Genomic DNA, 68619 nt, shown 5'->3' with positions numbered 1-68619 from the left:
GCCCCCGAAGGACCTCCTCCATCTATTTCTCGTTTTCGTATTCGACGTACAATACGTAGCCTTCGGTGGCCGTACTTCTATTCCGTCCTACGTTAGCGCCTGGCACTTCTTCGACACCGCATTTTCGGGGTCGTCGTGACATTTCTTGTTATGATAAGTATTTAAGACTTGATAACTTATTCTTAATTAATTATCCGCTTAATTAACTTGTTATTAGTAATGTGGTTCGCCTACTCGAAGGGATAGTGTAGGTGCCACCACGACTCGCGAATTGGGTCGTGACATAATGATTATTGACTATGTAAATAAGGGTAATTTTTGAAGAATAAGATCAATTTCTTCTTGAAATCCTAAAGCACTACTTATTTTGAAACAAAATGAAAAACCTAAAACATCATTTATTTAGAAGCGGATGGAGTATAAAATTATACAAACGTAGTCTTCTCGTCACACAAAATATTTCGCATTCACGCAGGATTCAGAGAAGGATCACACTAATGTAAGTAGATACTCTAACATAAACATTAATGATTGATTCTACTACTTGAATTCGTAACCTAAAGCCATATGGGGACTTCCAATTTCTTACAATAGGAATTGGTTTAGTAAGGGCCATACTCAAGGAGTGTAATGTAGGCAAGTCCTTTACATCTGATTGAATTCACGACTTAACCAGTAAAGTATAGCTGAATATTAACATCCAATTTCTAACAATAGGAATTGGCTAAGTAACAAATCACCCTTCATTTTCACTTGTTAAATCAAGATTCAAATCACATGCCTGAAAAATGAAGTACTACAAATAATCTTTGTTTTTTCTTCCTAATTTTCACGATAAGCAATGTAATCAGCCAAAGCAATCAAGGGAGCAGCTTTATGTGGATCAAATTCAACCAACTGCTCGGCCGCAAATTCCTTAAGAAATTGCTCACTCTCAGAAAATTAGGAGTGTTGTTACTAACTTACCCCTAATTAAATAAGGGTAATTTTGAAAGAATAAAGATCAATTTATGTCACGCCCCGAACCATGGGCTGGGCGAAACACGGCACTCGGTGCCATACTGCATGTGACTGAGTGAATCACATGGCTTGCTGAATCATCATGAGGCATACATGAGCGGAAATATAGCATGAACGTGATGAGCTTTTATAAAACATGAGATGTCGTAATAATTTAATGAAATAATTGGTTAAATCATAAATGCAAAAATAACATGAGTTGAGCCAAAGATGGCTAAACACCTTGCATGTCTAACATAACTAAACTAACTAGTCTATGAAACCTCTAATCGTGAATCTTGACTGGAAAACGTACTTCCGGGACAAGGCCCCCGGCAAAGATACCTTTAAATGCATGACTAGTAAAATAAAGATAACCGACTAAACCCCGAATGAGGGCGATACGAGCAAATCCTACCGAGCAGACGCGGCGTCCCGTAAATACGTGCACTGCGCATCGTGAAATGTGGCCCCGGCAATAGGGACGGCACGACATCAATCTTACCGGTATGTAAAGCAATTGAATGAAATAACATGGGACATGAAATAACATAATAAAAGAACCGAAATCGAAAACATGAGCATGAGCGATACGAGCATGGGTACATATATATATATATATATAACATAAGTAAAACATGATAAGTAGGATAGCATTTCATAAACCGACCATGTGATATCACCACGTGGGTACGTGGAGTTTGGTACCTCGCCCCGGACCGGCGGAGCCCCCATACCTTGCCGTGTACGAGGTGATAACGTGTCTAATGGATCCATTCGGTGTAAAATTAAGGTATCGTCCTTGGGGCGGAGCGATCCTTGTCCTACGGTGGCTACGTAGTTTCAGGCTATCTGAGCCTTCTCAGTAATTCGTGCAACTCCCAAAAACATGAACATAATATAGTTGGCTAAGAAGCCCATGATTTTCGTGAATTAACTTGTACTTGTCTTGTAATCATGATTTCACGAAAATAACTTGTAAACATAGTTTCATGAAATAAATTGTAAACATGGTTTCATGAAATAACTTGTATTTAGCATGTATGTATCTTGAGTCATGGTATGAACATAGTTATAAAATACAATTGCATGAAATCTTGTAGACATGTAGGATATTCATGAAATAAGCATTTTTATTCAAAAACATGCATGCAAGAACCCATGGAATACAAGATATAGGTTTTCATGGATTACGAACGGATTCTCAATAATCATAAAGAAATATTAAGAACTCAATGATAGAATTATAACAATTCATACATAATATAATCATGGACATGGACCTAGGGTTATCATGAACATGGTATAGAAAGCCTAGTTTTAGTACAGAATCATAATTTATGAATTATGAGGCGTGGGGAAGAAACAATGATGTTCCCACACGTAGATAGTAACTCTACATACCTTAGTCGCTCCAAAACTTGAATTAAAGACTTGAGCTCTGAAGAAGATTTCTAAAATCTTGAATTCTTGAACCTTGAGATGGGTTTTCTTGAAAACCCTAGTTTTGGAATGATGATTTCTTGTTTAGATTACAAGGATATGTATTAGAATTGACTTGGAATAATTAGAGTAGGCTTACCTTGGTGTTCTTGATGATGGAGGAGGGTAGGAGGTCGTTAAGAAACGAAGGAATGAAAAATAATGATTTGAACTAATATGGACGAATATATAGTGTTACGGAAAATTACGCTTACGTCCGGCAAGGTATCGCGTATTTTGAAATACGGTCCGTATTCCGTACGGGTATTCCGTATGGATCGCGTCTCTTGATAAAATGGCCATAACTCTTTGCACGGATGTCCATTTGACCCCCGTAATATACCGTTGGAAAGGTATTTCAAAGCTCTACAACTTTCATCAAGGAAGTTTTTCCAAATTCCAAATACGTTTTGAAATACGGAAATACGATCCGTTTTTAACGATGTAACCTTTAAGTGTCAAATTCCAGAATGCTCTGAAATCTTTGGTACCAGTTTACAACTTGAAATACGGGCCGTATATTGAAATACGGTCACTGTTCATGGGCGTAAACCACCATCTTACAACTGAAGAGGAAATTTCCAATTCACACATGCTTTATCCGGTTTTCTAAGTCTGGGATCATGGTCAAAGCTTAGGTTAAAGATACGGGGTGTTACAATTTATTCTTGAAATCCTAGAAAGACATTTATTTTGAAACAAAATGAAAAGCCTAAAACACCATTTATTTAGCAACAAAGGGAGTATAAAATTATACAAATAGAGTCTGCTCGTCACACAAAATATTTCGTATTCACGCAAAATTCAGATAAGAATCACACTAATGTAAGCGGATATTCTGATATAAACATTAATGATTAATTCTACTTCTTGAATTCGTAACCTAAAGCCACATTGGGACTTCCAATTTCTAACAATTGGAATTTGTTTAGGGAAAGGCCCCACGGATGGAGCGTGATGTAGACACGTCCTTTGACATAAGCGTTAGTGGCTGAAACTATAGGTGAATATGAACATCCAATTTCTAACAACAGGAATTGGTTAAGTAATAAATCACCTTTCATTTTCACTTGTTAAATCAAGATTCAAATCAAAGGATGAAAAATGAAATATTACAGACAATTTTTTTTTCCTAATTTTCACGATAAGCAATATAATCAGCCAAAGCAATCAAAGGAGCAGCTTTACGTGGATCAAATTCAACCAACTGTTCTTTAGCTTCCCTGTTAAGCTCTGCCGCAAATTCCTTAGCCTTTTCTAATCCCATAAGTTTCGGATACGTCGTTTTATCCACTGCCAAATCTTTTCCAGCAGTTTTTCCTAGCTCTTCAGATGACTTTGTAACGTCAAGTATATCATCAACTACTTGAAATAATAGTCCAATACATCTAGCAAATCTCCTTAACTTGTCCACGTCATCTTCGTTACCGCCACCTAGGATTGCTCCTAGTACTACTGAAGCTTCTAGTAATGCTGCTGTTTTGTGTATGTGGATGAATTCAAGCGTGTCTAATCCTACATTAGGGTTACCTGTTGTAAAAATAAAAAAAAAAAAAAAAATCAAAATTGTAGGAAATTAATATAGTTATTTTAATTCATGTCTAGTTAAAATTTATATTCAAATTTATAAAAGTATAGCTTCTTCTGTTATTAAAGTTGGTTTCGTACTATTATAAATAGAACGGCTACTAGGTATTTTCATATAACAGAGAGTGTGTAGAATTGTAGAAAAGTCCGTTTGGTCAAGCTTCTAAAATTAGATCCGTTTGTGTTTGACCAATTTTATGTAAAAACACTCGTACTTTTGAGCAATAGTCGAGAGTCTATCGAAAACAATCTCTTTAACCCACAAAGGTCTGGGATAGTCTGCCTAATTCCTACACTTTCCAGATCCTACTTGTAGGACTACATTAGGTATGTTGTTGTTGTACTTTTGAGCAACAATTAATGTTTGACCAACCCTAAGAACAGATTCAAGATTCAAGATTTTCATTCAGGGGTTCGAAAAAAATAACAAAAGCTAAATATAATAAATAATGTTTTCAATGAAAATCGAATCTAAGACGCTAGAGATAATTTTGAACACCCTAAACCGCTTGAGCTAACTTTTTGCATTTATTCAGGGTATTCAAAAGTTAATATATGTACATAAACATAAAAAATCTACCCTATATATACATTATAATTTACCGAGACACCCTCTAAATTCGCCCCTAGAGCTTTTAGAAAGTGCTTCTAAGCGTAATTTCTCGAAAAACGCTTTTCACAAAAGTGTTTTTGCAATACTTCTAGTGGCTTATGAAAAACAACTTCTGCTACTCCTGAAAACACTTATTCTCGCTCAAAAGATCAGTCAGACACCTCACTTATTTTAAAATAAACACTTTTTTTTTTTCTAAAATAAGCATTTTTGCCTCTCAAAAACTTAGCCAAACAAGCTAGATTTTAGTGAAATTTTTTCGAGAAAAAGTGAATAATTCTCGTGCCACATGCCCTTAGAATGAAAATTTTGTATCATTACCTGTACAAGCTATATCCGCCACTTGTCCAGCTACTAACCCTTCACTTCCAATAGATTTCGCCAATTCACCAACGGCAGCAACTATCCTTGCCGGCGAAACTCCCGTCGTCGCCGTAGCAATATACTCAAACGCAAACGCAAGTAACGAATCTCCAGCAAGCACCGCCACATCCTCACCGTACACTTTATGATTCGTCGGTTTTCCACGCCGTAGATCATCATTATCCATACACGGCAAATCATCATGAATTAACGACATCGTATGTATCATCTCGACGGCGCAAGCTGCCGGCACGGCGGAGCTTTGGTCGCCGCCGACGAGTTCTGCCGCGGCGAGGCAAAGCATTGGCCGGACACGTTTACCGCCGGCGAGAAGGGAGTAACGCATTGATTCGTGGATAACAGGTGGGTCTTTTATTATAATAGCCTCATCTAATGCTTTGTTTACAAGAATAGCCTTTTCTGCTACGTAGAGTTTGAAATTGAACTGCTCGGTAACAACTTTTTCATCTTCTTTGGTAGCTATAGCTGAAATGCTTATGGATCTTGTTTGGGGTTTGATTTTGGGATTTTTGAGAGGGATTTTCATGAATCCATTATTGAAGGATTTATAAGGTAAGGTTTGATTGAAAACTAAACAAGCTTGAGCCCATGAATCAACAAGATTCATAGATCTCATTTTTTTTCTTTTTCTGCGAGATTTGCGGACAACTGCCTTGCAGAAAGTAAGCTAAAAATAGTGTTATGCAAGATGTATAAAAATAGATAAAATGGACCGTTAAATAGAGTGGCGAAGTTGGACGGTTATAGTGTTTGTTTCCTAATGGGAATAACAAGACGGCCCATTTGGACACAAGTATTTGGCCTAATTTCCCTTTCACATGGGAAAATTACATGTGCATGTAATATTGTATTACTATTTACCCATCGTACCCGAAAAATCAATTTTACAAAAAATACCGGTTGTTTGGTTACCAAATCATACAAAATATGGTAAGTCCCTGTAGAATACAAGTTTACCTAAATATAATTACCCCTAATAACACATTATTGTAAGGGATATGCATTTCGATTTCCTTTTTTTTTTTTTTTAATAGAATCCTCCCAAAAAAAGGTTTCAGTTTACATTCTTTGCGGATACAATCCCCCATAATCTCCCTTTCATAACAAATTCTTCCATAACTAATTATTTTATGAGTTGTGTATATATATTGTATGATTTGTGTATTCTTTTATATGAAATGTGTATGTGAGATGTAATTGTATGAATTGTGTATATACAATGTATGATTTGTATATTTTTTGTATGAACTGTGTGATTTGTGTATGTGAGACTAATAAATTGTATGATTTGTGTATTTTTTTTATTTATTAACGTGTATAACTGTGTATGTGAGACTAATTTAGTTTCATTTACATTATCTTGGTAGCTAATTGATAGTATAATTTTTTATGATAAACAATCCTTGAGCAGGATTAAGTCAATAATAAATTTCATTTCTTGGTCCTCGTTAGTACAATCATGAGACTTTGATGGTTAGCTGCTTCAATCAATTTTTCCGTTTTGGATTTATTTTCCTTGGTCAAGCTATGTGCTTCATTAGTTCACATTGTTAACTTGATGTACTCACCTGAAAGAATCATGATATGTGTATGCAGAGTTTGAACGGGTTTTCAAAAAAAAAAAAAAAATCATATAAAAACATGGACCACCCTCACATATGGCGTGACCCTAAAGTCGAGAGCTCTTTCTAGGGGTGACAGGTATAGTGAGAACGGGATTGTTCTAAGGGTGGGAAATCACAAAAATTTGAGGGAAGTTTCAAAATGAGCAGATTTGATAAAGATTGGGTAGAATCCGGTTGCGATAACTACTTGTGTATAACATAACTAATGGAGTAAATATAATTAAAATAGTTGTAAGAATATTTTACCTTGAAATCAGGCTAAAAAGGTGGGAATGGGCGAAATTCAAGTTTTGGTAAAATTGGTAAATTAATGGTAATGTTTGTAATTACTTAATAATACGGGTAATAGTAGTAATATTTGCTCTAGAGTAGGGACCACACGTAATTTTCCCATTACGCATTAGTCGATTTTGAGACTACCATTTAAGTTACACCCGTAATATGTACTCAAAAAATTATAAATCTATTCGCTTCAAAACAACATCGGTCTATCAAGCGTAAATGTCTGAAGTTTCATATGATTGAAGTTTAATTATTTTTGTCTGAACTTCAACCATTTTCACATGAAAATAGATTTATCAAGCCTAATTTCATTCATCCCATATCTGAATTTATTTCAAAATGAATAACTATGTAAAAAAAAAAATAAGAATTTAATATAAATTTAAAAAATATTCAACTAACGTAGCCCGTGAAATTTTAGCCAAGTATTTGGCCAACACTTTCACGTGCAAATACTGAAACCGTACATTTTATAATTTGAAGTTTGGTCGTCAGTACTTGAAATAGTAACGAAACAACAACAAAAAAAAAAAAAAAAAAAACGTAGTAAACGAGTTAAATAAAATAATAAATTTTACTCACAAAATTTATCTTTTTATTCAAGTAAATTCATGTTCAACCACATATTCTTTTTTCTGACGTTAACCAAATATCCTCAATCTGGGTATTTATTTATTGTATTCCAATATTTGAAACCGTGAACATTAGTGTTGCAAATACTGAGCCTTAACATTGAGATACTGATTAAACATTGACATTGATCTAAGTATAATTTCAAATAAATAGCAATTTTTCACTCACTGAATCTTTAAATTTCTTTTTTCAACTTTAAGTTTTGTGCATCGGAAAGCATCTTTCCTATCACCCAAGATTAAGTTTTGTACAGACATTCTACACTCCACTTCATGATTTCATCGATATGTTTTTGTTGTTGTTTTCAACTTTAGTCAAATATTGCGCATAGGCCTACTCTGTATTTTTAAGAGTGAGTTTTAAGGGAAGATGGGAAATTATACGACTAAGAAAGTAACACGTGAAAAACATACAAGCTACGATCCAAGACATACAATTTATGGACCAGACAGCACATCTAAATTTTTTACAAAGAAATGGGAGAGAAGCTGTCAGGTGCGCAAGGAAGTTCAGTGGTCACATGAGACCAATTATAGCGCTCAATAACAAACAAAATGTGGTAAAAGTTTATACGCACCCGATGTTTATACTAGATTAATAAATATAAAACATATATATTGTGTGTATACTCGTTAATTTAATCATGATCAAATGATATGCAACTTCATTTTGATTTGTTGATTCTTAAGATTAATTATTTAATTGGGTATAAGCACCCGATTCCGATAAGTATTTACTCTCATAAAGATTAATCAACAACATTTAGTACATGTGTTTTCTGTGCGCGCATTCTTTTTTTTTTCTTCTTCTGACATGATAGAAATAGATGAACCGTGATTTATTTTTGTTTTGAACAAAAAATTAAGAGGTTCGAGAATACTTGAAATTTTTGTCGGTTTCTGTTATAATAAGTTACAATTTTATTTCTAAGAGCTAGGGATTAAGATAACAGGAGTATATTTTACGGAATCAAGTTTAATTAAAAATTAAGTTATATGTATTTATTTTATATAACCGTGTGGTCAGGGTCATTTTGGCCCCTTTTCATATGTAAAATACTAAAATGATTTGCTCATACCCTTCCTTTTAAAATACTGATACTGATTTAGTTGAGACATTTGAATTTTATGTCTCGAAAGCCATTAGAATGTCTGGATCTTACTTTTTAAAAGGAAGTAATTGCACGATTTTCGCTTGAAATGGGTTGGTTTATAACTTTTTTCCCTTCAAAATGAAACTTATGCGCCTAACAGGGCATAAATTCTTAAAGGGAGTTGACATAATTTGGTGATATTATGATGCATACTTTATATCCCTCTAGCCATTAGTTTGATTTTGATGGACAAAAATTAAAGACTGGCACAAAATGGGATAAAAGTGCAAATAAGCAGGCCAGCATTCTGGATTGGGCCATAGGTCATAGCCAGTCCATTATAGACCCAACGATTTGGCCTTACTTGGACTCCCAATTTAGTTCGCACGATCGCTAAACTAAATTATACTGTAGTATTATACTAATCCTTTAGCCATCTTTATAGTATTAATAACAATTCTTTTTAAACTATAATTCTTCAACCGTCAAAAAACCAAACTAAAGTATTTGCTGGCTGACGTTAACGTGGGATCAGAAAAAGAGTTGAACACCCCTTTCTTCTTCGTGGCTTATCAACTAAGCAGGTTTTTTTTTCTTGTTTCTTCATGACAGCAACTATTTTTATTGTACTTTTAGTTGATTGTTTCCCTGATCGATGATGCATAATCGATCAGATTACTGTCAGTTGCTTTAATCTTTCGAAACCCTTTGTTTTGCTGATTATTTCAAGCTTTTTAAACATGAATTGCTGATGTGTTTTGATCTGAGTGCTTGCAACAAATTTTGATATGCGGAAACTAAAAACAGGAATATTTTATTGATAAAAGGTGCGAGTACAATTCTGTTTATTCCCTGATTCTTTTCTCCGTAATTCAAGGATCGTTAGTAGCGTATTTCTCTGAATGTAGGATGACCTCCTTGTGATGTATTTGATCTTCAAGAACGTCGGACAGTTTGGTAAATGCAGTATTTGATGCCTTGATCTCTTCTGAATATCCATGAGTTTATGGGATATTCGAGATGTCTTTTCAAGGGAATATGTGCCCCTTTTTATATAGGTGTGAGTTAGGGTTTAGGGTAGAGTAGCCTCCGAAAACCCTAACGGACCTTGGAATTTGAAGAAGGACTGGGCTTGTCTTGTACAGTCCCATAAAATTTCGATGTCTAAACTGAGCTGATTGTTTATCCTGTTTGTTCTTCTTGTGTTTTTTCTTTCTTTCTGGGTTTGTTTTAATTTTACTTTCAAGAGACTATTTGTTTATCGATTCCCCTAAAGTTTCAGTCTTTGACTTGGGTCATAGCTTGTAGTGATCCTAAGTTGCTCGAACTCTCCAAAAATGCTGCCGCACCCGTGTCGGATCCTCCAAGAATACACTATTTTTGGAGGATCCGACACGCACCCATCCATATTTTTAAAGAGTCTGAGTAACATATTTGCACCGACTAGGTTTAAATTCTTTAGATGCTCAGTTTTCTTATGGGTCCGCTATTGTCTTACTACTATTTGTTAAAAAAATTAACTCAATAGGAATGAATTAGACTTTGTATTTGACATTTTTTTCTCATAGACCAGAGTTGGTTACTTGTCCTTTATGCCAAGCCTGGCTGTGCTAAGATCAATAGGATAATTCTAAGTGAAAGTTTAGTTAAATGATTTTACTCATCACCGGTGGATAAATTGGTGATGTGGATAGTTGGAATACAAAAATGACCTATTTTTGTTCTGTTACCATCAAGGTAAATTCTCGGAAGACCCAATTTCACAATTTAGGACGTGTTCCTGAAATCTTTATAAATTATGGAAAGAAATGATACTCTGGTCTTCTTCGATATAACTTCAGCAAATTTAATGTATTTGCAAGTTGTTATTTTTGTTAGGAAAGAAAAAAGCGCGAAAATAGTTCCATGTACTTCGAATTGTCTTTCGTGCTTCAATTATGTTGTATGTTTTCTCTTGTAGGGACCATGAGTAAGTTGTTTAGAGTAAAAGAAGAGCAGAGAGAACAAGCTGAGAATGCAAATGGAAAGCCACCAGTCAAGAAACAAAGTGCAGGAGGTGGTTTCTTTTTTCTAACTCCTTTGAACTTTTTTGGTTAACTAATGCTTTAACCATTTAACATTTAGCAGCTAAATGTTGTTTCTGCTGAGTGCTTTCTGCACAACAAGTTGGTCATTTTAGATCTGATTTGTTATATTGCCCTCGATTGGTGAGATATCACGTGTTTTGAACATGTGAGGTTAACTAGTGATTTAACCATATGGCATCTTGCGATAAAATTGTACTAAGAGCTTCCTGCATGACAAATTGATCATTAGATATCCTGAATTTGTCTTAGATAGTCTTGGTAGGCTGAGAAGTGGAAAGCTAGAAGGACGGGAAATTATCGAGAGTAGGAAATCACTCAGATTCTTCTATAGGCTTTGGAGCGTATTTCTCGTGAGTAATCCCAAAAAATGCTTTACAGAGTTTGGCAGCTTATTACCTATACCACCACACTATGCAAAACCCACCTGCTGTCTGAACACCCTTAGTAGTCCCACTGGCGACCAGCCTCATTTTCTTCTTCTTCTTCTTCTTCTTATGATTCATAGTTCTATGTATCACAGAAAAGAAAGAGAAAGTACCCATTTTGAGAGAGCAAAATTTTCTTCAAAATCAAGAAATTTTAGGGGGAAATGATGTGGGAATCTGGGGCTCGGTGGCGTCGTCTTCTGCGGCAGCCGACGGTGGTGGTGATAGTGGGATGAGGAAGCCATCTCGGAGGGAAAGAGAGAACAATAGGAGAAGAGAAAGGAGGAGGAGAGCAATAGAAGCTAAGATTTATACAGGGTTAAGAGCACAAGGGAACTATAATCTTCCTGAACATTGTGATAACAATGAGGTTCATAAGGCTCTTTGTGTTGAAGCTGGCTGGATCGTTGAGCCTGATGGCACTACTAATAGTTATCGCAAAGTTACTAACTTTTCTCTCTTTTATTTGCTTTCTCCTTTATGTAATTGTAGTGATTGTCTTAGTTGTTTCTTACTTAAATTAATGGGGTGATTGGTTTTAGCTTGGATTTTGGTTGGATCTGTAGATTTGGTAAATGGGTTTGCTGAATCTTGGATCAAGATTATCTTTTTTATCTGTTTACTGTGGATTTTTGACTGTTTTATTGGTTTCTAATAAAAAAAGTTAATAGTGATGTGGCATCTGCGACCCCGATGAAGGATCCTTCAGCCGTGGGTATACAGAGTTCGAAGGAGCTGACATCTGGAGCTGAGCCACCAGTCGATATCCAAGAAGATTGGGTTGCCTGTGATAAATGTCAGAAGTGGCGTCTTCTTCCATATGGTACAGAAATCGAGCAACTGCCTAACAGGTGGCTGTGCAGTATGTTAAACTGGCTGTAAGTGTTCTGCAGTTTTAGGAGTTTTTAATCTCTTTTCGTGGTTTATTGAAAGTCTTAGCTTATCGGGTGTAGGCATGCTCCAGTACTCTGCCTAGTTTTCCGTCTTTAGTAAATAGATCCCGAATTGCTACAAATTTTTTTTTTTTGTAGTCCTGGAATGAACCATTGTAACATTAGCGAGGAGGAAACGACAAGAGCTCTGCATCAACTAAATAGCCTTCAAGGTAAATGCTACTGAAATCTTTAATAAATATGGAAAGAAATGATACTCCGGTCTTCATTGATATAGCTGCCGTAAATTTTATGTATTCAAAGGTTGTTAGACAGAAAGGTAGATGGGAAAATAGTTTCATGTACTTCTAATGGTCTTTCGTGCTCCAATTATGTTACATGTTTTCTCTTGCAGGGACCATGGATAAGTTGTCTAAAGTAAAAGAAAAGCAGAGAGAACAAGTTGAGAATGCAAATAGAAAGCCACCAGTCAAGAAAGAAAGTGCAGGAGAGTTGCGTCTTCATAAAGGTGGTTTCTTTTTCCAACTTTTTTGAACTTTTTTAGGTTAACAAATGCTTTAACCATTTAACATTTAGAAAGTTGTTTTTACTGAGTGCTCTCTGCACAACAAATTGGTCATTATAAATCTGATTTATGATATAGCACTAGTGGTGAGGTATCATGTGTTTTGGACATGTTAGGTTAACTAGTGATTTAACCCATTTTGCATCTTGCAACATAATTTTATTAAGTGCTTTCTTCGAAGCTCTTTCTGCTGAAACTGGATGGGTCGTTGAGCCTGATGGCACTACCTATCGCAAGGTTACAAAAACAAAACAAAAAAAAAAAATCCCTCTTTTATTGCTTTCTCCTTTATGTAAATTGATGTATGGGTTCTAGTATTCGTCTTAGTTGTTGCTTATTTAAATTAATGGGGTGATGGGTTTTTGCTTGTATTTTGGTTGAGTGTACTGATTTAGTAGGCGTTTGGCCATGAAAATAAAATACTTTTCACTTTATTTTGAAGTTGAAGTTGGAGTTGTGTTTGGTTATAGTTTTTGCAAAGAATATTTGGTTATTTGAATATATTGAAAGTGAAAACAAGTTTTCTGGTGTTTTCCAAATTCCAAATACAACTTCAAGTTGTATTTGGAATTTTCATGGCCAAACGTTGATTTCCAAATAAAGTGAAATAATTTTTCGGAAAAAAGTGAAAAATTCTCATGGCCAAACGGGTCCTTAGAAAATGGGTTTGCTGAATTTGGATCAAGATTATCTTTTTTATCTGTTTACAGTTGATTTTTGACTGTTTAAGTGTTTTCTGATTTAAAAAGTTGATAGTGATGTGGCATGTGCGACCCCTATGAAGGATCCTTCGGCCGTGGGTATACAGAGTGCGAAGGAGCTGACATCTGGAGCTAAGCCACCAGTCGCACCTGTCAGTATAATCGAAGAGGATTGGATTGCCTGTGATATATGTCAGCAGTGGCGTCTTCTTCCATATGGTACAGAAATCAAGCAACTGCCTGAGAGGTGGCTTTGCAGTATGTCAAACTGGCTGTAAGTTTCTGCGGTGTTAGGAACTTTTAATCTTTTTTCGTGGTTTATTCAAAGTCTTAGCTTATCGGGTGTGTGCATGCTCCAATACTCTCCCTAGTTATCCATCTTTCGTAAATAGATTCTGCATTGCTATAGTTTTTTGATAACAAATCAAAATTAATTTTTTGTAGGCCTGGAATGAACCATTGTGACATTAGTGAGGATGAGACGACAAGAGCTATGCATGTCCTAAATAGCCTTCGCAAAAATGCTGCTACAAGTGGGGCTGGAGTAATTTCAGCTGATAGGCATGCCTACCGGAGGAAAGAAGAAACATTAGTTATTAATTAAGAGAAACACCAACCTAATTTTCAGAGTGATGGTACTTCTTTGATTTTTCTATTATTTTTTCCGCAGATAAAGGACCAATGTTATTTGAAATTGCCAAGAAAAAGAAAGAATCAGGGTGATAATGGGAAACTAGTCTTTCTTGGTAAATATATATGATAACAAACTTCAATATTTTTTACGTGTACAAATGTATGAATATTATTACCAAAATTAATTAATATATCTTATTCAAGTAAGTTGTGCTTGTTTTCTATTTAACATTTTGAAAAATGTAAATTCAAACTTTTTTTTAAATTTTTTAGTCAATTGCTTAAGAATAACTGTTTCTTTATTCAATGGAATATGAATTATTATTTTTTTGCTTTCTAAGTAACGGGTGCGCGTATGGGTGTAGTGAGCAATGAGATTTAGCCAACTGGCTTATTACAAAATCACATGGCAAGTCAAAAAGTGAACAAGTAAAAGTGCACAGATGAAATAAATGTGTCAGAGAATTAAAATTTAAGTGCATACGTGTATACATGAGAAGAGAATAAATATTTAGCACTGTGACATATGTTCACGTGTAATTTATTAATTCTTAAAGAATGTGAAAAGTCAAAAGTGAACAAGTAAAAATGCACAGAAGAAATAAATTTGTGTAGGAGAATTAAAATTGAACTGCATACGTCTATACATAAGAAAAGAATAAATATTAAGCAAGAACGTGAAAAGTAAAAGTGCACGGAGAAAATAAATGTGCCGGAGAATTAAAATTGAAGTGCATACGTCTATATATGAGAAGGGAATAAATATTAAGCATTGTGACATATGTCCATGTGAGATAAAAAAGTAGTTGGTTAAAGTGTACAAGTTATATAGCTTTTGGTACAAGCATTCATTGCGTGTACAATTTATAAAGCTTTCGGTACAATAAGGTATTGCAGTGCTGGTCCCTCTTAGCCATCTATAATAGAAATATCGGAAAAGGCTCAAGTATGCCATCCAACTATCGAAAATGGCTCATTTATGCCACTCGTCAATAGTTTGGCTCATTTATGCCATCAAACTTAGGGGTGTTCATGGTTCAGTTTGGGTCGGTTATTGGTTAAAATCATAACCAAACCAATTTAGTCGGTTTTTAAATGTCTAAAACCATAACCAAACCAAGTAAAATAATAACCACCGGTTTGGTTATTGTCGGTTTGGTTCGGTTTTTCAATTTATGACTAACACGACAATTCAAATATTCTCTCTCTACATTCTTCAAGCTTTCTTATGAAGCTCTTTTTTTCCTCGGGGCCTACAAGGCGAACTTGGTCGCGCATATTGAAAGAAAGACATGCGGTGAATGTAAAATGAAAAGAGATAGTAGGATTTTTACTTTTTACCCTTATGCTTACGACTTATTAGAGTTGAGAACTGGATTGTTGGACTTACATATTCTTTTAAAACATGGGCCTTAAAAATAAGTAGACCAAAATTAAATTAATAATTAAAAGGTATAAAATATCTTTAATTATTTATGAAAAGTTAATATTATACATATAAATAATTATAAATTTTATGTATATAATTATCGGTTTGGTTCGGTTATTTATTCGGTTATTTTTTACTATAACCATAACCAAACCAAATATTATCGGTTTTTCAAATTTAAAACCAAACCAAACCAAACCAAACCAAACCAAATGTCGGTTTTTTTATTCGGTTTGGTTAAATTTTCGGTTTGGTTTTGGTTTTAACCAAAACTGTGAACAGCCCTAATCAAACTATAGGAAATGGCTCATTTATGCCACTCATCAATAGTTTGACTCATTTATGCCATCGTTCGTTACCAAAATGACTCATCTATGCCATTTTTTTATTAACGCCGGTTTTATAATACCAGATATGACACATGACCTCCAATTAGAGGTCTACGTCGTTTAATTAAACCAAATTTCAATTTTAAATACCAAATTAATAAAATATCCGATCCATACACCTTACCCACCTACAACCATAATCTAGTTGGAGGCCACGTGTCATACATGGTATTGTAAAACCAGTTTTAATGAAATATGACATGGATGAGTCATTTTTATTAACAGGCGATGGCATAAATGAGTCAAACTATTGATGAGTGGCATAAATGAGCCATTTCCTATAGTTCGATGGCATAAATGAGCCAAACTATTGACGAGTGGTCTAAATGAGCCATTTCCGATAGTTGGATGGCATATTTGAGCCTTTTCCGTAGAAATATTAGCGCAATGCAACAACATGAGGTGTAGTTAATTTTAAAATTGAGTGTATTTATTTCTTATAACTGGGGAGTCTGGGTAATTTTTTGATATGTAAACACTAAAATGATTTGCTCATACCCTTAGCCTTTTAAAATACTGGTACTGAATAAATCATGAATTTTATGGGGAATTTGCAGGAATGTCCTTCGCTGGGGATGGTCTTTAATTTTTGTCCTTCGCTTAATATTTCGAGGTCCTGTATTCGAACTCAGGCTCAGTTTAAAAAAAATAAATTCAAGGCATAAGTTGGACCCAACTTATGCCTTGTGGCAGAGGTTTGCCTTAAGGCAAACTTTTACCCAAATTTAGGCCTTAAGACAAACATTTGACTTAAGGCCTAACTTTTGCCCAAAGTTAGGCCTTAAGGTACAGGTTTGCAAAATTTCAAAGAAAGTAATTTTTTTTTTTTTTTTTGCCTCAAGTAGAGTTTGAAACTCTAGCTTAAGGCATAAGTTTCTTGCGAATCCCAACTTATGCTTTGCGAATTTTTTTTAAAATTTTGACTAAGTGAGGGTTCGAATCTGAAATCAAAAGGCTTTTAGCGAAAGACTAAAATTAAAGACCACCAATTTGAGGGACAAAAATTAAAGACCAGTCCTTTTGAAAGACATTTCGCGCAAAAAAAAAAAAAAAAAAAAAAAAAATTATGTCTTGAAGGTTTGATCATAATTAAGATTCTTAAAAGCAGGCCTACTTTCTGGATTGGGCCTCAAGTCGTAGCCAGTCTATTGGGGTCCTTTGCATTTTAGTTCCTATTTTGTGTCGGTCTTTAATTTTTGTCCTTTAAATGAGCTGGTCTTTAAATTTTTTCCTTCAAAATCAAACTTATGCCTACAGGGCCGTAAGTTACGTATCATAATATCCACAAGTTATGATCGCACCCTGAAGGAATTTATGCCCCGCTAGGCATAAGTTTGATTTTGAAGTGCAAAAATGAAAGGGAAATCAACACCAAATACCCCTCAAATACAAAATAATCATCCGCCCCATGTCCCTCCTAAACTAATTCGGTCCTTACCCAACCGGTCAAAACTATTTACCCGACGTACCCCTTTGCCCAAATCCCTTCTTCCATGATATCATCACAGTATATTTATATATCATGATGGTATCATGGAGGACTAAGAGAAGGATTGAAGCAGTCCTCCATGATACCATCTTAATATATTTATATACTGCAATGGTACCATGGTCCTGAGGAGTGTCTCATTGAAGGACTGAAGCAGTCCTCCATGATACCATCATAGTATATGTATATAAGATGATGGTATCATAGAGGTTTTTTTCGCGAAAAGTGTGTCTTTTTTAACAAATGAATATGATCATCCATAATACCATCTCAGTATATTTATATACCATGATGGTATCATGGAGGACTAAGAGAAGGATTGAAATAGTCTTCCATAATACCATCCCAAAGATATTTATATACCATGTTCATATCACTATTTGGGAGGCATCTCGAATAAACAGTTTTGATTTTTTCTGGGGGTATGGGCGGATAATTATTTTGGTTTGATCGTGTACGCGTTCTTTCCCCAAATATAAAGACCAACCCATTTGAAGGGAAAAAATTAGGGATAACTACGTGGCATAACTAACTCTAGTACATATTTAGATTTAGTAGATATAGTTTAGATTAATTACATCTTATAGCTAAAAGTAATATGTTAAATACAATTAATAACTACATATATATTTAAAGTAGAATACTCATCATCACATTATTCACTGCCAACCCAACCCTCCTATCTCTCTCTCTCCTCTTTCCCCCACTGCTCCGGCGAGGAGCTCTAGCTCTGGTGAACCGGAGTAGCCGTCTTCTCCGCTGTATTTTTTAAAGTATTTTTTGGTTTTTGAATTATACTTTGTTGTTCCAGAAAGAAAAATGGAAGAAGGAAGAGATTTTTGTTAGGTTCTGTTCTTCTACAAAGAGTTAGTTTCTTCTCCGGAGAAGAAAAGAAAAGAACTGTGATGTTGAGAAGAAAAGAGAACTGTGATGTTGAAGAAAAGAACTGTGATGTTGATGACGATGATGGTGACAACGGTCGGTATCCGGACGGAAACGATCGTATGGCGGCGAATCCGACCGGAAACAAATATATTCGATCGGATAATACAAAATACACTTATTTGTTGTATCTATACAGTGTTTTTTGCCTGTATTTCGAAGAAGATCTTTTGAAATACAAATGAATACAGTGCATTGGAAGTGTATACAAATGAATGGAGTGAATTTTATTTCGTGTATTCAGTTTTTGCGTGTATTCGTTAGTTTTTTTAGTGCAAAATTCAGTGTTTTGGGGAAGGTTAATTTTTTGTATACAACTGATTTTAAATATAATAAAGTGAATACAGTGTAAAAGTAGCTACAATGAATACAGTTGAGTTGAATACATTTGAATTGAATACATATTTCAGCAATTTTTACTGACTGTATTCATGAATACAGTGACGCATCATAGTGAATACCATAAGAAACAAGCGCTGAAACAAGCTATATGTTTGCTACGAGATGTAAATAGGTAAAATGTAGCTACGCAACAAAAATAACCCTTAAAAGATAGTCATTTATGAAATTTTCCCAAAAAATTAAAGACCAGTCCATTTGAAGAATAAACCATGCAGTTTTGTGGTCTATTGTGAACCTTGGTTGGGCCTTACTAGGAACTCCCAAGTTCCAATTTAGTTCGCCCGATCTCTAAATTCATTTTCTAGAAAGTCTGCGCATATTTGAATCATTTTTTTGGCGTGGATTGACCTTCTTTTGGGGTGGTCTTTAATTTTTGTCCCTCAAATTGCTGGTCTTTAATTTTTTCCTTCCGCTTCAAAAGGTGGCCGAAAATATCCGGAGGTTCTGGGTTCGAATCCCCGCTCAGTCAAAAAAAAAAAAAAAAAATCAGAAGGCAAGGCTTTTGCAAAAAGTGTGCCTTATGCAGCAGACTTTGCCCTAAGGCGTAACTAAAAGTCTACCTTATAAGACAAAGTCTGCCGTCTCCGGCATAGGTTTTATATAACTTCGCCCGAATAGGCATAGGTTTTCGACTCTGCTGGGTTTCGAACCCAGAATCTCAGGATATTTTCGGTCACTTTTTTAAGCGAAGGACAAAAATTAAAGACCAGCGAATTGAGGGGCAAAAATTAAAGACCAGTCCGTATGAAGGACAATCGTGCAAATTGCCCTATTTGAATCTCTATCCAAATATCACAGCCCTCTATCTTAAGCAAGTAGTCTAATAGGGAACCGAGAATTTTAATGTTTTTTTGTTAATAGTTGAGCACTTGAATGCAACGAGATATATGTCTTTCATAGTTTAGGGAGAGATCGATTCTAAATAATGGACAGTGAGGAAGATGTTGCACAAGAGTCGTGACATTGTTCTTGTAATTTGTGAGCTCGAAGCAACTCTTGCAACATTGATATGCCAATGGTAATTCAACGCAGCAGATTCAGAATATAAAGTTTATGGGTTTCTATTACAATCTCAAGTTAATAATAGTAGTAATTGGGTTCATAATAAAATATTTATTGATGTTCAGTGATTTTTAGTATAAATGTAGGATTTAAGCAAAAGCTACTAGATTCACATGAACCCAATGCTTTAAGGCAAGATCCGCCACTGATTCGGTGTATGGAGTACCCCGTGTTTAGGCAAGATCCAGGGAAGGATCACATTCCAGAAGGATGTAAGTAGACAGTCTACCGTAGTGCAATCATCATTGACCGATTTTAAGCTCCAATTCAGACATTTTGTAACTTAGGGGAGTTAGTTGCAAATTTGTAATTCACACCCTGTTTGGTGCACTGTATGTACACCGTGGAGAAACCAAAGCCACCTGCATCTGATGTTGTGTTGTGTTGTTTTTATGAATGCAGTGAGATTCGATTAATCCATATAAGTGACCCTCAAAGAGACAAATCTTGAAGAATAGCAACACAACACAGATAAAAACAAATTAGGAAAAAAGAGGAAATGATACAAAGAATGTATCCAATGGGAAAATTACCTTTCCACCCTCTCGTTACAAAAGCATGACACTTTTAATATTTGAAAGATCATAGTGCAACTTATCCATTTTTCATTTGGAATAATTGAAAGAAAAACTATCTCTTGAAATGTTCTATACTTTTGTGCTCCCTCATTGCCCTTGTAAATTATTAGTATAACAAAATCATTAATTAAAGTGAAATTGTTCAAATTCATTTCGGTACTATTCGAAATTGAGGAACTCTGCTTTCCCTTTAACTTTTGATCTTATATTCCCCCACAATTAGATACCTAATGAAGCTCTATTTCTAAACGTTCATAGGATAAATTCGAAGTTTTCAGCGAAGAAATTGGACACGCAGAGTCCACCTATCTCATGTCAAAGTTCCATTAATGACAAATACAAATTCAAGACAATTTGCTAACATCTACGGGTTTGAATGAACTAAAAATGCAACAGAAGGCAAAATAAAACAATTCCGAGTAGTATATGAGCAAATTTAGACATTTCTTTTGTTAAAAAAATCATATACATACATTTATGAGAAAGAAAAAATTAAATAGAAATTTATGGAAAAAGTTAAAAAAGCATTGACTATTATTGTAGAAGAAGCATTTGTGGTTGTAGAGTGAAAACTATATAAAAAAAGGTCGGAGGACTGGCGTCCAGCCTATTTCCTTCATTCTCACATTCTCTCTCATCATTTTCGATAAGAGAGAAACAAGAATCCTTTTGCTGCTTCACGCTAACCTCACACATCACAAATACAGCACCTTTCCATAAACAGCAGGTCTTCTTTTTCTTGTTTCTTTATTACAGCAACTATTTTTATTTTATCTACTTATAGTTGTATACCCTTTTGTAGATTCAGTGATTTTCTTGGTGTTTTGATTGTTACCCCAGATCGCTTAATCGATTAGATTACTGTTCAGTTGCTTTAATCTTTGGAAACCCTTTATTTTACTGATTAACTTAAAAGATTTTTTATTCAAGAATTCTGGTGTGTTTGATCTGAGCTGATTGTTTTGATTCTTTGTTTCTTCTCTGGGTTTGTTTTGATTTTACTTTTTGGAGACTATTTGCTTATTGATTGTGCTAAAGTTTGAGTCTTTGACTTAGGTCATAGTTTGCACCGACTAGGTTTACAATCTTTAGATGTTGGTCAGTTTTCTTATGGGTCACCTGTTGTCTTACTACTTATTTGTTAAATTAATTATGCTTTATGTGCACCCAAAATAGGTGTGTTTGATAGAAATGAATTTTTCTTTTGATTTGTGACATTTTTTTTTCATAGACTAGAGTTGGTTACATGTCCCTTCCGCCAAGCCTGCCTGTGCTTAAGATCAATAGGATAATTCTTAGAGAAATGTTTGGTTAAACGATTTTACCTGTTACTGGGAGATAAATAGGTGACCTCGAGAGTTAGAATACGAGAAATGAACCCTTTTTTGTGCTTTTACTTAAAAGTAAATTCTTAGAAGACCTACTTTCATAATTCAGAACGTGCTGTTGATGAAATCTTTATAAAACACGGAAAGAAATGATACTCTGGTGGTCTTCATCGTTATAACTTCAGCAAGTTTTATGTATTTGCAGGTTGTTATTGTTGTTAAGAAAGAAAAAGGATGTGAAAGTAGTTTCATGTACTTTGGTTGTCCTTTGTGCTCCGCTTATGTTATATGTTTTGTCTTGTAGGGACCATGATCAGGTTGTTTAAAGTAAAAGAAAAGCAGAGAGAAGAAGCTGAGAATGCAAATGGAAAGCCACCAGTCAAGAAACAAAGTGCAGGAGAGTTGCGTCTTCATAAAGGTGGTTTGTTTTTCTAACTCTTTTGACCTTTTTAGGTTAACTAGTGTGCAAGTTGTTCTAGAGAGTGCTTTCTGCACGACAATTTGGTCATTTTAAATCTGATTTATTATATAGCACTCTATCGGTGAGATATCACATGTTTTGAACATGTTAGGTTACCTAGTGATTGAACCATTTAGCATCTTCCAAGATAATTTCACTAAGTGCTTCCTGCATGACAAATCGATCAATAGATAGCCTGAATCAGTCTTTGATTGACTTGGTTGAACTGAAAAGTGGCAAGCTAGAGAGACGGGAGATTATGTGACATGGGTTAGTATACATTTACTTACAAAAAATGCGTAGGTTACATTTCTTATTTCGGTTGGTTGAGACCCACATAAATTCTTTTTACCAACCTGAAGTTGGACTGAATGGAGGAAGTAATCTAACTCCAAGCTTTTGAGTATGACTTTTACTTTCACACCAACTCGTAACTAGACTGATGGGAAGAAAATAATAATCAATCAGTTTTCTTTCTTCTTTCCAATTCCTCTTGTTGCCAAATGTAGTATTGGTTTTTCTGGAGGAACTCAAAACCCTGTGTGCCTATGAGTGATCTCGTATATCTGCACTGTCATGGAAGTATTCCTTCCAGGCCATATTACAGAAACCTTACAGGTCTGCTTTGTACCAAGTGATGAGTAAAAATCAAGGTAGGGTGGTCACTTTCTCTGTGAGAGTTTGGAAATGAGTTCCGCGTCAGTGATCCTAATGGAAAAGATCTGATTGGTTTCTGTTAGTTTCAGGATAGAATTATACTCACCCAATAAGGTGAAATAAAGATTTAGGTTATTAAGACCTATTGGAAAGGTTTATGTTTGTGATGTATATTTTCTAGTAAACTAAATAGTTCTTCTCCCATATAATTGTCTCTAGAATCGCCGGAAGTATTTGCTCAACGAAGAACTAAGTGAAGAATTTGTTGAATCTAAAGGATTTACTACTGGATTAATACCTCCGGCATTAGTTTCAGGATAGAATTATTGCTAAGGTTTTGGCATCTAATAAGGAGAAAGTAAGATTTAAGCTCTTGAGACTTATTGAGAAGGTTTATCAGTTTCAAAAAAGAAACACTATTGAGAAGGTTTATGTTTGTGATGTATATTTTCTAGGAAACTAAATGGTTCTTTTCCCATATAACCTGTCTGAATAACCGTGGGAAGTATGTGTGCAATGAAGAACCAAGTGAAGAATTGTGTGTTGGAAGTACTTGAAAAATCTCTCAAGCAGGGAGGGAGTGTAGGGTGGCTATCAATTCATGGTAGTGGCGTTGAATTCTTACATATTCAGTTTTATTTTGCTTGATTTTTTTTCCGGGTGGGATTGGGTATGTCGTCCTGCTTTCTCCATTTTTCCTCTTCCCATTACGCCACATGCTGTTCTTCTCCCTCTTGATTCAAAAGTGCGTAAAAGTGCAACAACATTGCAGGTCCATCTTATTCCACTACATACTTGTAGAATCAAATCCATTGTGAGTCATACCCTCTTATCACATTCATAAAGTACCTCCTTGACCGAGAAGGCAAAAGGTAGGAAGTAGATGAGGGTTAGTACAAATAGAAGCGCCAGGTAGTAGCAAAGCGGAGGGTGGATGTGGAGGTTCCTTCCCCATTTTTCCACATTTTGATTTGAAGTCGGTAAATTTTTTTGATTGAAATTTTGAATAAAGTATAATAATTTCAAAAGTTGAAACAAGTCTACAGAGATATCTTTTTTCTTTTAATTATAAGTTTTTCTTTTAGAAATTGTCAAGTGTATAGACATAGCTTCTTCTTCCTTCTCACTCTCTGAGCTAAACATAGTGCAAAGTTTTAAGATTCTATCTTAACACTATACAGATCAGATCAATCATGGATGTGAGACTGTAGCATGATGATTTGTTAGCTTCTATTTCCTTTATCTCTTGCTAGCAGCTGTCTGAAAAGGATTCTATAACTGCTTGTATCTCTATGTCCTAACTTCTATGCCATGTCTTTTCTCTAGCTCGTCTTTCTGCTATCTTCTGGCCCTTTTTTTTGCATCTAATTAGTGATGATTAAACATTTGCATCTTGTTTCTTGCAGATATAAGTGAGCTAAATCTACCCAAAACATGTAGCATATCATTTCCCAATGGAAAAGATGACCTCATGAACTTTGAAGTCACCATTCGGCCTGACGAAGGATATTATATGTAAGCAATGTTGTTACAACTTTGCTGTCAAAAAAATGTGCAAGTAATTTTGTAGACCGTTCTGTGGTGGTATCATTTATTGATTATTTGCTCTTTCTTGGCTGTATATAGGGGTGGCACATTCACGTTCTCTTTCAGTATATCTCCAATATATCCTCATGAGGCCCCAAAGGTTAAGTGCAAGACAAAGGTGGGTTCTGGTTATCTTTATCTTGTTTATTTTCTAGAATGTGTTGAGACTTGGACAGTTTATCATTATCGCTGAGATTTTTTTTTTTCTTTTTTCAGGTTTACCACCCTAATATTGACTTGGAAGGAAATGTGTGTCTCAACATTCTTCGAGAAGACTGGAAACCTGTGCTCAACATTAACACCATTATCTATGGCTTATATCATCTGTTCACGGTATTTTTCTTAATTTTAGATACTTCAATTGTCACTCATTCAAAGTATTTAGCTATCAGAACTTGTGATTCTGCAGGAGCCGAATCATGAGGATCCCCTCAATCACGAAGCAGCTGCTGTGTTGAGAGACAACCCGAAGTTGTTCGAGTCCAATGTCAGAAGGGCAATGCATGGAGGCTATGTTGGGCAAACGTTCTTTACCCGTTGCATGTGATGTCTTCAAGGCTGAAACAAAACTCGGGGTGTCTGTAAAGTTCGGATGCAAAATTAATTCAGGTGGTCTTTCTGCAACAGGTTGGGTTCAAATGTCTTTAAATTTACGTCGGACCAGAAAAAAATATTCTGTATGCTAAGTGTAACTCTGCAATTTGTTTTCTGGATAAGTTCATGTATAAGACCAATGGCGGAGACCTATGTTTTGAGGACCTTGTGTACAATTTGAATTCATGTTCACACATCCTATGGGAGATTCAAACATGATAAGGTGTCTTTTCAGTTCAGCTGCTGCTTTTTTCCAGGGCGGATATGATGATTCAGAAAGGGAAAAAAAGTCTGATAAAGATTTGTTGAGATCTTGCCAAGGCAGTGTGCTTTGTAGGTGGTCTTGTTTCTTTCATGCGTTTGATGTCAAAATGGGAAATTGGGGCAAGTGCACAGATAGCTGTTTGGAGGAATGCTATTTAAAGCATAGCCAGAGATTACAAAACTTCAATGTTTAGCCATTATAGAATCAATTTCACATGGGATTGAAGTTGAAAATCCAGGTCTGATGTTAGGTTTAGCATTTTAAACTTTACAAATACGAGTCTGAAGTTGGGGATAGTCAAATTTGACATATTGCTTGTGCAGTTTGAATTTGAGATATTTAGGTTTGAAGTTAGGACTGACATTCCTCAATTTCAAACCAGTACATTTGAAATTTGAATTACCAAGCTTAATTTTAAGCCCAAAATGTCTGAAGGATAAGTTCAGTGGAAGCATGCCAAAGCAAGTCCTTAATCTGCCAAGCTTAGGTGCTTTTCTAAAGCCTTTCACATAACCCTTTACTTGGTCCAATGCCTGAAGAAGTTGGTGGCTCTCTAGAAATTTTAGTCATAATCAATCTGTCTAGTCAAATCCCAAACTGAATTCATAATTGTGAAAGTTTAGAGCAAGTGTTACTTGCCAACAACATGATTTTAGGTCAAATACAAAGCACTTTGGGATTAGTAAAAGGTTTAGAAACTCTTCGAACGAACCACACTCCTCTGTGTACGCCACCCGATTATTGCATTGCTCAGGATAGTCTTTTTTAGCTTTTAAGATTTACTATTTCTTAGTTCAGGAACTTCACCTAGAACCAACTATCAGGTCCAATAAAAAAATCTTGAGAAGTTTATGGCTTGATCATGAGAAATCAAGATATCTTTGCTGATAAACTTGAATCTCAAGAAATTTTTTGGGGAGCCGACTTGGATTTTGGATGGTGAAATAAGTTAGTAAGAAGCATAATATTATTTCAAAGGATCGAAATGGCCAGTTATTAATGAATTTCTTGATGAATTTTTGTTAAGTACTCGTTTGGCCGACAACTTTGAAATTACATACACTTAGTAAGCTAAATTGATGTCGATTAAGCATTGGTTTAAACATTACTCGTACCATTTACCGTGTTAATTTTTCTTAAGAAAAGAAAGGGAGAGGAGGGGGGGGGGGTGGGAAAGAAAAAGAAATTTGTGTCCGATGTAACGATAGACTGATCTGATCTGCTAATAATTGAGCTGAGCAGGGGGGAGTGGGGACCACAGTTACTGATGTGGCAGGTAGCCATTGGCTGTTTGACTGCTTCAATAACCGAGGAGATATCTCTGTTACAAAATTTCTTTTTTTCCGGCAATAAAGTTATATAAAAGTGTAAAAAGAAAAATAATTGTCCCCCACATTCACAAGGATTAGTACTACGTATATACATACGTCTTGTATGCTATATTCTTTTTTCCGATTTATTTCAATTTATGTATTGCAGTTTGATTTAGTACAAAATATTAAAAAAAATTAATCATCTTAAATATCATTGGTATGGCAGAGTTTGCACTAAAATCAGACAGTCAATTCTTGTTGATTGTCTCTCTAATCACCTGATCTGATCCCCACACTGTCACTTCACTTTCCTCGTCACCTCCATTCCTTTTCAGACCACAATGAGCTCGACCTTTAACCTTTTTATCGTAAAACAACTTAAACTAAAATTAAAAATTACTAATTATACTTTTAAAATTACATATTCGACTACCTAAATAAGTACATCTTCATTATTTTTAGTGCGGATAGAATAATACTGCTCCAAATAATTAAACTAATATTACTTTACTTGTCTAATATTACGTGGAAGCCTGTAATATTAAGGTCTATTTCTCATATTTCTATTGTTTTTTTTCATTTTCAAAGTGAGCTATTCTTCAAACAAACATTTGTAACCAATAAAAAGAAGATGCACTTTTATCTTTACGCCCAATTATATTTGACTGTCCAATTTATGTGTAAAAAATAATTTAAATGCAAAAGTTAAAATGATTATTTAATACCAAAATAGAGCAACTATTACGTCTTATTTCCAAACAAATTAAGGTTAACTATATGAATCCCCACTTCTTAACCTCATCTCATATCATCATCAAAAGATTAACACGACAATCGAACCCTCATTCTAAAATACTCTTGGCCACTAGGTCGTCTCTATTAGCTATGAATTCATCATGAGTTGACATTTATGCTAGTCTGTCTATCACAATGCTTCTTCTTCATCAGAGCTTAAAATTTATAAAACGAGCAAGCTCACTCTTGACGAATTTATTGTTTAACGCTAAAATCATTTTAGATAAAACTTATAATAATAGATCATTTAGGATCCTACTTCATTAGATAGTTATAAATTTATTCCAACAATATTACCATCTCTAGTTAACAATTTAACTCTTATCTTAATGACGGTTAAAACATATAGTCTAATCAATTAATTACTAAAATCTAAAAGAGCAGTCAAAGCTTTTAGGAGTATAGAGTGTAAACCCATGAGAGTCTTAAAACAATTTAACTACTAGTACTATTTTAAAAAAAAAAAATTGGGGTAATAATATTTCTCCAAATAATTAAATTTTGATTAATTAACTTGTCTAATATTACGTGGAACATTTTACGTCTCTCATATTACGGTCTATTTCTTATATTTCTATTGTTTTTTTCGTTTGCACCGCGAGCTCTTCTTCTTGTTCTCACAATATTTCCTTTTCTATTAATTTTTGCATTTACTAATATTTGATTGTCCATTTAAGTGTTAAAATAAATTAAATGCAACCCACCCTTGTAGAATTTGTAAAATCCACAAATTACATATGTCATTGACACTAGATCAATCTTCAATCTAAACTACTACTTATTTAGATCAATCTTCAATCTAAACTACTTATTTATCTCAATATGTACTTGCGGCGTAAAATATGTATATACAACAATAACAAATCCAAAGATAATTTCATTAGTGGGGTCTAAAGAAGATATATACATAAGTTAAAATAATTATTTAATACCAAAATACAACAATTACGATTACACTTTATTCTCAAATAAATTGAGGTCGATCGTATGAATTTGTACTTCTCATTTAAATTCATTTCATATCATCGTCAAAATGTTAACACGACAATCGAACCCGTGCACTCAACCTCATTTTAAAACACCCTTAGTCGTTGGGTCGCCTCTCTTTGTTGTGATATACTTATTGTCTGTCTATCACAATCCTCTTTCTTTTCTAGAGTTGAAGATCGACAATATGCGCAAGTTTATGTTGACGAATTTATTACATATTTAATACTAAAATAATTATATATTAAATTATAAATAACATAGCAATTATTATCCTACTACATTAGATAGTTAAAAAATTATTTCAATAATATCACCATCTCTAGTTTACAATTATAATTCCAATCTTAATAACGGTTAAAACATATAGTCTAATCACTTTAATTAACAAAATCTAAAAGAGCAGTCAAAGTTTCTTTGGAGTATCGAGTGTAAACACATTAAGAGTCTTGTCAAGCCTGTAACAAACTTTATCTCATCAATTATGACAATCTCTGCTAAAAAACACAAACCCCATTCTCATCATGATTATATATAGACATAATAATAAAGCACTACGTATATACACACACACAACAAAAACACACACACACACAAAGAGAGAGAGAAAGTAGAAAATGAGTGAGATTCTCGTATAAGCACACTTTGGGAGCGTATTTCTCGTGAGTAGTAGTCCCAAAAATGCTTTATAGAGTGGCAGCCTATTACCCTATACACCACACTGTACTAAACCCACCTGCTGTCTGAACACCCACCTGGGACCAACCCCATTCTTTCTTCTAATCAATCTATATATCTCACACAAAAGAAACAGAAAAAAAAAAAAAACCCATTTTCTTGATTTTCAGTTGGCAAAATTTTCAAGAAACAGAAAAAAAAAACCCCATTTTCTTGATTTTGAGAGAGCAAAAATTTCAAGAAAATGATGTGGGAGTCGCCGGAAAGTTCTTCTGCGGCGGCGGGCGGTGGTGGAAGTGGTGGAGGAGCGGTGGCAAGTGGTGGTGCTGGTAGGAGGAAACCATCATGGAGAGAAAGAGAGAATAATAGGAGAAGAGAAAGGAGAAGAAGGGCAATTGCAGCTAAGATTTATAGTGGTTTAAGAGCACAAGGGAATTATAATCTTCCTAAACATTGTGATAATAATGAAGTTCTTAAAGCTCTTTGTGCTGAAGCTGGATGGATTGTTGAGCCTGATGGCACTACTTATCGCAAGGTTACTACTTTTTCTCTTTTATTTGCTCTATGTAAATTGATGTTGTGTTAGTGTTAGTTGTTGCTTGCTTGAATTAATGGGGTGATGGGTTTTTGCTTGGGTTTTGGTTAGATCTATAGATTTGGGAAATGGGGTTGTTCAATTTGGATCAAGATTATCATTTTTATCTGTTTTCAGTGGAATTTAAACTGTTTAAGTGTTTCTGATCTGGGATTTTGTGTTTGTCTTTTGAACTTTTCATGCATCTTAATTCTTAGCTAATTAGCTGGATTTGCTCAATTCATTTTTTTAAAAAAAAAAATACTTCTAATGTGTTCATGTTCTCATTTCTGGAAGATTGGTATGAACCTATAAAGTTAATTTGTCAGAGAATGGAAGTTGTTTTCTGAAACACAAGAAGAGGGCGAAAAAGGAAGAATTTACCTTGAGAATTGACTGCTCTTAATATAGAAATGGGTGTCTAATGTGGGATTTGGTGCATTTAGTTGATGTTTTTTTCTTATTTATGAAATACTTTTCAAGATTCCAAGTTGAAATATGTTAAAGTTTTAATCTCAAATTACTGAGGAAAATTGTCTTTGAACTCAAAATTCATAGAACTTCTCTCCTAATGCCTTTTGGTTCATCTTAATTGTGTGACTCTTGTTCTTAAACTTAAACAAATAAGACAATGATTTAGGTGAATACAATTTTGTCTGAGAAATTAGCATGGCCTTCTTGATGACAGCATTATAGTACTTTCTTCGCTAGCCTTTAATCATTTATGTTCACTAGTTTGGTAAAAAAATCTTCTTTTACTATGTTTCAGGGATGCAGGCCAACTCCAATGGAGATTGGAGGCACTTCAGCCAACATTACTCCAAGTTCTTCACGACATCCAAGTCCCCCATCTTCATACTTTGCTAGCCCAATTCCCTCTTACCAACCCAGTCCAACATCCTCGTCTTTCCCTAGTCCATCACGTGGCGATGCCAACTTGCCCCCTCACCCGTTTGCATTTCTCCATAATTCCATTCCTTCGTCGCTACCACCTTTACGAATATCGAACAGTGCCCCTGTAACGCCACCTCTTTCATCACCAACTAGACACCCTAAGCAAACATTTAATCTTGAGACTCTGGCCAGAGAATCGATGTCTGCTTTGAATATCCCTTTCTTTGCTGCTTCAGCCCCAACTAGTCCAACTCGAGGTCAGCGATTCACTCCTGCCACTATACCGGAATGCGATGAATCTGATACGTCCACTATTGATTCTGGCCAGTGGATGAGCTTTCAAAAGTATGGAGCCAATGGGGTCCCAATGTCTCCGACTTTTAATCTTATTAAACCTCCAGCTCAGAGAATTCCTTCAAATGATATGATCATCGACAAGGGTAAGAGTATAGAGTTTGACTTTGAGAATGTATCAGTGAAGGCTGCATGGGAAGGAGAAAAGATTCACGAGGTTGGTTTAGATGATTTGGAGCTCACACTCGGACATGGGAGTGGTCGGATGTGATTTTCATGATCAAAAGAACAAGACAAGGATGTTCGTGTTTCATCTACAATTTCTGTTTGCAGAGATGAAGTTGGCCAAATGTAGATCTTGCATGTAATGCATCTTAGGATGGATTTGATGTTCTCTGTTGCTGTTGCAGTTGCTGTTGCTGTTTACCTTATATAGAAACATTTTTTTACCTTTTGTTCTTAATCTGTGGAAGTCCCTTAAGTTTATTTGGGTCTTGTCACAAGCATTTAGGTGTAGATAGATGGTGGTTTCTGTCTCCTTGTGGTTGAGAATTGTTTTAAGTCATTGTAGCCTAGCAAGAGTTCTCCACAAACCTGAACTATCCACAATTTTTTTCTTGATTATAGTAGATCTCTTTGTTGCTGTGCAACTGGGTTCTTGTTTAATGATCTAGCTTCAATTCGAAATCGATGGATGTATTATTATTTAGTCTCTTTGATGCTTTATGTCTAGATCAAAGTATACCAAGTGCATCAAAGTCCATACACAACCTGTTTTCTACACAAAATTGCCAGTTGCCTTTGTTTCTGAGTTCTATATTTTGTCCTCATTTTTTTTTTCTTTTCGGTAACCATGTGAATATTACCATTAACAAAGAAAAAACATTACATATATAGAGCACCTACTCCCATAGCCACCTTCTAGGAAGGGTGCCATGAGCAATAAGCCTCCAATAGAAGAAACTAATTATATGCAGTCAGCAGCATTTGTATGTAATCTAACGACCAAGTATTCTATGCCAAAAAATCTCACTTCTGTGTGCCGTTTGTGATGTTCTAAGTAACTCAAGTCTTTGTACAATTTCCCTCTTTATCTAGTCAACTATCTCAGCAACGTGTAGTGTGGTTCCTTTAAATAATTTTGTTCTCATTGGAGTAGTACTTTGCTTGTTTTAGTTGGCCTATAGAATAATGGAAGGACTTGCGCAAGACTTTGATGACCCAATGGCTCAAGGTTCATATTAGAAAAAGGAGAGAGAGAGTCCTTTGATTAATACCACTTACTTCATCCAAAAAAAAAGGAGAGAGAGAGTGAGGGAAAGAGGGATAGCTCGAGTGAGGAAAAGAGGGGTAATTTCTCCGGCTCAGATCATCTAATTTGCTCTAACAGACACACATCATTCTGTAATCGAAACAACTTAATCACTTTCGTATGAAAGTATCCTTCCAATGTGTGTCCAATTGTCATGTCTCTATAGGGATGGTCTATTGCAAGAAGGTATCAAGAAGTTGGCAGTCTTTGACAATCAAATCAAAATTCTTGAATTTTCTTTCTTCCTCTATGGCCCCATTAGTCAACTACTACAATTAATGATCATGGCATGTTCATGCACACGTTTGTTATCAACACAAGCACAGACAAACAAGAAAAATATTAAACAAATGGTGTTTAACCGATTTAATGTACAAGACCACGATTTGATGTCTGGTTGTGGGGTTCTGTACTACTGTATTACACACGTTCCCCTACAGTAGTTTTATCTTTATTTTTCTTCATACGCGGTTATTGTCACATGTCTTGCTTATCCTTTTGCCCCTGAGGCGGAGTCGGAGGTCTAGCTACGAATTCGCCAAAATTCAGTAATTTCAGCCAAAACTTTGTGTATGTGTTACGATATCCGGTGAACAAGTATAAAGAAATTATCCGAACTCAGTAAATTGCCTTTCTAGAATTCAGAAATCATAAATTCAAAATTTTGGATCCGCCTCAACCCTTATATTTGTGTTAAAAGAATCATTTAATATATACAAATAGTATAATAAAAACTCAGTATGCAAACAGAACTATGATCGAGAACCCATAAACTAAATAACTAGGCTCCGCCTCTGTTTGCCCCTATTTAGCAAAATCAAGATACAAGACCTACAATATTCTCAAACACGTGGTTATGTCAAACAGTTTTCAAACAACACCAATTATGGATTTTACATGTATATGTATAGCTGATGGATTTTATTGCAGCCAAACATGTAGACACTGCCAACAGGGTCCAGCATTAGTAAATTGCTGAGCAAAAATGGGAAAGGTTAGTAAAAGAAAAGGTCAAATTTGTCCCTGTACTATTTGAAATTGAGCAACTTCGCCTCTGTAAAGCTTTCACCTCTTAATATTACCTATCTCTAACAGAGCTTCAACCTGATGTTAAAGTTTTAAATCATCGTCAACAGTTGAACGTCAAACTTTTTTTCCTTTTGAAAGATGTGGACACATGAAGTCCACCCATTAGCGAGGAAGTCCGTTAATGGAAAGGGCAAGCAAATACCAGAGATTTGCAACAAGGATATAAATGACCAAAAGTGTAATGGCGTGCAAAATTGAGCAATTTCGGATATAGTACAAGGGCAAACTGGAACCTTTCCTCCAACGAAAAAAAAAAAAAACTACCAGTATGATCAAACATTAAAAATTAGCAGACACCAAATTTTATAGATACAAGTACAAACCTTCAATCTCTTCATACATGACAAATACAAAGGTTAGGAAGTTACTAAATACACGCCTGGCAAAGCTGAAAAGACTATCAACCAAAGTAACACTCTTGTAATTAGAATCCTGTACGTTAAAAGTGTGTCAAGACTATTAATACAAATCCACGGAGGATATCAGCTATGTCAAACTCAAATGGTCATGACTCATATGTGTGTTCTTCTCAGCAGGGTCCCGGCCTTGTGTATCTGTCTTTACTAACTTCGTTTGTGAATGCTCTTTGACATTATTGTTGTTACATTCATTGTATCTGAAGCATGTAACGAGATGATCATTAAATATCCCTGCCACTTGCATGAATGAATAGACTACTGTTGGTCCCACGCAAACGAAGCCCCTTTTCATCAGGTCCTTGCTCATAAGTTCTGATTTTGGTGTTTTAGCCGGTACTTGACGCGCGTAGCGAAATCCACTTTTTATTGGCTTGTGATTTACAAAACGCCAGCAGTAGTTGCTAAAGGACCCAAACTCCCGCTGAATCTGCACGACCAGTGATTATGCACCAGATGAGCAACAGGTTGTCGAAAAGTTGACATGTTCATACAAAATAATTACACTATTTGTTCTAGTGAAAAGGTTTACATTCTAAAGTTACTATTTACTCTTGGGTGTGTTTTTGGACAATATAGTAAAAATAGAATTAGTTGTTCCTTCTAAGTCTCAAAAATAATAACTTGATTCAAGATTTGAAGCAAGTAAAAAATCCGTCTATATTTGGAAAGAGCGAAGCAGTTTAGGATCAGTTTTGCAACTTCGGGTCTAAAGCTACTTGATAGACCTTCATCAAAAAAAAAAAAAAAAAAAAAAAAAAAAAGGTACTTGATAGACGTTCTTTTTACCTTCTGGAAATGCTTTGCGTTCTCTACAATTGCACGAATCTTTGGATCAGAGAGCAATGACTTTCCACTTTCTGTTAATGACCGCAACCTTTTTTCATTAATATTTGCAAGAGATGATGGATCAAAGTTATCAAACAACTTCCTGCAAGATGCAATCATAAGTAATTTTCAAACTTATGGATATAAGTAAGCTACTTCCGAAGCTTGAGAGATGATCTTTAATAGTGGACCTGAATATGTGTCTCTTATTAAGGATTGCAGGCCATGTCATTTCTGCCAATGCTTGTGATAAGGCAAGTAGTTCATATAGTTTTGTGTCGTCATAAACTGGGTTTCCCCATTCTTCGTCATGGAATGATATATACAGGGGTTCTGCAAAAAAGAATAACAGAGATAGGTTAATGAAGGTTGATTATTCCCCTGATGGAGGGCGGAATTTGCTCCAACAAAATTCTCTTAAAGAATTACTGCAATAGTGTCTCAGTGAAACTAGTGGTCATGATACAATAGCTTTTCAGTCTCAACTGTTTTGGACTTCATTTGTTCATTCTCCATTTTAGAAAGTTAGACAACTTCAAATATTCACCAATTAGCTCCATTAAGCTTCTAGTGATTGCTGGCAGAAGAAAAATGTGAATCTAAGTAGACCAATTAACAGCTACAATCATCATTTGAAGCGGTAGGACAGAAGGTCTTATCAAAACCAAAATCTGCAGATACAATCTACCTATAGTATGAAAAACAAATGAGCGAAGATGTTGTTTCCAGTTATCTATATGCATTAATTATTGTCAAAACAACTACAGTATGAAGTGGCTAAAAACTACCAAAAAACCCCATAATGTCTTACTAGATTCCCGAATTCATCAGGTTGAGAGCTGTCAATCCCCAAGCTCGAAAATTGCAATACATAGATAGGCACACTTCTACTAATTTACAATTTCAAGTTTTCAACCCATATACATTAAGCGAAAAGAATAACAAGGCCCTGGCCCTTCTTTGATGGTTTGGCTTGGCCCATGGCTTGCCATAGAGCAAAGTATATCCTCTGGTCTCCTTTTAAGACTAAACAACAAGAAAATTTGGAAAAAGATCTCAAGACAGATGATTGCCAGAAGAAAACAATCCGTCAATTTCTATTATAATCAAGAAAATAGGAAATTCTGATGTAATAACATAAAAAACTGACATGCATAACCTAAACATTCAAAGTCAAACTGTGATTCAGAACTTATGAACAGATATGAGAAAATATCCATTTCCAAATAAATTCTTCTAGCAACATGATTTTATTGCCAAATCGGAAAAGTTGCCTATATGGATAATACATATGACAACCGATAGTGCCTATTAAAGGTGAAGCACATTAACCTCTAATAAGGGAAATAACATTAAACCTTCTGAGACATAGCCATGTAAAACACAAACTTCCTTGATCCTGCCCCCCCCCAAACCCCACCCCCCACCCCCCAAGCCAGGAGTCAATAGCACCTTTTTTACACTTTCCTTTCTTGGTGATTCAAACCTAACCTCAATGTTGCAGGGAAGAAGCATACAATTTTGTGGTCCTACCAAATCTCAACTTAGCAATATCAGGATGGCCTGTGGAATTACATTTGCAAATGGGTCCCATGCTCTCTTTCCTTTTCAGCTTTTATATTGTTCTTCATCACTATCAGTGAGCAAACGTGCACCAAGTGGTTAATGCCTCTTATAGCAGAAAGTTAGCGGAAGAAATTTGCAAATATAATAAACAAGAGGGTCGTCATTGTTGATAACCTAGGAATTGCTGATGCTTGACTCCAAATAATACCAGCCAAGACTAGAAGATGAAATCATGAACAAGCCTCAAGAACATAGTAATACTACTATAACCTATCTACCAAACACTAAAGACACAAGAAAAAGCAGAACGCGGATTTTGTCAACTCTATGTGTGTCTCTCAAGAGTCAGAATAAGGCAGCACTATTTTTCTTCCAGAAGGAAAAGGAAAATACATTTTCCAAAAGATTGTCCTCCCTATGTTACAATATGAAAGTCCAAACTTTTTATTTTAGCTCAATTCACAATACTTTTGTAGAAAAATGGACCTTGAGCTTAATTTACCTACAAAAGGTAGGTTAATTGGTGAGGATTTCCCAAGGTCATGTACTTAACCAATGTGGGATTCTAACACCTCCTTGCATGCACAAGTCCAGATATTTAGAGCATTAAGTGACATAACATAGGTGGTCAAACATTAGGGATGGGCCTGCCTCTAATATCACATAAGGGAAATGGACCACGGGTCTGAATCAATTCCAAAAACGATTTAGCAAACCCATAGACTTGACCAATGTGAGATCCTAACAACTTCAAAGCAGAAGCATTTTCTTCGAATTACACTCTCTTTGATTTTATTTTTTACTAAACGGGTAGCAATTAATCCATCTTATAGCATAACAACACGCATCCCTATATCAAAGAGTTAAGGGTTGACCATTTGAGTCATTTGATAACCCAGGAGAGGAGGGACGGATGCAGGGTGTTTTCCTTCCTCCTCCAACGTCTGCAGTCACCATGCATCAACTCATTTGCAATAGCCTCAAGGGAGGAAAATTACTAACAAAAGCTTAAGGTCAACTGTCCTTAAACCTGATAACCCTTTTATACAATAAAAGTTTGGACCATTGACGCAATATTGCATCTTTACTTCATTATAAAGATCAAAACTTGCTTCCCAATTTAGATCAGTCACTATTACCTCTATAGATATAATCCTCCCTATTAGAGTTGATGTTCTGTATTTAACTTCCTTATCATTTATAAAACATAACTTTCTTTGTCCTAACCAAGTTCTTTAATCATCAGTTTGGATCTGGGTGAACAGAATATATTGCGTAAATTAGTGTCTTTTCTATGAAATCACCAACTAAATTGACACTTTTCCCCAACCTTAACACTAATATCTCACGGTCTGCACTGCCGACTTGGTATATTAGCAAACTTTGAAACCACTGCCGACTTGGTATATTAGCAAACTTTGAAACCCCTGCTCAATGGAGGAACAAGTTGTATCATGGCTAGTCCAATGAATAAAGATGAGGATGTAACAAGAGTAGTTAGAAGAAAAGGGTCATTTATTTATACTTAAATAAAATCAATCTTAATTGTCTAAGCACTTGATGGAAGAGGGATTGCAGGAATCAGAAGATGGAAATTCTAGAACTTGCTAACATAAAGAGGAAAGTCACTCTTTTGCGCCTTGCATCGACTCTTTATTAACAGAACTTGACCGAAGTGGTCCCGGTGCATTGAGAACAGGAATTTATGGGCTTGAGTGAAGCTAAATTCGAAGGGTGAGCTAAACTTATAAAAAAACTCTAAGAGTCCTCGTCATTATCCAGGATAAACCTTTTTCTCAGGAAGGTAAACATGCAGGATAAACTTGTAGATGTTACATCTATTTTTGTAGATGAAGAAAGTATTAGACTAAAAGATCCTTCATTCCAAACCCCTAGGACTTAACAAGTAAAACAGTAAAGATCAAATAATTCCAACTCAAATGGAATGCACTAATTATGAAAATTTGTATATAAATTTGTAATTTGCCAATGAAGGAGTGACCTATATTCTGCTCATTGGATGTTAGGTAACATACGAGTTGCATTTTATACATTAAGAAAACCAGAGATCAGATCATCAAGTTCCTTTTGTTCACTATGGAACTGCTGGAAGTTAGTCCCCGACCCCCACAGGCCTTTCAAAGAATATCAATCTACCAGGCCCCAATCCCAAATCCATTAAGAGTCCACTATACAGATATTTCGGAACACTTTGCTATATTCCGGTCCATTTGTTAGATACTAAATAATACGCCTTATTCTAAATCTCCCACTTATCCCTACGCGTCCCAATATCTTGCATTCACGCACTATGATTAAATACGAACCAACAAACCATCCTCGTTAAACTTCGAGCAATCCTGTTATGTAATTATCATTATAAACTATGGGTTGGAGCTACAATCATGTCTATGGATTCGGCATAACCCAATCAATAGCTGGCCCAGACTCTGTATTTGTGTTTAAAACTTCACTTAATAACAACAACAACATACCCAGCCTAAAAATTCACTTAATGTGTATTAATAAATTATTCAGAACCAAGTAAGTTGTCCTTTCTAGAACTCATAAACTTAAAATTTCTAATTCCGCCTCGAAATAATAAGCTTGTAATTTAGTTTCGCACTCTGCAATCAGTGGCAGAGCCACATGCATACACCACTTTGCTGGGAAAATTACACTGTGTAGATACGTAAAAATAACTTCTTTTTTTTAATGTATATATATCATATGTTGAATCCCCTTTATTTCTTCGTATATTTACTTTTTCATATTTTGACACCCCTTTGTAAAAATCATAGTCTCCACTGGCTGCAACTGAACATAATTCATTAAACTCAAACTCGAGAACACGTAAAGTGTCCACCTTTGCAATTCTGTCACACCACACATACACAACAAGAAACGTAACATCAAAAAATGAGGTTAAAAATTCAAAAATTACCCGAGTTAGTTGTTATCCAATCACAACGTTTAACCGGAACTGAAACCACTGAAGACAAAGACAAAGTTTCAACTCCATGATGAGGAAAAACTTTAGCAGGTTTTTTGGTCCTTTCAACAACTCTTCTCTTTGAATTCACAATTTTCTTAATTGACGTGTCCGATGAAGAGCTATCAACTGATCCATTACTCTGCAAGGGCAAACTTGTCTTTGGCATTCTAACAGGTTTCTTCATTCCTTCCTTGTTTCTTTTCTGTTCTTCTGAATCTCTGACCCGGTTCCCACCCGGCCCGAGTATTTTTCGGAGCTCCGGTGAAGACGACATTGTGGAAATAGTGAGATAATATTCGAAGGCTGAGACTATTGTTGAATGTAGAAATGGTGGGAGAGTAGTAGTGGAGTGTGAAGAGAGACAAGTAGAGAAGAAAAACGACTGAATAACGGACGAATGTTTTTGAAGGTTTTATAAAAACGGAAACTGTTTGGAATTTAACGTTCGGTGATAGTACTACTTTTGACGTGTCGGATGTTCTTTCCTTTTGGGGGCTTTAGACGGAAATGTTGAATTTTACTGATTTCCCCATTTTGCCATTCTTTGAAAAAAAAAAAAAAAAAACTTATTATTATTAAGTAGACATTTGCTAAACTAATTAGACTGCTAATAACCAATTTGATTTTTTAAAGTCTATTGATAATAGAATAAGAACTTGATTAATATTTCTTAAGAATAATGCAAAATGCAAATTGAACAAGTAAAAGGTAATGAAGAAAATAATATATTTCAAATTTAACTTTTTAAAAAATTGGAAAGAAAGAACAAAAAAAGGATATTTGAATTACACTCACACTTATTATGTGAAATACTGATATAATAATTTGTAAGTTGTTGTGATATATTTGTCTTTAGGTTTTGCACTTTATGTTTTCTCTCTCTTTTTGTTATCATTTCATATTTGAGGAGGAAGAAAATTAATCAAGTAATAAACGGCATACTATTATTAGACTTTGAACTCATAATATTGCACGATATGTAAAATCAAGCTCGAATTTGCTCTTGGGCGATCCTTCAATTAACCAAGATGGAATATAGTTGTAAATTGTCTTGCACTCAATTTTGTGATTTAAACAAAAAAGACCAACTCAAATATTATTCTACAAAATATCAGTTTCTGAAATCAGTTATATTCTTGATTCATTAAATTATATGATGTTGAGAGTCTTTTAGAAACCGTCTCTCTACCTCCACGAGGTAGGGATAAGGTCTGCGTACATCCTATTCTTCTCATACTACACTGGTGAAATTATAATGGGTATGTTATTATTTGTTGTTTGTATTAAACAATATAACATTATGGGGAGGGCAAAATAAGAATAGCAAACGAAGCTTGGAAGGAACAAATTAGGCTGAAGGAAGCAGTTGAAGACTCATGTCTTATTCAGGCAAAGAGTCACATTCAGTTGGTTTCAAAAGTGGGAGTTGGTTAAAAGACGATTCCCTTACCGTTACGGAAAGAATACAAAGCCCACCACGAAAAAATGGGGGACCAATTTTCAGGCGCAACGGCTATGTAGTCCTTGTTTACCCAGTCAATTTTGGACTGTAAAGTAGAATGGGCCTTCAGTCAATCCCAATTGGGGCAGCCTACTGGTAAGTTGGCTGGTTTTATCCCTTTAATCCACTTCCCTTTTCCGATATCAAGTCTTATGGTTTGAGTAGAAAAAGGAAATGTTTTGATTTTAAGAAAATATATTAAACGATGGATTAATTGTAGTGATCATGAGATTACTAAACTTGCACTCTATAGACTATGATTAACAAATTTAACTTCTTTGGCCTGTGAATTATTACCTTGACGATGCACATACCATCTAGTTTGAATAATAAAATAGATTTCTCGACTTATTTAACAATTCATTATAAATCTCTCTGTTATCATATAACTATTAAACAGATGCTTTAAACGTGACATGTCAACAAATTATGCCGACGTAACTTCACAAATACTCTAAAGCAGGTGAATCTTCTTTCCCTATTGTCTAGGTGATGTTTTTTTGTTCAATTAGTTGGTATTCAAAATTTACTGATTAATTTAAATTCGAGTCATGTAACACCTAATAAAAGTAACGCTCCTTGATAAGAATTTCTTCATTCTCGAAATATCTAGTAGAAGGTCATTGATAGAATTTTGTCGGTATGATCAAACTAATGACTAAATAGCCTGATTGGCACCTCTTTTTGTTCGTTTTGGCATCCCAGCCCCCTTACTCAAAGGGATTTCATCGAAACACCTGAATTTCTTAAAACTAGTATTTTGAACAATTGTGACCGCTGACCAAGCTTATGTTGTTTATTTTAAAGTTCAAATATTTAGATGAAACCTCATGGTGCATCAGGCAAATATCAAAATCGAGCAAGTAAATATATCAATACAATTAACCTAAATTAATCTTCCATGTGAGTCTTAAACAAATGTGTAAAGAAAAAAAAAAAAAAAAAAAGAACTCCCTTTGTCCCAATTTATGTGATATAGTTCAAATTTTGAGAGTCAAATAAAAATTTTTTTTACTCTGATTTATTCATATGCCCCTTGGATATTTTTGAAATTATTAATTATTGTGACATATAATACTCCCTCCGTTTCAAAAAGATTATCTTACTTTCCTTATTAGTTTGTCCCAAAAAGATTATTTTTATATTTAAAAATAATTTAACTTTATGAGATGATTTATAGCCATACAAATATCTAAGGCTTTTTTTGAAACACACATTTCAAAAGTCCTTCTTTATTTCTCAAATTATGTGTCAAGTCAAACTAAGATAATCTTTTTGAGACGGAAGGAGTACTTTTTATGTAACTTCTAAATATGTAAGTATTTTTAAAAAGCTTAAAGATTGTATATTCAAATTTACAGTTAAAATAAAAAAGATTGACTCTCAAAATTTGAACGGTATAGTATAAATTGGGAGAGAGGATTAAATCAAGGCCAAAGTCATAGATGAACCCCTGAACTTGTCCTGATTTTCCATTTAGATCCTTTAACTGAAACATTGACCATCTGGACCCTCGAACATAAGATAAATTGTCCATTGGAACACCTCGTGCCCCGGGCACACGCATGTACGATAATCGCTTTAAACGGTAAAGAGACCAAAATTTTTTTTTAAAAAATTTTAATCATTAAAAATTAATTTTAACAAAAACTCTATTTTAAAATCTATTTAAATAATTAAAAAAAATTGAAAACCCGAACCCATCCTCACCGATAGCCCACTTTGCCACTGCTGCTGCTGCATCCGCCGCCGCTCCACTTCAAAATCTATTTAAACAAATCTCCGACGAAAAACGGCACCATTTTTTTTAATTATTTAAATAGATTTTGAAGCGGCGGTGCCCGGCGGCGGAGGTAGTGGTGGTGGCGGTGAAGGGGTTATTGGAGAGGATGGGTTGGGTTTTTCAGATTTTTTTTAAAATTATTTAAATAGATTTTAAAATTAATTTTTCTTAAAATTAATTTTTTTTGTTGACATGGCTTATTTTTATTGGTCTATTTTTTCATGTCACAGCAAGTGTACTGCATGCATGTGCCAAGCTGGCACGAGGTGTTCAAATGGCACAGTTTATCTTATGTTCGAGGGTTCGGATAAACGTTTCGATTATTTGAAAAATGGACAAGTTCAGGATCCATCTATGACTTTGGCCTTAAATCAATCTATATATAATTTAAAGCTAGGTATAGACAATCCTATGTGGCACCTCTCTATGGCCTCCATTGACATTTATCTTTTTTCTCCTTTTTTTGCCTCATTTTTTTCAATTATTTTTTAAAAATTTCACCTTCATAACTCACACCTCTTCATTTTCATAACCCTCAAATGCTTAATGTGTGCATTTATGACACCTTATTGTGCTCCCTCATATTCATTTCATCAGAAGTTACCTATTTATCAAGGACAAACTGCTGGCTTAGAGTAAAAGTATTCTAACTCCCTATAATTTTCACATTCACGATCTTTGTAAAAACTTATTCATAGACCTAGCTCTGGTGGTAATAAGTTGCATTTGATGATATATGTGTCTGTTTATCCAGAAAAAGTTGGGAGTCGATAGAGCATTGACACTAATATGTAGCACCGGTACTTTCTACATGATAATTTATTTGAAATAGTATGTATCCCATCTCTAATCTATCATTGAGTATCTTTTGTTCATATGATCCTATACGATCTGTTCATTTAGTACAATGCATCCTTTTCTTTGCATTTAAATGTACATATTTTGATAGAAAGGGTAGATAAGAGGACTAACGTTATATATATATATATAAGATGAAGGTTAGCTTCTTTTCCCCAATTAAGATGATTGTCCTCTGTCATTGTAAAACTACAAAAGGTATATGATGCTTTTATTTGGATTCGCTTTCTGTTTGTTTATTTATATGTATTTTTTCTCTATACATTTGATTTTGTTAGTATTTATGCCTCACATTACATTAAAAAAAAAAAAAAAAAAACTGGCATTATAATTTTTCTATATCTTCTATATCAATAAGGTTTCCCACATCCTGGCTTCGAGTAGGCCGTATCGCAGAGATAGAAAGGAAGACCAGTAGAAGATGTTGTTGTTGCTAACAAGGGCTTCAAATCAAGGGTTCAAATACGTGTGCTTTCTTCATATGAATTCCAGAATGTCAGCGAAATGCAAGCAAATCTATTTTTTCTATTTCATCTAGATTTAATTTCAAAATAGATTAGTATTCTGTAAATATAATTTATAGTCCCAGATGTACTAGCACTGCATCTTTGATGCAGTCATCGATTTTCCGAGCGGTCACAATTGCTGGGAGCAAAGATATTTATGACAAAGATTTATTGATTTCCTTCCTTCTTTTTTCTACCGTTTTCTTCTTCTAAAATGCTAAAAATTTGGGTTCTTTTACACTGGTCAGAGGCTGCCCATAACCGGGGTTTTTAAAAGTCTTTATGATGGAAAGAAGGAAAACTGAAAATTAACTTCTATCACTTAATAATAGAATTTAAAAGGTGTACACATATATGTTCTCTTTACCTTTCTTTCTCCCACCTCTCTACCCTAACTACTACTATAACCGCTTAAAATTATTTCTCTTATGACTCCCCCATTGATTCATTAAGTCTACATCAGTTTGCAATCCCATGCAACTTAAATTCCCTATAAGTTCTCTATTGTCGGTGTTCCGTGCTTGCTGCTGCTTGGGGAGTATGTATAACTAGTGGTTTGATTGCTATCACCATCCAAATTTATCAGTGTAAGCTTTTGCAAGGCCAATTCTATATATGGTATTGTGGCTGTAATTTTTCAAAGAAAGCCTGAGAGTGTGCATTCTCCACAGAATAATAATGCACCAGAGTCTCTCAGGTCCATGAATGGAAGAGGAAAAAATCATGCCCCATTCTGTTAGATCAAGTGACACCTCTCTAAAAAAACAAATATGTTCGTGTATCTAATACTTATATAATTAAACCATCAATCATGATTAAAAAGAAATAATCATGTAGTAAAACTACATGCGCTCCCACGTTAAAGTATAAACTTTTTTTTTTCCTTTATACAATAATTCTAACAATGAAAAGTGCAATTCATTAAGCTCAAATTCTAATAAGAATTATATATTTGTGACTTGATTAATACTTATATAGAGTTATTTCTTATCGGCATTGAAAGAAGACGTCTATTTTCCATCCTACAACTATAAATAGTCATAATCGGAAAAAGGACGAGAATTCTACGAAGAGAAAGAGAGTCGTGGATCAAACGCATAGATTTCTCTACAAGCCTAAAAGATTCAAGCATTCAAGTATTTCTCTAGAAGTTCTAGAGATCAAGACCCGCATTCAAGATCAAGCTCAAAATTTCAATTCAAGTAAAGTCAAGATCAAATCCATTAAGTTCAAGATCAAATTTATCTTATATTCGTAAGAGATTATGTAACGAAATCAAATACAAAAGATTGTTGCATATTTTACTTTGCTTGATTATTATTTTTTGACGCGAATTTTTATTGTCTACAAATGAATAATAAATAATTTATTTTTATATTTGGATTGAAGTTAAAAAAATCTTAAATTCAATAAAATTTATTAAACCGCGCGAAGCGCGGATAAATTCCCTAGTTACACTATTATCATCAGGTACTGATAATTGGCACATTTCTCAATATAGATAGAAAAAAGAGTCAGTAATCAGCACTGACGTCATAATGGAGATAAATATGAATATGGGCCACTGGGCCAGACCCGTTTAACACTTTCCCGGCGAACTTTTTCCCCAATTCATCAGCAAACAGTTGACAATTCACCGAATTCCGATCTCCATGGAACCCAAAACTTCCCCTATCTCCTCTTCACAACCCAAACACCAAAACCCTAACCCTAAAAACAAAGATTTCCTAATCCATCTCGAAGCTTACCTCTCCAAACGTGACGGCGTTGACAAATTACTCAAAATCACCCGTTACGCAACCAAAATCATCCTCTCATCTTCCGTTATCCCTGACTCCGTTCCGTTATCTCACCGTTTAAAATCCTTCGAATCAAACGTTGGTGTTAGCCGTAAAGCATTTCGTTTAGGGAAATTCGTGCAAGACGTTAATGCACTCCGTTTAGCTTCTGTTAGTTCAAAAGAAGAGTTAATATTAACGTTTTTAGCTTATGGTGGTGAGGGGTTGTATTATTTTGTTGAGCAATTTGTTTGGTTGGGTAAAGCTGGGTTAATTGATAAGAAGAATTTGAGTAATTTACAAAAGATTAGTGCTTGGTGTGAGTTTATTGGGTATATTGGAAGTGTGAGTTTGAAAGTTAGGGAGTTGAGAAATATTAAAGAAGATGAAGAGTGTTTGCTTTCGACTATTGAGGTTTCGATTATTAGGGGAATTGGGTATGCTGAGGAAGAGGAGAGATTGAGGAAATTGAGGTTTAAAAAGTTGATGAAGAGATTATCAGTAATTCAAGATTTTGCTGATGGGTTAATGTGTTTGGCTGATATTAGGGATGGTAAAGGTTTGCTTTCTGCACCGTTGTTGTTGTCGTCGGCGGGGTTGTTATCAGCTCTTATTAGCACACATAAGAATTGGATTTCTTGCTGATCTTGGATAGTTGGATTGGAGTTATGATTTGTGCTTAATCAAGTGGATTAGTTAGTGATAAAGATTCGTTTTTTAAAAGAAATGTAATTTGTTTTCACCCAAAATAAGAAGGGAATAGGGAGGTATACAATATGTTATGTTATCCCATTGCAGATAGAAATTTCTATCTGAAAGATAGTTACTTTGTGACTCATAATAATTTTCTTTGATAATGAAAGTTTCTGGCTTTTGATAGTTCTTTAAGTTTTTCTATTTCAGCTAGTAGCTGTTTCTTGTACTTGGTTTCGCAAGTTTGCTTATAGCTGTTGTATACTTAGCAAAATCTCGATTTTTCAGATGAATTGTGCTATTTTTTTTTTGTACTTGGTTTTGGCAAGTTTTCTTATAGCTGCTGTTTACATAGTTTGAAGCTGGGTTAATTGATAAGAAGAATTTGAATAGTTTAGCGAAGATTAGGGCGTGGTGTGAGTGTATTGGGTATATTGGAAGTGAGTTTGAAAGTTAAGGAATTGAGAAATATTAAAGAAGATGAAGAGTGTTTGCTTTCGACTATTGAGGTATCGATTATTAGGGGAATTGGGTATGCTGAGAAAGAAGAGAAATTGAGGAAATTGAGGTTTAAAAAGTTGATGAAGAGATTATCAGTAATTCAAGATTTTGCTGATGGGTTAATGGCTTTAGCTGATATTAGGGATGGAAAAGGTTTGCTTTCCGGACTATTGTTGTTGTCGTCGGCGGGTTTGTTGTCAGCTCTTATTAGCACACATAAGTATTGGATTTCTTGCTGATCCATAGCTGGATTTGGAGGTATGATTTGTGCTGGAAGTTTATGTCGTTTTAGGATTAGTTAGTGATAAAGATTCGTTCTTTAAAAAGCGATGTAATTTGTTTTTCTCCCCAAAATAAGAAGGGAATTGGGAGGCATACAATAGATGTGGTGTTATCTGATTGCAGATAGAAGATTTCTATCTGAAAGATAGTTACTTTGTTACTCATAATAATTTTTTTTTGATAATGAAAGTTTCTGGCTTTTGATAATTCTTTAAGATTTTCTATTTCAGCAGTAGCTATTTCTTGTACCTGGTTTGGCAAGTTTGCTTATAGCTGTTGTTTACTATGGCAGAACCTCGATTTTGCAGATGAATTATGCCCTTCTTCTTCTTTTTTTTTTTTTGGTTCTAATCTTGCTTGTAGGGGAATTGATGCGGTCGATGCAGTTAAAATTTCACCCTCTTCCTTTTAGAATATTTGCGGGCTTTAGCGAGAGAATTTGCTACTACTTAAGCTGTTCTTGCTCTGGTGATGCATGAAGCTATCTATTTGATGCTAGATATACCTTTTCTCCATTCAGATTAGTTATTCTCTGATATTGGTTCTGAACCTGTTTTCTGGACTGCGAAATTTAGCTGTATCCTTACTTCATTTTAAAAAAATCAGTTGTATCCTAAAAGCAACCTTAGCCCAAGAAATCAAAATCAAAAAACTAACACTTAAACAAAAGGAGCTAAAAGAAAGAAGAGAAGAAGAACAATTGGCTGGCACCTATAAAATATGTCCTAAAAGATAAATTATCGAGTAGTGGAATAAAACAGGCATGATGGAGCGGAATGGCTATAGAGGAGTCATATACCTCCAATTAGTAAACTCATATCCTGAAAGCATCTTGAAATTCTCTCTTGTATTTTACTGATTAAAAGAAAAGAATTTATCTTGTTATTCCAATTGCATCCACCATCAAATTTGAGATGCTTCTTGTCACCATCAAATTTGAGATGCTTCTTGTTCTTACTATTTTGGGCTCTGCAAGTATGTGACTGTTATCAAGAATATAATCTTTCAATCCAACAATAGTTGTTTCTGATATTTGATGAGTCTTAGAGAAGCCTGATTAGCCCCACATCGCTGGGTTCTGGTCAAATCTGAAATTGCCTTTTGTTTAGCTAAGTATAGAGAATCAATTAATGCAGTAAATTACAACTATATAGAAGCATGGGTCTCAACCCATGCTTCGTCGTCCGTTTATTAAAAAAAAAAAAAAAAAAAAAAAAAAAAAAAAATATTAAACACCAACCAATATTAAAAAAAAAAAAAAAAAAAAAAAAGTAAAAAAAGTAGAACCCGCCATCTCCAAACTCACGGAAAAAAAAAAGTGAACCCCATATTAACAAAATCAAGCAATATAAAAAAAAAGTGAATCTCATATTAAAAAAACAAACAATATAAAATAAAAAAAAGTGCAGACTTTGTATTCTTAGCAAACACTAATATAATAAAGTTTTAGATACGGAGCACAAATTACAATGTTATATTAATCGTGTTTTGAACATAGTATATGTAGGGCTGTTCACAGTTTTGGTTAAAACCAAAACCAAACCGAATAAAAAAACTGACATTTGGTTTGGTTTGATTTGATTTGGTTTTAAATTTGAAAAATCGATAATATTTGGTTTGGTTATGGTTATAGTAAAAAATAACCGAATAAATAACCGAACCAAACCGATAATTATATACATAAAATTTATAATTATTTATATGTATAATATTAACTTTTCATAAATAATTAAAGATATTTTATACCTTTTAATTATTAATTTAATTTTGGTCTACTTATTTTTAAGGCCCGTGTCTTAAAAGAATATGTCCAAGTCCAACAATCCAAGCCAACTCTAATAAGTCGTAAGCATAAGGGTAAAAAGTAAAAATCCTACTATCTCTTTTCATTTTACATTGCGGCATGTCTTTCCCTCAATATGCAAGAAAGTTCGCCCTTGTGGGTCGTGAGGAAAAAAGAACTTCATAAGAAATTTGAAGAATGTAGAGAGAGAATATTTGAATTGTCACGCTAGTCATAAATTGAAAAACCGAACCAAACCGAACCAAACCGACAATAACCAAACCGGTGGTTATTATTTTACTTGGTTTGGTTATGATTTTAGACATTTAAAAACCGACTAAATTGGTTTGGTTATGGTTTTAACCAATAACCGATCCAAATCGAACCATGAACACCCCTAAGTATATGTATATATATTATATGCATAAAAATAGTGCAAACTAATAATGTCCAAAAAAAAAAATGCACCCCATAAAAGGTGGACCCCATACTAAACAACATCAAGCAATATAAAAAATAAAAAAAAAGTGGACCCCATATTAACAAAATCAAGCAATATAAAAAAAAAGTGAACCCCATATTAAAAAAAAATAATGTTAAAAAAAAAAAGTGCAGACTTTGTATTCGTAGTAAACACTAATATAATAAAGTTTTAGATACGGAGTACAAATTACAATATTATATTAATCGTGTTTTGAACATAGTATATATATATATATATGCATAAAAATAGTGCAAATTAATAATGTCCAGAAAAAAAATGCACCCCATATTAAAAAATCAAACAATATTCATGTAATTTCCAAAGTATCTCATTAAGTCAATAATGATGGATTCATTGCGCGCGTATCAATCCATTAGTGGAGCAAATGAAATTGCTTTTCTTCAAAAGGTTAAGTAGTCAAACTATACAATTTTTTTTATTTTTTTATATTAGCCGAGATCTAATCTAGATATTAAGCTCGTCGTATTTGCTATTCCGCCATGTCATTTATTTGTTATGTTTACTAAAATAAATATACTTAAAATATTTATATTTTAAAATAAGATAGAATTTAATTACTTTTTTATTTTTATTCCTACTCTAATAAATGTGAAAAGAGATTAATGTGGTAAAAAAAAATATCAAATGGAGATCAAATAATGAATAAGGTAAATTAGTCAAATTATAATTTTAATCGACGTTTTCTTAAAAGACCATGCAAAAAACAACATGACAAGTAAAATGAGCTAAACCGAGAATATTTACCAAAAATTAAAAAATAGTATTTCTTCGTTTAAATAGAAAATCAATTTTTACTTTGTTTCGTTTTAAACATGTAAAATTAATTTAATAATTTGAATTAGAATTATCCAAATCAAAATTTGATAAAAAATAATAAGTATTTTACACCTTTAAATTAATCGAATTAAAATTGAAAGTATCAACCGATCTTAAATATTGCTATTGTTTTATCTCAAAGAGAGGAAAATAGTTTTCTTTTAAACAAATCTTCTCTTTTAAAAAATATTAATAAATTTGCCGATTTTGTATTCGTAGCAAACATTAATATAATAAAGTTTTAGATACGGAGCACAAACTATAATGTTATATTAATCGTGTTTTAAACATAATATATATATATATATATAATATCACTATTCAAAGACAACTACATACACATAGATGCACTATAATCTAAAGTGTTGGGCCCGTGCTCAGCACGGGCATACGCGGTCTAGTTTAACTGAATAAGAGTATCAATAGGGATTTACAGCTTGCAACAATCGGCAGTCAGTGAAAGAGCAAATTGAGGCTTGATTTCCCATCTGAAACACACTGATTATGTATATACTGTTTTTCCTCTGTTGCATGGCTAACAAAATAATCGTGTCTCAGTTCTTGTATTTGAAATGTGATCTAATCTTAAGATAAACATGTATTCTCTCTGTCCCAAAAAAATTATCCTTTTAGATTTGACATAAAATTTAAGAAATAAAGGAAGATTTTTGAAATGTGTGGCTCAAAATAAGTTTTAAATATTTATGTGGCTGTAAATTATCTCATAAAATTAAATTGTTTCTAAATATAAAAAGAGGATAATTTTTTTGGGACAGATTAAAAAAGAAATGAAGATAATTTTTTTGGGATAAAGGTAATAATTAACTGCACAGTCTTCACTGTTCTAACCTTGGAAGTGACAGAATAGACTACGATAGGGAACGCCTTAAGTTCATTATTTGATCTCCAGAATATGTGTTTGACATTTTACAGACGACCTCTTACTTCTATTTTTAGGGCCTATTCTCAAAGATTTTAGTCTGATTTGATTTTCTTATAGCTGTAAAGTAGGAATATCCTTTTTGGTTTGTGTTGCTTGGCAACAAGTTTGCAGAAGGATTTTTTTTTTTTTTTTTTTTTTTTTTTAAGGTTTCCAACTCGGTGTCCGCTACCTGTATTGTTGCCCAACTAAATGTGGATTCGCGATGGGAAGTCTCACATTGGGAGTAAAGCACTCCCTAACAAAGGCGACTCCATATCAAGGACTCGAACTAGAGACCTTTTAGGTTCTTTTTAAGCAAATGGTTAGCAAGTTACAGCTCCTAGTTGCAGAAATGTATTCAGCACAACAACTATTGTGGATCCAGAATTTTCACTGAGGGGGTTCGAAAAATAAAAATGTAGTGCCTAAGATTTGAACTTGAAACCTTAAGGTGAATTTTGAACCCTAAGTTACTGAACCAACCTCTTCTCTTGTGTTTAGAGTATTCAAAATCTATATATGTACATAAAAAATAAAAAAGGAAATACTCTATATAGATGATGTAATTTTATGCCCTCCTCGGGCCCTAAATCTGCCCCGACTCCAACTCCTTCAAGTTGGTTGTTCTAAATCTGCAAGAAGAAGTTGCTCTTCAATCATTTTTTTGCGGATTGCCCTTCAAATGCACTGGTCTTTAATGTTTGCCCTTCGCCTAATACCATGAGGTTTGGGGTTCGAATTCCAACTCAGTTTAAAAAAAAAATCGGCAGAGTTTCGTCACAAAATTAGGCCTTAAGGCAGAGTTTTGTAAAATTTCAACTGAGTAAAAACGAAAAAAAAATTACCTTTAGGTAGAGTTTGGCTTATGCCTCAAGACAAAATTCTGCTTTAAGGAAGAGTTTGATTGCAAAATCTACTTAAGGTGCAAAACTCAGCCTTGCGAATCTAAACTCTACCTTACGAATTTTTTTAATTTTTAACTGAGCGAAAGCTCAAATCCGGAACCAAACGATTTTAGTGAAGAACAAAAATTAAAGATCACCAATTTGAGGGTCAAAAATTAAAGACCACCCCGAGTAAGGACAATCGCGCAAATTGCCCTCAATCATTAGGCCCTATGGTTACTCTTCCCAAAACCGGCCATGAATGCACAGGTGGGAATCTGTCCATATCTGTTGGCCTCCACTGAAGAGAATATTTAGAAGATTTTTAATTTCATAAATACGAATGATAACATAGTTTATGAATAGTGGCCTTCACTGAAGAGAATATTTCAGTGAATTTTCTAATGTTATGGTTAGAGCATAGCGTCTACGTACAGGTCCACTTTCCCCACCAGTAGTGGTAAAAAGAATAAGATATAACTACAAGATATGTAGAACAGGTACAAAATAAAATGAAATAAAATAACGAGTACAAAATATCAAGTAGGTATAAGTTTTGTACTTATTTCCTTTACTATGCTTATTAGTACGGCTTAATTATGATTTATAGAATTCATTGGGGTTTATTCCCAGCAATCAATAGTATTAGAAGACAAAAAATAAAATAAAAGAAAGACTAGGATTGATTGATGACATTGGAAAGAATAAAGTCATATTCGAAAAGAAAAGAATGAAGTTATAAGTTGAGATCAATAAATCAATTGGAAAGAATAAGTTATCGGTGGATCCATCTATTAAATATCTCTTTACTCAAAACTAATAATATGAATGCACTATATTCCATGCCAAACTATATAGCACATCTACATTTATGCATTCGAGTTAATTTCATTTTAATACTAAATAACTAAAATCAGGAGTTTCTTAAAGCTTCTTTAACTCTCAATACTTGGTATACTATACAAGTTTCTAATCAGCTATAAAAAACTCTTGACAACTATTAGACTTGATGAGTGTAACAACAATAATTAAGATATGTGTCTTTTACGCCTTAATTTACTTTTTCCCCTTCCATTTGTTCTTAACTAGACATTGAATCCTCAAGATAAGTGTCTTTTAGGGCAACTATTTTAGTGTGATTTTTAGTTTACTTCATACCCTTTTACCTTCAAATTAAATGAGCTTGAAGAATTAGTTTTTGACTTTTTTCATTCCTTTGTCATATCCATAGTTGCGTAGCAAATTAGAGATCGGTGACCGTTTGTTGATTAGGTGTAAATAGTTTGTTACAACTGCTGCACTGTCTTAAACTTGACAAACCACACCTAATATATATATATATATATATATATATATATATATATATTTGATTTAAGTCCTATATAACATGCATATTGCTTAACATTGATTATAGGTCATTATATAACATATTGCTTAACATTGATTATAGGTCATTAATTAATGCTATTATGTAGAATTATCTGCAATTAAATCATATTCTAAGTGTTCTAATTGTGAATTAATTTCTTACACTATCAATATATATTACTTAAACTGTAAATATTTGAGAAAACATTAAGTCCCACAGCAAGAGGCCAAGAGCCACAACTGAACAGTACGTGTAATTTTTTTCATATTTGATCTCCAACATAAAGATAATAATGTAGTGTTATTCTTTTTAATGGAGCTGATTTCTCCAACTTTGAGCCGATTTAATTTCTTGAAGCTGATATCCTATACTCTTTCATGAAAGTTTCGACAATTTTTTTTAAAGATAACCATATGTTTCGTAACTGTAAATGTGGTCGTATAAATTTCCTGGTCTCCAAAGGCCTTTCCTTTGCCCGGAAAGGAGAGCATCAACTTCAAATTTCAATGTAGTTGTACGTAAGTTTTCTTGTTTGCCTTTTCCATTGGTAGTAATAGGTGCATCATGCGTGAGAAAACGCGAAACTAGAATTTTGAGTTTAAGATTTTGAATTTTGAAAAGCATAATTTTTTGAGTTTTTGATAATTTATTTATACATATTAAGTGAATTTTTAAAATTAAATACAGAATATAAGTTGAAGTTACACAAATTTTGCCGAATTCTTCTTCCCTTGTGCATAGTTTTCATTGATAGTAGCAGGTGCATAGTTTAACCTACAAACGGTAAAGATGTAATGGTATTTATAGATAATTTCGTTATATGGCGGCCTAGCATTAATAAAGTCAAGTATAAACTATTACTTTTCAAAACACTTCTTCCAAAAAACATAGTAAAAGGTATTTCTCAAGATAAGCTAATTTCGACGGCTGGCCAAACATGCTATAGCTTTCAAAGACTATAATATTTTTATCATCAAAATTCTAAGAAGTAAGAACCATTAGTACGGTCCGCCAAGTTTTAACTTTCATATGACGTAATAAATGACCAAAGGATACGAATACGATAGAGGGGATTGGTGGGAATCTTCCACCCGTAATCAAAGATTTGAACTTTAAAAATGAAAAAGCAAAACTTAGATGGAAATGCTTCTTCCTAATCAAAAGAGTATTCACTTAATCTTTATTTTTTTAATTAAAAAAAAAATTTATCTATCAAATCAAAAAATAATTAATTTTATCTTTTCAAATTTACCTTTATTAAATATTATGTGATTAAATTTCAATAGCTATTTAATTAGACTTGAGAGTACCAAAAACCTTATCCGTTCTCATCATTTTAACGTCGTGCTCATCCCAATCCAAAATCTCCATGTCCTGCACAACCACTGCATGATAAAATTGACAACTTCATCTTTAGCCTCTTCTATAACTATCAAAACACGAGCAAATGTCAATAGCTATTTAATTAGAGATGGTTTAATCAAATTATCTATATTTATGTTGGAGTTAATATTTTCTTAATGGTTCTTTACCCCATAATAAGTGTCATCTTAGGAAATCAAGATATAAATTGACTAGTTTTTTTAACTCTACCATTAAAAAAAAATGACAAGTTAATAACATTTAAATGATGATTGGAAAAATCACATAGGAACTTGGTATTGCTAGATTCTCAATGTTAAAAGAATTGCTATTTGTGCATGCTCTAATTAAGAGAAAAGAACTAATTTATTTTTATTATATGGGGTTAATTTAGTAAATTTTAAATTATATTATTAATTTTTTAATATGTGTGTCTTTTTATTAAAGTGACATTTATTATGGGACGGAGGAAATATTTATGAAGAATAACTCCACAGTTCTCTATATAAAGCACGTATCAGTTCCAGTTACGATGCCACCGCCCACCATTTGTTACATTTGTCTCCTACCAAAGAATGCTCCTTTATTGCACTAAGATATACTACTAGGAGTATATATCTCCTCCTTTCACCACAACATTAATATTTCTGCAAAAATTTAGTTAGCACAAAATCATTTTCTATTTCATTATTTTCTGTTTCAATATTGAGTTCATCACCATGGCTATAGCAGAAGAAATCAAGAAGCCTCACGTTGCATTCCTCCCAAGTCCTGGCATGGGACACATCACCCCACTCTTCGAGTTCGCTAAGCGCCTAGTCATCAACCACAACTTCCACGTCAGCTTCTTCGTCATCACTACCAACGCCTCCACCGCACAAAACGAACTTTTCCGACCAGACAACCTCCCATCCGACTTCCACGTCATCGAAATCCCACCTGTAGAAAACATGTCTTCATTTTTCACTGATGATATGAGAGTACTCACACAGTTAGCTATCATTGTCCGTGAATCACTCAAACATCTCCCTTCACTCTTAATGACACATCGACCAAAAGCTTTAATTATTGATTTGTTTTGTACTGATGCTTTTGAAATTTGCGAAAAGCTTGAGATTCCTGTTTACTCATTCTTCACTGCTTCTACCATTTTAATGATGTTCTCTTTGTACTTACCGACGCTTGATAGGGAAGTTGAAGGAGAGTTTGTTGATCTTCCTGAACCTATTCAAACACCTGGATGTAATCCAATATGCCCTCACGACGTCCTAGATCAGGTAAACAAAGTCGAAAGCGGATTTATGATTTGAAGTTTAAACGTATTTTTTTATACTAATATTAAGTTGATACTCTCTAGCTCCATCCTATTTATTTGATGAAGTTTGTCAAATTTTTGTGGTCTTAAATCAGTAAAGTAAAAAGGTTTAAAGTTAAATTAGTAGTATTTCTCCGTCCGACTTTCTGGTATGTCTCGAAAAGAGTGTACCTTTGTATAATAAGTATGTTTTTCAATTTCAACATTTGACACGGCAAACTAAGGATCATAAGATTTAAAGGATTAAACACATCTTTAATTTAAGACGATAAGATTTAAAAAAAAATTCTTGTTTCTTAAATTTCATGTCCAGTCAAACTAAGACACTTAGCCCCTGTTTGGTCATAAGTATTATTCACTTTATTTCGAAATTTTTTTCACTTTTTTTCAGAATCAGCGTTTGGCCATGAGAATTCCGAACATCAAAAACTCAAAAAATTTGTTTTTTAAAAAAAAATACTTTTTTCACTTTTTTACAACTACATTCCACCAAAAACTACAATTTCAAAAACTATGGCTAAACACAACTCCAACTCCAATTTTTTTTTAAAAAAGTGAATTTTTTTTTTGGTATCTATGGACAAACGAAGCCTTAAATTAGATGAAAGGAATATTACTTAATATTATAAAAAAATATCTTTTTTTTTTTTACTGACTAAGCAGAAACAAATGTTACGTAAATTGGGATAGATAGAATATACAATACTAATATTTCATAGGGTGAAAATCATTTATACCCTCCAACATTGCTTTGAAAATCAAGCTCCTCCCTCAACTTTGAACAACAGACAATCTCCCTCCTTTATTCTAAACAGACAATCTCCCTCCTTTATTCTAATTGACTTTTGTAAATGCCTATTTTACTCTTACATTATCAACTTTTGTCTATTTTTTTTTTTTGCTTCTTTAAAATCATGATATATATATATATATAAAATCTATGAATCAAATTTTCAATAAAATAAATAAATGTTATCTTTCGGGCATAAGAAAAAAGTGAGAAATACTAATTGAGGTTATAAGTTAATAATGTTCTACGATGAAATAAATTAGCAGAATAAAAAATTTAATTTTAATAATTATAATAATAATAATCAAACTCTAATATCTATTTATACAAGTGAAAATAACAAATAATAATATCTTTATAATAATATTCCAGTGCAGGTAATACAAAAAAAAAAAAATAGAGACAAATCTTTAAAAATATTTTGTATATATTGTAAATGAATTTTAAATTATAATTTTAGAAAATATTCCTTTAATGACTACTAAAACTTATTTATTTATATAGACAATAAAAAATAAGAGAGAAGTGAAACTTAGATTTACACACATGCATGTATATACGTATATACATACTTATTGCATATAATAGTGAAATAACAATCATAAAAAGTAGCATTAGATTCTGTGACAAATTCGTAAAAGTACTATTCTTATAATATTAATGAACTTAAATATATACATATATATGGAGGATTGTAACAAGGGTGAAATAGACATTGCATGGAGTAAAAATGGGAGAATGTCTATTGTTCAAAGTTGAGGGGGTGTTTAATTTTTATAGCAAAATTGTGGGGTGAACTTAGATTACACTTTAGATTTGTCCTGGCCGTTCTCAGGCTGAACGTTTTTTCAATTGGTTAATATGATGAACTTAATGGCATAACGTGGAAAATCGAACTCATTAAATTTAAATTTTATTACTTATGCAGGTAAAAGACAGGAAAAATGAGGAGTACAAATGGTATTTGCTTCACGTCAGCAGGTTGCCATTAGCTGCCGGAATATTTGTCAACAGTTGGGATGATCTAGAACCTGTGTCCCTTAAAGCTCTCAAAGAAAATTTGTTTTTCCAAAATATACCTGTTCCTCCAATTCATGCAATCGGGCCTTTGATCAAACAAGATGAAGTTATTACAGAAAAGGGTGCTGAGATTTTAGCGTGGCTGGATAATCAGCCGCCTGATTCTGTTCTCTTTGTGGTGTTTGGTAGTGGCGGCACTTTGACGAGTGAACAACTTACTGAGTTAGCTTGGGGTCTCGAAATTAGTCAACAAAGGTATTTCACTTGGATATATTGCATTTTTTATATAAAAATAATGTCATTAGTTTCATGACTTTTCATTTAATAACTATATGGATGAAGCACATAAGGATATTTTGTACTTGCGGTGGTATGGTAAGTATTCTTTCATTCTTTACTAAAGGTTTCTTGTTCAAACTTGAAACTTGATTGAAAGTCGTCTTTGTTATGGAGTGCTTTACCCCGATCACCGAGTGAAGAAAAAATGAAGAAACTACAACGATGAGGAAATTGTCATAATTTCTTGTATAATTTTGAAAATATATATAATTCTCACAGTCTATCCACTTATTACTCCACCAATAGATTCACTTTAGCCACAAATTTATGAGTAATTTTATATATCCCACTAAATTTTTGCGCCAAAACCGAGTAATTTATTACTCCTTCCCTCTCAATATATGAAACAATACCAAAAAAAAAAACGTCTAATACATCTCATTAAGTGTAAAAATGAAAAAAACAAAAATTTATACAAATTTAGAAAGTATGTTTTCCATTATTTTTTTTCTAACTATAATTGTACTTTCACCAATGTAGGTTCATCTTGGTGGCGCGTATGCCAAGTGATGCAAGTGCCTCAGCAGCATTTTTCAACGTGGGCAGCGATGAAAATGATCCATTGCTCTACTTGCCCGAAGGATTCGTGAAGAAAACAGAAGGAAGGGGTTTGGTGGTCCCCTCTTGGGCCCCACAAGTAGCAATTCTCAATCACCCATCAACCGGTGCATTCCTGTCACACTGTGGATGGAATTCAACTTTAGAGAGCATAGCCCACGGCGTGCCAATGATTGCGTGGCCGCTTTATGCGGAACAAAGGATGAACGCCACCATTTTAGCGGAGGAAGTCGGCGTGGCGATGAAGTTCCCGGTAGTTCCCTGCGAGGAGTTAATTAGCCAGAAAGAGATAGAAAAAGTGGTTAGAATTGTAATGGAAGGAGAAAAAGGCAAGGCTATGAGAAGGAGAGGAAAAGAGCTCAAAGAAAGTGCTAAAATTGCACTAAGCAAGGGAGGCTCATCTTATGAATCGCTTTGTAGTGTTGTTCAGTTTTGGAAATCTCAGTGATTGATTGGTGTAGCTGAAACAAGAATTGCATGGGATTGGAAAATGTCAGAAATTTATGACTCCCATGCACATGAGTGCACATGACGAAATTATTGTAACTTGTACGTCCTATTGACTAATGAATAACATCTTGGGAAAAGTTATGAAATGGCCTTTTTTTGTCCTTCATTTAATGTCGGGTTCAATCACATCCTCGCAATTATAAATTGATACACATTTATCCTTCTTTTTTTTTTTTTTTTCTTAAATCAACTAAAGGGATAATTATAAAACAAAAATATAGGGAAAAAGTCCAAAAATCTTTCTTTAGATAAAATGGTTGTGTTTTAATTTGTCAAGCGTTAAACACATTTTTTTTTTTGTAATAGTGATTTTAATTAATAGTTTTTATTTGTAGATGTATTTTTTCATCGACTTGAATGAGAGAGCAAGGTTGCAATATCACGGCGTAATCATTTTCTTATAGTTTCTTTAATAAAACAAACATTTTATATATATATATATATATATATATATATATATATATATAGATATATATATATATATAGTTTAGCTTTGCGAATCAATCAAATCGACCTTCGCTAAGTGAAGAGAAAGATAACTTTGAAATGAATCGATGACGTTTTTGAACAAAACACTTTGTTTCGTGTTCTAGTGAAATGCAAATTTTTTAAACAAGGAATATATTACACTTATCTGTTCTCTATCCTAAGGAAGACGTAACCTGCAGGTACACGACCGGACTCCGATTGGTTGTGAAAGCAGCAATGAGAGAAAACCAAGTTGCTGATTATATTCCTTTTTTCCTGTTTCGTTTTTTTTTTTTTTTTAATTATACAATTTATAATTTTTCGATCTCAAAATTGAAAACATGTAGATGCTTGAAGTAAAAAAAAAAAATGTAAATAACTCCATAAAACAAAATACAAGTAGTGGCAGTGGCGGAGCCACTCATGGCCAAGGGTGGTTACCTGCACACCCTTGGCTGGAAAATGGTACTAGTATATGGATTAAATATTATAGTTAACTGGATATAAATCAAACTTTGAACACCCTTAAAATAATTGAGAGAGATAACTTAGAGGTAAAAGGTGTTCAATTTTACCTAAAAGTCACAGTTTAAAGCTTACGTCAAACGTTGATCATCTTCTTTCTTTAAAAGAAAACATACAAACAATGTCTGATGCTACTTGGTTGATTTGTATTTGAACTTATTTTCTTCCATGTTCCGACTAAACTTATTTATATTTGAGTTATGATTTGCATTTGGTTTATTTCTATGTTGGTTTGGAGTTACGTTGGATTCATTTGTTGAAGCTCCTTTAGTCTTTCTTCTTTCCTTCCTATTTCCTAGAATAGAAGACGTATTATTAAAAAAGAAGACAACGAGATCTAATAGCAAGTTAACAACCACTCATTTTGTTCTCTTTTCTTTTTTAATTGCTTATGTGAACATTTTAATTATCCAATTTTGTTCTCTTTCTTTCTTTTCTTTTTTTATTCCAAAGAAAATCAATTAGTCGTTATATCTCGCTTTGTAACATTTTCGGAATGCCCCTTGTTCTCCACTTGTGGGATTACGGACAATGGGTATGTCGTCGTTTGTTGTTGCTGTCATTTGATACTGTCATCACCATAAGAGTTTTCTAGCAGTGAAATTTGTCAAGAATAACTTGCGAAATCAAATGAAACATAAATTTTTAGGCGGGTGTGCAATGATGATGTTAAAAAAAAATTGTTGCACTCATTCATCGGAAAAAAATAATATACTCGTCAACATTTGAACAACCTTGCCAAAATTTCTGGCTCCGCCACTGAGTAGTGGATATTTTGTCTTCATGAATGTGAAGGCTAAAACTGTGACGATTACCAAGAGTAATAGCCTGTTTTAAAAGCTTGGCCAAACAGGCTATAAGACTAGCAACATAATCGTAAAACTAATGGTAAAACTAGACAATAAGCTAAAGAATAAAACTTTTATATGAAGATCTTATTGACAATCGTCTTTAAATTTTTAAACTAACAGAATTGAAAGGCATAGACACAATTAGTAAAAAGAGTTGAGCTGAGAGCCAAAAATAAGTAATATGGAGCTTGTTTAACAACTTGTGAAAATGTAGTCAAATAAAAATAGGATGTTTTAATCTGTTGTAGGGCTGGGCATAAATACCGAAAATCGAAAAACCGAACCGAACCGAAACTTTAACAAACCGAACCGAACCAAACTAGTTGGGTTCGGTGTTTGGTGTCCACCGTAAAAAAATCGAAACCGAAATAGCCGAATCGAAGTTTGATAAAACCGAACGCGCACTGAAATTTAATACATTACTAAAAAAAAAACTTAAAATAGTCCAGGCCCATTAAGTTTAAAGTAAAAAAAAAAAACCAATTGTAATAAGTCCTCTTTTGCATTTGTATCCCTAATTTTCCATTTCAATTGAGAAAATCAAATATCCTTAACAAAGAAAGGTAACTAGGATGTGTGTCTTTAGGATTAATGTATGTCCTTTATGTGTTTTCTTAATTATTCTTACGGTATGTATATAACACCTAGTAATCTTATATCATGATTATAGTTTTCTGTTCTTGTGTATTCTGTTTGTTTGATTTTGATTTCAATTTATCAGTTTTATGTTTTATTGCTTTTGAGAATATGAATTAGTGTCAATGGAATCGCTTCTAATATTATATCAAAAAAACCGAATTGAAAAAATCGAAACCGAACCGAACCGAACTTTAAAAAACCGAAACCCAAAGAACCGAACCGAACTAGTTTGGTTCGGTGTTCAGTGTCCACCTTCAAAAAACTGAACTTGAAATAGCCAAACCGAAGTTTGATAAAACCGAACCGAAAAACCGAACGCCCACCCCTAATCCGTTGTCACGACTCACGAGAGTCACTTTTATACAAGCATTCAAATAGTGTTGGTAACGTTGAAATTGGTCCTTGATTTGTAGATAACGACCTCTTGATCTGGTTGAGATGATTGTAAGAATATTGTGGTCTGTTAAGGAGTGTAGAACCTTTGTGGTTGTAGTTTATAAGTTAATTTAGACGAAGTTTATAGAACTAGCAATTAAGTCATGAGCAAGCAAAACGTGCCTATAGTTAGGCTTTACCTAGTTAAATGTTCTCGAAACTTCCGTGTGTTGCGGCGATTCATCATATACATCAATATATCAAATTAATTTTACCACTAAAATTATTAAAATAGCATATCCTCTTAAAAACATTAAACTTATTATGATTTGGAATTTTTATTAGGATTCCACCTATTGAGCTTGTTAAGAGGTTACAGCTTACCTATTTCGTAAATTTTTATTTTTATTAAAAAGTCGGTCGAATAATAAGCTAAGAAAGGAACTTCAGCAATATTCCACCTGCCGTGCTACTCTCAACTTGCTTTCCACGTGTATAACCTCTTTTTTCTTTTTTGATATTCGGTCCTCTGTTTCTTAGGTTTTCCACATAGACCCTATCGTTTTTTTATAGTTCAATTGTGCGCGGTCAGTTATATGAGAAAGTTATATGAATAACTCTTTTGTTCCTCTATTTACAAGTTATCTTCCTTGCTCTATTTTATTTGTTTCATCCAACAAGTGAACATTATTCTTAATGTCTAGTATTCTTAGCTAGCGTTTGGCCATAGACTCCCAAAAAAAAAAAAAAAAAACTTAATTCGGGTGAAGTTTTTCGAGTTTTGAAAATATATTTGGCCACAGTTTTTCAAAACATATTTCACTTTTTGTTTTGAAAAGTATTAAATATTACTTATACAGATAAGTTTTAAAAACTATCAAGAATACCCAACCATACAAAACATACATACTTGTTAATCCCAAATTATGCAGAGCATGAACAACTGCTAATAACACACTTACTAGCCACTACAATTCAAAAATTCATTTTTATCTTCGCAACAAATTTCTACAGTTGGCAGAGCAATTTTCCCTAAAGGTTCTTCTTCTAATGTTTGGGCACAATTTAGCTTGTTCACTAAGAGACTGTTTTAATTGTGGAAACATGATAGGTACGTCTTTAATGGAGGAACATGATAGATAGAATTAGTTAGGCCATATAGCTGAGATGATTTTATAAAATACAAAAGTTTGAGGTGGTTTTTAAAAGTTTTGAAAAGGCCAAAACATAGATCTTGGTCCATAAACATATTTGAGCTAGAATTTGAGATTTGAAGATTTGTTTTTAAAATCTGTCAAAATTTTATGGCCAAACAAATATTTAAAAATAAATCTTCAAAATATGTTCTTAAAATTTATGGCCAAATGGGAGCTTAATGAGAGCAATTGTACTATTTAGGAGTACAGGAGGAAACAAGATATGAGCGGAAGACAATATTTTTCACTTAAAAAAGTTACTACTCCTATAATGTTTTGCACTTCAAAAGACAATACTCTTCTACCTATATAGTATATGTTTTCCTTTTCCATCTTTTCGTTGGGAAGAATAGGCCGGAAAAATAGGTGTAAAAATGAATGAAGATTAAGAGAAGACATTTGCTGAGATATAAATTACTCCAATATAAAACGAGCATATGGTGTTAGATATAGTTCAAGTTAATCGTTAGATTACATTTTCAATCTTACGAATGTCGTTCTCCTTCTCTTTGATTCTATACCAACTTTTTATTTGTCTATCCATTTTGAAAAATTTAAAATTTATTTCACATAATAAACATGGATTATGGAAGACCTAACTCGACTCTAATAGAATTCAAATTCGTACGTTTGCAGCTCAAATTATTATTTTTTTGGCAACTAAATTATTCCATGAGGACAGGTTGCCTTCACATTGACTATTTGAAGAAATATATCGGATAATTAATTCAACATTATATCGGATAATTAATTCAACATACCAATGAAAAGTAATCATAACTAGTCAAACATGAACTTGAATCTCATTTTCTTTTTAACATGAAGGAGATAATCACCAGAAAGATTGAAGGAATGAGATTACGATTTTATTCCCATTTTCTCTCACCTATATAGGAACCCGCAACTTAAATGACCCAAAAAGTGGTTGTAGTAATCAAAATAATGCAATTAAAAAAAAGTTACCAAAGTAATTTGCGCACTAAATTAGTGCGCAATAGGACCAAACTGTAAATTTACAGTTAAGTCCTATTACAATTAGTGCGCAATAGGGGGTTATATTTTTTTGTACAATTTTAAAGTTTTAAAATTTTACGTTTTTTCCATACTTTGATAAAAGGTTAGTCATGTTTCAAAACCACCGAAATATCAATATTTTATATAAAACCTGATATCTTTTTCTACAAACAATAATGTAGGCTCAATACATCAAGTATACGTAAACGTTTGGATTGTCGTTTTAGGGGTTGTAAAGTGCCCCGAAGTAAGTTTTGTTTGTTTGGAAACTTGTTATCTTTAGGTTGAAGTGTTTAATTTTATAGCGCAATAATTTACTGCGTTAATGACGTCATTAAAAAAAAATTGTTTGAATAACGCAGTAAATTAATGCGCTATGCAAGTCCCATAAATTTTTTATCCAGTAGACTTAAGTAGTTATATTGATAAGATAAAATTATCAAATAATGAGTATAGGGAGAAAAAGTAGTTGTAAGTTGGTGAAACTTTAAACGGTCATAACTTTGCGTTCGGACGTCCGATTTACTCGATTTTTTTTTTATTTTGCGTAATTTTCCGAGATCTAGCCGCGCAAGCTGCAAAGAAGACGGTTTGGCCGGGCCAGTTTTTAGAAAAACCTCTTTTTTCCCGTTCAATTTGAATTTTGCCCCAAATTGGTGCACAATTTTTATTCATCTTTAGTAAAAATATATTTGAAGATGGTAATCCCGTGGTAATGATGTTTTGAATGTCAATTTCAAGGATCGGAATTTAATTTGTGAAAACAAGTTAGATGGCATTAGTGAACCTTATAAATAATTAAAAATGTCTACATCATAGCTTTCACCAACTTGGCTTGGTGGTTTAGCTATCTCTTTTTTATCTGAACCACCAGGGATCAAACCTAGGTGGGAGCATTGAGAAAACAACTTGGGTGCATGATGCATGGTTTAAGTGAAAATTAAGTATATTTTTTGCGTATCTATTTCTTAATGATAAATATTATTTTATTCTTTGTTATCGTTTATAACTAACTCGCGTGACATCCTAAACTAATTATAAATAAAACACTTAAACCTTTAGATAACAAGATTCCAATCAAACAAAATTTACTTCGGGGCACTAAACAACCCTAAAACGAAGATCCAAATGTTTACATATACTTGATATAATGAGCCGACATTATTGTTCGCAGAAAAAGATATCAGGTTCTATATAAAATATTGATATTCCGGCGTTTTGAAACATGACTAATCTTTGGTCAAAGTATGAAAAAAAACGTGAAATTTCAAAACTTTAAAATTGTACCAAAAAAAATATATATTTAACCCCTATTGCGCACAAATTTAGTGCGCAAAGGTTACTTTGGTAAAAAAATTTATTGCGTTATTTTGGTCCCTACAGTCACTTTTTGGGTCATTTAAGTTGCGGACTCATAGGAACTAGTAAGATTAGCTCGTGCTAAGCATGGGCTCAACAACTCAAGACGGGCCCAACAACTCAAGACTGCAATATTAGTAGAAATTTATCATTTGTGTTTTCGCAGTTGAATAAGACTATGCAAATATGTAAATACAGAGCTTAGTTGTATAATCATCGTTAGAGGTAGAGACAAATACATGAAAAATATGCCAATACCTCCAAATTGATCATAGATTTGTTCTGTACCGATGCTTTTGAGATTTGAGAAAAGCTTGAGATGTTATGGAATAAATAAAAACTAGAGAGAAAATTGAAGAGAAAATAAACTAAAACTCTTTGTATTGATTCTTGAATTGTTTCTTGCATAGAAAAATAAAACCCTACATCTCTATTTATAGAGAAATAAAGAGAATAAAATAAAAGGAAAATATAGGAAAATATATATTTTCCTTATAAATACTAAACTAAAGATTCTATAATTAATGTAGTAACTAGACTTAGAAGGAAACTAAATAATCTAGAATATTCCTAGCAAAAAAGGAAGTAAATATTTCTACCACTAATTAAATCATGAAGCGTAAGGAAAGTAAATTTTAACATTCCTCCTCAAACTCAAGTTGGTGTATCCAATTTGAGTTTGAAGACTTGATTAATTGTTCTAGAAAAACGCACTCTTCCTTGCTTCTGTTGCGCCAATCTAAAAGAGTTGATCCTCCTCATCTTCTGTTTCTACCAATAATGCTTATGAATTGTCTCGAGTGTCTTTGAACTTGCACATTGCACACTTTTGTAACATGACCGACTTGTTTGCAATTTTCACATATTGCGTCTGATCTCCACCAACAAAAATTTTCTAAGTGTATTTTCTTTTTGCAATAGTTGCAAGGAGGATAGTTGACTTTTCCTTTTTGGTGTTTTGCATAAAAAATACTTTCAACAAATTTGTCTTGTCTGAAAGCTCTTCGTTGCTCTTGTGCTTGAAGAGCACTTATTAATTCTGCAAGAGAGATAGTAGATAGATCTTTAGACTCTTCTAAAGCAGAGATTTTAGACTCAAATCTCTCAGGAATAGTCACAAGGATTTTTTCAAGTCGTTCGTTATCCTTGAAATTCTCGCCAAGCAATCTGATTCTATTGACAATCAAAGAAATTCTGTCAGAATATTGAGTGATTGTCTCACCCTCTTGTATACTAAGAGATTCAAAATCTCTTTTCAAATTCAAAATCTGATTTTGTCTGCCTCGTTCACTTCCTTGATATTCCTTTTCAAGTTTTTCCCAAGCTTCTTTTGCTGTTTCACATGCAATAATTTTAGAAAAAATTGAATCAACAACAGAATTTTGAATCACAATTTTGGCTTTGTACTTTTTGGTTTTCTCTTCTGAGTGAGCTTTGATTTGGGCAGGAGTAGAATTTTCAGGGAGTGATTCTATAGGTTTATCCTTCTTTACAACTTCCCACAAATCATAAGCTTCAAGATAAGACTTCATCTTAACTGACCAAATTTGATAGTTTTCACCAGTGAAGGTTTGTAGGGCATTGAAAGAGAGATTATTGCTTGCCATGATTTGAAATATAGTTAAAAATAGTATGGTTTAAAAAAATTGGTTAAAACTGGTTTAAAGTAGCCTTGCGTTAAAAATGAAAGCAATGGTTAAAATTGGTTTAAAGTAGCTGTTATATCCCGTATTTCATACATTTGGATAATTTGAGAAAGTCGTGGCAAGTTAAGAACAAGATCATTTTCAAGAGTTAATTTAGCGTCCGAGTTGTTAGGAATATAATTTATGAACATCGGTAGTATGGAAATATTGGGAAAGGCCAAGGGTAAAAAGAGAAATTTGCAAAATGGCCAATGGAAATAATGTGGAAGGCCAGGGGCGAAATGGTAATATTGAGGAAAGTCGAGGGGCAAAATGAGAATTTCACATAAGTTCATGAAAGTTCCAAAAAGGCCATATTGGCCATGTGAAGAAAAAGGATGACAAATAAGTCATCTTTGACATAAATTGAAGAAATTTCTAGAAAAAAGAAGAAAGAAAATAAAAACAAGATAGGCATGTGCTATGCACATGACCTTTTAAAATATATATATATGGCACAAGGATGAAAAAAATCATCATATGTTCATTTGGAAAATTCAAGAAACTTGAGAGAAAGAACAAAAGAAAGAAGAAGGAAAAAAATAAAGGCCTATTCGGCCATTGAAGGGAAAAAGAAGAACCTTTGAAATCTTGTTCAAAAAAATTGCTTCTTCATGTATTTCTACTAATTCAAGGATGCTCTTCAACATGGTGTAATTGTTGAAGCAAGAGAATCACTCTTTGGTGCAAATTCCAACCTTAGCTAAGTGAAGAAGTTGAAGAAGAAAGGTAAGATTTAATCCCCTTTTGTATGTTATGAAAGATTTGTTTATGTTGTGGAATGTAGGAAAGGATAAAACTCATGAGAATATGGAAGTTGGCATGGTATTTGTATGTATGCATGTGTGGCCGTGTGTATGTGTAGTTAGTATAAGCAAGATGAGTTGATTTTATGTAATATTCTAGTTGTGGATGTTGTGAATTCGATATTGGAAATGAAAGTTTAATGAATTTGCTTGACGTTGGAAATGTGGAAGGTGGCCGAATGGGGTATAGGTGTGAAACAATTGGATTGAATTCATGTAGTAGTTTGATTGTTGTTGTGTTGTGAATTCCATGTTGGAAAATGTATGGAAACTATAAGCTTAGTGTGTTAGTGTTGGCCGTGGTATATTGTGTAAGAAAAATGAATAAGTTTCTACGTGGTAATTTGATTGTTGTCGATATGTATTCTACGACAAAAATGAGAATTTGATGGCTTAAATTGATGTTGGAATTGTTATGGGCTGATTTGGAAGCGAATATAATGTTAGTGTCGTTTCTCTATTTATGAGTATAATGTTGCTAATATGTGTATTGTTGAGGAAGTTTATGAATTTGGAGGATAAAAATGTGTTGGTGATATTGTTTGTTGAAGTTAGAGGATTCGGGTGGTATGGGATCGTTATGAATATTGTAAGTATTGTTGGAATAATTGTTGGTATTGTCGTTGTTGATTTGTTGGCGAGTTCCATTCTCGGATTTTAGAGTATTGTTGGCCGAGATAGAATCTCGGGATGGTGCATTT

General features: G+C 33.7%; 8 protein-coding genes across 11 annotated transcripts; 5 read left to right on the top strand and 3 right to left on the bottom strand.

The window, feature by feature from the left end:
* Positions 1–3518: 3518 nt before the first annotated feature.
* On the bottom strand, positions 3519–5762 carry LOC132033272 (geranylgeranyl pyrophosphate synthase, chloroplastic-like). Its single transcript, XM_059423200.1, has 2 exons — positions 5003–5762; positions 3519–4011 (listed from the first exon to the last, which is right to left on the bottom strand). The coding sequence occupies exons 1-2, from the start codon at positions 5679–5681 to the stop codon at positions 3614–3616; spliced, it is 1077 nt and encodes a 358-aa protein (XP_059279183.1). The 5' UTR covers positions 5682–5762; the 3' UTR covers positions 3519–3613.
* Positions 5763–9139: 3377 nt separating this feature from the next.
* LOC132033270 (cysteine-tryptophan domain-containing zinc finger protein 5-like) lies at positions 9140–14209 on the top strand. Of its 4 annotated transcripts, none has more exons than XM_059423195.1 (7): positions 9141–9282; positions 10659–10754; positions 11875–12088; positions 12242–12315; positions 12498–12611; positions 13418–13643; positions 13814–14209. In XM_059423195.1, the coding sequence occupies exons 2-7, from the start codon at positions 10664–10666 to the stop codon at positions 13971–13973; spliced, it is 879 nt and encodes a 292-aa protein (XP_059279178.1). In that variant the 5' UTR covers positions 9141–9282; positions 10659–10663; the 3' UTR covers positions 13974–14209. The 4 variants fall into 4 exon arrangements, with proteins under 4 accessions (XP_059279180.1, XP_059279178.1, XP_059279179.1 ...); XM_059423196.1 differs by having other exon boundaries at positions 9267–9282; positions 11910–12088; XM_059423197.1 differs by lacking the exon at positions 12498–12611 and having other exon boundaries at positions 9140–9282.
* LOC132033271 (NEDD8-conjugating enzyme Ubc12) lies at positions 11100–25158 on the top strand. Its single transcript, XM_059423199.1, has 7 exons — positions 11100–11109; positions 20923–21020; positions 21926–22039; positions 24145–24253; positions 24365–24443; positions 24542–24658; positions 24735–25158. The coding sequence occupies exons 3-7, from the start codon at positions 21931–21933 to the stop codon at positions 24870–24872; spliced, it is 552 nt and encodes a 183-aa protein (XP_059279182.1). The 5' UTR covers positions 11100–11109; positions 20923–21020; positions 21926–21930; the 3' UTR covers positions 24873–25158.
* A 3695-nt stretch (positions 25159–28853) lies between these two features.
* On the top strand, positions 28854–31369 carry LOC132033269 (protein BRASSINAZOLE-RESISTANT 1-like). The gene is made up of 2 exons (XM_059423194.1): positions 28854–29492; positions 30301–31369. The coding sequence occupies exons 1-2, from the start codon at positions 29202–29204 to the stop codon at positions 30988–30990; spliced, it is 981 nt and encodes a 326-aa protein (XP_059279177.1). The 5' UTR covers positions 28854–29201; the 3' UTR covers positions 30991–31369.
* Positions 31370–33395: 2026 nt separating this feature from the next.
* Positions 33396–39304, bottom strand: LOC132033268 (uncharacterized). The gene is made up of 4 exons (XM_059423193.1): positions 38875–39304; positions 34556–34697; positions 34326–34467; positions 33396–33966 (listed from the first exon to the last, which is right to left on the bottom strand). The coding sequence occupies exons 1-4, from the start codon at positions 39197–39199 to the stop codon at positions 33607–33609; spliced, it is 969 nt and encodes a 322-aa protein (XP_059279176.1). The 5' UTR covers positions 39200–39304; the 3' UTR covers positions 33396–33606.
* A 5727-nt stretch (positions 39305–45031) lies between these two features.
* Positions 45032–46230, top strand: LOC132033277 (peroxisomal membrane protein 11A). The gene has a single exon (XM_059423207.1). It carries the CDS (start codon positions 45226–45228, stop codon positions 45994–45996), a length of 771 nt encoding a protein of 256 aa, XP_059279190.1. The 5' UTR covers positions 45032–45225; the 3' UTR covers positions 45997–46230.
* An 8758-nt stretch (positions 46231–54988) lies between these two features.
* Positions 54989–59091, top strand: LOC132033266 (anthocyanidin 3-O-glucosyltransferase 5-like). Its single transcript, XM_059423192.1, has 3 exons — positions 54989–55745; positions 57502–57848; positions 58413–59091. The coding sequence occupies exons 1-3, from the start codon at positions 55188–55190 to the stop codon at positions 58936–58938; spliced, it is 1431 nt and encodes a 476-aa protein (XP_059279175.1). The 5' UTR covers positions 54989–55187; the 3' UTR covers positions 58939–59091.
* Positions 59092–65467: 6376 nt separating this feature from the next.
* On the bottom strand, positions 65468–67034 carry LOC132034785 (uncharacterized). The gene is made up of 2 exons (XM_059425147.1): positions 66401–67034; positions 65468–65553 (listed from the first exon to the last, which is right to left on the bottom strand). The coding sequence occupies exons 1-2, from the start codon at positions 67032–67034 to the stop codon at positions 65468–65470; spliced, it is 720 nt and encodes a 239-aa protein (XP_059281130.1).
* Between the last annotated feature and the right edge of the window lie 1585 nt (positions 67035–68619).

This window comes from Lycium ferocissimum, chromosome 10, assembly GCF_029784015.1.
Source record: "Lycium ferocissimum isolate CSIRO_LF1 chromosome 10, AGI_CSIRO_Lferr_CH_V1, whole genome shotgun sequence".
In the NCBI taxonomy this organism is placed as follows: Eukaryota; Viridiplantae; Streptophyta; class Magnoliopsida; order Solanales; family Solanaceae; genus Lycium; species Lycium ferocissimum.
This window is presented reverse-complemented; position numbering and strand designations above follow the sequence as displayed.

What these genes read in the sequence shown, in the direction of transcription:
- LOC132033268 (XM_059423193.1), bottom strand. Translation starts at nt 39,199, where the DNA reads ATGTCGTCTTCACCGGAGCTCCGAAAAATACTCGGGCCGGGTGGGAAC. An exon ending in TTGGATAACAACTAACTCGG is followed by an intron (nt 34,698 to 38,874) that starts GTAATTTTTGAA and finishes TCTTTTTTGCAG; the next exon opens with AACCCCTGTATATATCATTC. An exon ending in AATAAGAGACACATATTCAG is followed by an intron (nt 34,468 to 34,555) that starts GTCCACTATTAA and finishes TGCATCTTGCAG; the next exon opens with GAAGTTGTTTGATAACTTTG.
- LOC132033270 (XM_059423195.1), top strand. Translation starts at nt 10,664, where the DNA reads ATGAGTAAGTTGTTTAGAGTAAAAGAAGAGCAGAGAGAACAAGCTGAG. An exon ending in CAAGAAACAAAGTGCAGGAG is followed by an intron (nt 10,755 to 11,874) that starts GTGGTTTCTTTT and finishes TAATAAAAAAAG; the next exon opens with TTAATAGTGATGTGGCATCT. An exon ending in AGAGTTGCGTCTTCATAAAG is followed by an intron (nt 12,612 to 13,417) that starts GTGGTTTCTTTT and finishes TGATTTAAAAAG; the next exon opens with TTGATAGTGATGTGGCATGT.
- LOC132033269 (XM_059423194.1), top strand. Translation starts at nt 29,202, where the DNA reads ATGATGTGGGAGTCGCCGGAAAGTTCTTCTGCGGCGGCGGGCGGTGGT. An exon ending in ATGGCACTACTTATCGCAAG is followed by an intron (nt 29,493 to 30,300) that starts GTTACTACTTTT and finishes ACTATGTTTCAG; the next exon opens with GGATGCAGGCCAACTCCAAT.
- LOC132033272 (XM_059423200.1), bottom strand. Translation starts at nt 5,681, where the DNA reads ATGAGATCTATGAATCTTGTTGATTCATGGGCTCAAGCTTGTTTAGTT. An exon ending in GGCGGATATAGCTTGTACAG is followed by an intron (nt 4,012 to 5,002) that starts GTAATGATACAA and finishes TTTTTACAACAG; the next exon opens with GTAACCCTAATGTAGGATTA.
- LOC132033266 (XM_059423192.1), top strand. Translation starts at nt 55,188, where the DNA reads ATGGCTATAGCAGAAGAAATCAAGAAGCCTCACGTTGCATTCCTCCCA. An exon ending in CTCACGACGTCCTAGATCAG is followed by an intron (nt 55,746 to 57,501) that starts GTAAACAAAGTC and finishes TTACTTATGCAG; the next exon opens with GTAAAAGACAGGAAAAATGA. An exon ending in CTCGAAATTAGTCAACAAAG is followed by an intron (nt 57,849 to 58,412) that starts GTATTTCACTTG and finishes TCACCAATGTAG; the next exon opens with GTTCATCTTGGTGGCGCGTA.
- LOC132033277 (XM_059423207.1), top strand. Translation starts at nt 45,226, where the DNA reads ATGGAACCCAAAACTTCCCCTATCTCCTCTTCACAACCCAAACACCAA.
- LOC132033271 (XM_059423199.1), top strand. Translation starts at nt 21,931, where the DNA reads ATGATCAGGTTGTTTAAAGTAAAAGAAAAGCAGAGAGAAGAAGCTGAG. An exon ending in AGAGTTGCGTCTTCATAAAG is followed by an intron (nt 22,040 to 24,144) that starts GTGGTTTGTTTT and finishes TGTTTCTTGCAG; the next exon opens with ATATAAGTGAGCTAAATCTA. An exon ending in CCTGACGAAGGATATTATAT is followed by an intron (nt 24,254 to 24,364) that starts GTAAGCAATGTT and finishes GGCTGTATATAG; the next exon opens with GGGTGGCACATTCACGTTCT.
- LOC132034785 (XM_059425147.1), bottom strand. Translation starts at nt 67,034, where the DNA reads ATGGCAAGCAATAATCTCTCTTTCAATGCCCTACAAACCTTCACTGGT. An exon ending in ACAAGACAAATTTGTTGAAA is followed by an intron (nt 65,554 to 66,400) that starts GTATTTTTTATG and finishes CTAATATTGCAG; the next exon opens with TCTTGAGTTGTTGGGCCCGT.